The sequence below is a fragment of the Hevea brasiliensis genome, chromosome 4 (assembly GCF_030052815.1).
Source record: "Hevea brasiliensis isolate MT/VB/25A 57/8 chromosome 4, ASM3005281v1, whole genome shotgun sequence".
Taxonomy (NCBI): Eukaryota; Viridiplantae; Streptophyta; class Magnoliopsida; order Malpighiales; family Euphorbiaceae; genus Hevea; species Hevea brasiliensis.
Genome location: NC_079496.1, coordinates 17,953,480 through 18,025,568, shown reverse-complemented (window position 1 = coordinate 18,025,568; position 72,089 = coordinate 17,953,480). Strand labels below are relative to the sequence as shown.

The 72,089-nt window shown below is 33.7% G+C and overlaps 2 protein-coding genes, 2 long non-coding RNA genes and 1 other non-coding gene across 5 annotated transcripts; 4 read left to right on the top strand and 1 right to left on the bottom strand.

Moving 5' to 3' along the window:
* The first annotated feature begins 31,552 nt into the window (after positions 1-31,552).
* Positions 31,553-34,476, top strand: LOC110663457 (protein CUP-SHAPED COTYLEDON 2). Its single transcript, XM_021822762.2, has 3 exons — positions 31,553-32,594; positions 32,705-32,988; positions 33,671-34,476. The coding sequence occupies exons 1-3, from the start codon at positions 32,414-32,416 to the stop codon at positions 34,268-34,270; spliced, it is 1,065 nt and encodes a 354-aa protein (XP_021678454.2). The 5' UTR covers positions 31,553-32,413; the 3' UTR covers positions 34,271-34,476.
* Positions 34,477-45,749: 11,273 nt separating this feature from the next.
* LOC110666870 (uncharacterized) lies at positions 45,750-47,927 on the top strand. The gene is made up of 2 exons (XR_009148439.1): positions 45,750-47,097; positions 47,736-47,927. It is a non-coding gene; the product is annotated as an uncharacterized LOC110666870 (long non-coding RNA).
* A 10,484-nt stretch (positions 47,928-58,411) lies between these two features.
* On the top strand, positions 58,412-58,518 carry LOC131179811 (small nucleolar RNA R71). Its single transcript, XR_009148697.1, has one exon. It is a non-coding gene; the product is annotated as a small nucleolar RNA R71 (small nucleolar RNA).
* A 5,733-nt stretch (positions 58,519-64,251) lies between these two features.
* LOC131179415 (uncharacterized) lies at positions 64,252-66,377 on the bottom strand. The gene is made up of 2 exons (XM_058146259.1): positions 65,472-66,377; positions 64,252-65,277 (listed from the first exon to the last, which is right to left on the bottom strand). The coding sequence occupies exons 1-2, from the start codon at positions 66,375-66,377 to the stop codon at positions 64,252-64,254; spliced, it is 1,932 nt and encodes a 643-aa protein (XP_058002242.1).
* Positions 66,378-68,461: 2,084 nt separating this feature from the next.
* LOC131179544 (uncharacterized) lies at positions 68,462-69,769 on the top strand. Its single transcript, XR_009148438.1, has 4 exons — positions 68,462-68,845; positions 68,929-69,004; positions 69,101-69,162; positions 69,673-69,769. It is a non-coding gene; the product is annotated as an uncharacterized LOC131179544 (long non-coding RNA).
* The last annotated feature ends 2,320 nt before the right edge of the window (positions 69,770-72,089 follow it).

Below are 72,089 nucleotides of genomic sequence, written 5' to 3'. Positions count from 1 at the left end.
CGTCACCATAATCAGAGCCGAGGTAGTTAAAGCATTGCCAGGTAAAATCTCAACCGCACGCCCCAGAATCGCCCACATTTCTGACATGCGCTGTACATCCTAATCTCCACCGTTGATCCAACTTGTAAGGACGAGCTCAGAGCCCTTGGATCAAAGAAGAAGACGACAAAACCAGCGCCTTTCACTCCTAGCCCTCAGATCCCCCCGGACAAGAGAATTTGGGACCGTCAGATTAGAAGAAGAAAATGACAAATTTTCTAAAGAGGATCTCAGCCGTCCGTTCTAATCCTCTTTAATTCCTGAGCCTCAGATCATGTCCTTCGAAATCCTGACCCTCCATCTCCCTCAAAATAGATCCTGACCCTTCATGGGGAGCACCCGGTTCTATAAATACCTGCATGAAAACTGTTCAAAGGGGAAGGAAAAAAGAAAGAAGGTTGTTACTATAGTGGAAGAACTCTGAAATTTAATTCAGATTATTACTCTGCTTTCATAAGAAGAGCTTTTGGAACCAGTTTCCTGAAGTGTTTTCTTAAAAGAGGGTGAACACTGGAACTTTTCATTTTCACTGCTCATTATCCAGTAGCATTCCCATTTTTCAGTTCCTGGTTATCTGTATTCTTATTTCCGTCGTCCATGTTCAATCTCATTTAAACTCGGGTATAATTCTGACTCGATTGCATTTAGTGAAGTACTCTTTGTTCCAAGGCGGACCTTAGTCTCCTGGCTACCAACTTGCGATTTTATTACGTTCTGTGATTCTGTAGTTAGCTCACTAAATCCGACTTCTTACAGTCGTTGTTCATATTGCCATTTTATTTAGTTCTTGTTTTGCGTATTTCCTTTTTTCTTTTTCATGCATGTTATTTTCTTTAAGGTCATATCACACTTGAAAATGCAAAGGTAGGTCGTGCTTCAGTTGACTTCTACGTCGGCCAAATCATATTTTTGTTGATCTTTATTATTTTGGAACGCAAGTCATCTAGTCCTGAATAATATATAAGTGGTTAGGATAAAAATAGGTAACTGTATTTTAGGGGTCTCTTTGAAAAAAGAGGGTCTAAATAACACGTCAGGGGAAATAGCTAAATTGAATCACTAGGCTGACGTAGAAGATAGGCCGGCATAACACCATAAGACGGAATAAAGATCAAATCTCATATGAGTAAAATGGAACAGAGGGAATACTGGTAAGGCGACCACATGGGAGGTCGGTAAAATTCAGTCCGGCATCCCTTATTTAGTCACAAAGTACCAATAAGTTAAAGGAAGCCTTATTACGACCCTTGGCATCTTTAAATACTAGAACTCTTAAACTTAGGCTCTTAAGATATATAGCTGTGATCAAATTTCGAAGAGATCGGAGGAGAGTTCTTATCCGGTCTCAATTCAAAATTTTAATAAATACTTAATAGAGATCGGAGGAGAGTTCTTATCCTGTCTCAATTCAATTTTAATCTAACGAGTATCGGAGGAGAGTTCTTATCTAGTCTCAACTCAAAATTTTAATAAATATTTAATAGAGATCGGAAGAGAGTTCTTATCCGGTCTCAACTCAAAATTTTAATAAATATTAAATAGAGATCGGAGGAGAGTTCTTATCCGGTCTCAACTCAGAATTTTAATAAATATTTAATAGAGATCGGGAGAGAGTTCTTATCCGGTCTCAACTCAAAATTTTAATAAATATTAAAGAGTTCGGAGAAGAGTTCTTATCCAATTCTTAAATTAAATTTTAATAAAATATTCCTTTCAAATAAAATTAACATACAACAGTAACTCACTAAGGTTGTCTCATTTACTTATGTATCTGGGTGATCCGAATTTAGTGAAAAATTAAAATTTCCTTTTGACAAAAGGATTAACATCTCCATCCGAGCCCTCCTAACTAATTTATGAAAAACGCGAAGTTAAATCTACTTGCCCTTATTGAGGGACGAGGTGGGGTGCCTAACACCTTCCCCACCCGTTTATGGACCCCGAACCTAGAATCTCTGTCTTGAAGTGGTTTCATTTCAATCTATTTTCACAAATGGTTTTCTTTAGTTTCCCTCAAAACTAAGGTGGCGACTCCTCACTCTTTCCCACTTCGGTGAGGGTTCGTTCAGGCGACCGCAAAACTCCTTGCGACACCAGTATCGGGATGGCACCCTACTAGGCACTGTATAGCAAAAGGTGTAGATCTCTTTTATGTTGGATAGAAGTGGGTGAGATGAAAGTGCATAACCTAGATCTGGTGCGGTACACCTAAGAGATGGTTCCTAGGATCAAGGAACATATGAAAACTACCTTTAGCCTGCAGAAGAGCTATGCAAATCCTAGGCAGAGGGATATAGAGTTTGCAGTAGGTGATTATGTATTCCTGAAGGTCTCTCCAATGAAAGGAGTTATGAGATTCGGGAATAAAGGCAAGCTAGCACCCCGATACATAGGGCCTTTCGAGATTATTGATAAAGTTGGGGCAGTGGCCTATCGGTTGGACTTGCCACCCAGTCTTTCTCATGTCCACCCTATGTTCCACATTTCTATGCTTAGGAAATACATACTTGATCCTACCCATGTGCTGCAATCGAATACAGTGGAGTTGAATGAAGACTTGACTTTCGAGGAGCAGTAAGTAGCCATAGTGGACTACCAGGTGAGACAACTAAGGTCAAAATAGATCCCTATGGTTAAGGTTTTTTGGAGGAGCCAGTCAGTGAAAGAATGCACCTGGGATTCAGAGCGGGACATACATAGCAAGTACCCATATATGTTCAATGTATAATTCTGTTATTTTATTCTGCCTTATGTAAAATTCGGGGACAAATTTTCTGCAAGGGGGAAAAATGGTAACACCCTAAACTTTTAAAATACTTGTTTTATGCGTAAATATTAATATTTTATTTTATTAAAATTTTGAGAATTTATTTGAAATTTTTGAATTTTAGAAATTGAGTTTAATTTTTCAAAAACAATAAACTTTGTCAATTTTTAAAAATTAATTTAAAGACCACGTGGCAAAACTAAAAATATATTTAGACTTTAAAAATTATTTTGAGTTTTCAAAAATTTTTGGGCCTCGTTTTTGGTCCCAAGACAGTAAAAATTCAATTTTTAGTTTTCTAAATCGAATTGGCCGAATCGAACTGGACCAGATCGAATAGGTCGAATTGGAACGGTCTTCTTTTTCTTTCCTTCACTTTTCTCCCGCGTGACTCGTCCTCCCTCTCCCCTTCGTTTCTCTCTCTTCCCACCTCCCTTGGCCGGCCGACCACCTCCCCCTCCACCGTAACTCGCCGACGCCCCACTTGGGAGCCTTCCCCTCTCCAGCCGTTGTTTAGATAGCTGGAAAACAACCCATTTTCTTCCCTCATCATGTGAGTAGTGCCTCCCTCTTTTCTGGCCAAAATTCAGATGATCCGACTACCAATCGGACCGAGTCTTATACCAAACACCTTCTACTCGTTGAGAGTTTTTCATAAACACTAAGAACACCAATTTTCACTGAGTAGATTGTTCAATTTTTGTTCGAAAAATTTTAGCCCATTCTGATTTTTGTGCTAAATTTCTCTCAATTCGGAAACCCCACGGGAAATCCTAGAGTACCAGCGTGCTCTACACGACGATAGCTTTGCGAGGTTATAAATTTCAAAAATTTTCGACACCAAAATTTCAATGGGTCTTACGAACTTCGTAGTTTTTTTTTTTTTTTTTTTGAGCTTCAATTGAGCTTAATTAATTCTGTAAATATTTTTTTCTAACTCTTGGTATTGTGGGCTTCATGTAGGTACCCTCGTTTCGCAAAAATTCGATAGTTACTCGGGTCTGTAATTTTGGGCTAGGCAGACAGGTTGCTAGAAATATTTCACAGCTGGGTCAAGATTATAGGCTACCCCACCTTTGTTAAATGCCCTGGATGCATTCCAAGCGCCAGAATTGGCATAAGTAAATCCAAAACCTAAGTTTTCTTAATTATTGAGTGCCTAATTTCGATTAAAAATCTATAAAATATTCATGGTAGGTTAGAACACTATAATTCCTTTTGCATTAGCATAGTCATATTGCTAAGGACTGTGGGGAAAAATTTTAGAATTTTTAAAGCTTGTTTAAGTGGTTTTTGCTAAAAAGTTGGTTCTTGGGAGTAAATTATAATTTTCTCAGATTGTGAGTTTTGATTGATTTGGAGGGCCCAGAAGGGGCCATATATTATTGATGTGTTGTGATTGTGGAAAATTGAGAATTAGAAGTATTATTTGAACCTTTTTGCAGAATGGGTAGGTCCTAGGTATAGGGAGAACTCTGTTGAATTTTTGGCCAAACCTTAGGACTTTCTTTTGATTCTCTAAAGCTTTGTTTCAAGTTGTTTATTTATAAATTTTGGTATATTGTTTAGGTGAGCCAGGACAACCTTTTTTCTCCGCCCAGCCGCTGCAGTAACCTTTAAAGTGTTGTGAGTAAATATTTATTTTATGTATAATTTTAATATTATTATACTTCTGGCAAGCTCATGCATCACTTATATATATATATATATATATATATATATATATATATATATATATATATAGTTAAATATTAGGCATGCCCTGTAATGCATTTGTGTTTGATGAATACTATTTTAGTTGTTGTGTTTTGATAATCTAGAGCTGTGTGCGTGTGTCAGCGTGCGTGTGGTGTAGTGCGATAGATATGGATAGGACAGGCAAATCGGCTTGAACTAGTCTCACTTGGGGCCCGGTCCTTTTTGAGGAAGCCGAGGTGAGTATGGCTTTAAGTTGATCTCGCTGAACCCCGCATATGGATTGTTAAGTGAAAGTCTGACTCGAGTTGATCTCGCTTGCAGGCCTTAGATTAAGAGAGTTGGGTAGGGGGATCAACTCCCCATATATGTATGTGTGAGTATGGGTTCGACACAAGTGCGTGAGTGCTTCAGATTATCTTTATTGTGATTTGATGTGATTCATATGACTTGTATGAAGATGATGCATTTCATCTCCAAGGATGCATTGGAATTAGATAGTTGTAAAAATTGTATGTAAAATAAATTTTTACTCTCTGAGTCGAGCGCTCACTCCTGTTCACTATTTTTTCAGGTTACACAAGAGCTCTTTCTTTGAGTTTAAACTGCATTCATTCTTCACAGGTTTACTTATTATTAATTTTATGTTTTGTACTGTTAAATATAACTTTTAGTCCTCCTCATGTGTAGAAACATATCATTTAGTTTTGAACTATAATATTTATCAATTTGGGATGGTAATCTGTAAACTTTAAGTATGTGTAATTGTGTGATTAGATACTTATGATGGATGAGGGAGCTGAGCTCCCATTGATTTAATTTTTGGATTATGGATGATTGATGGGTAAGTTGAGCTCCCCAAATGTATTTTTATTGAGATTACAGGTCGGGTGAGTTAATAACTCCTCGTTGAATAGTTCTTTTTATGGCCAGACTTTGTCTGGTTGATTTCTTGAAATTGAACTCAATATGAGCTTACTTATGGGTTAGGGTTTAATTGGGCTTACTACAAGCTTCGAGGCCCTTATGCTGATCTAAGTCCTAGTGCTGATCCGACCCATAATTTGGGTAGTGACACTTAGGCACCCCTGGAGGTTGATTGTTTAGATGGGTGAGCTTGCCTAAACGAACCACCCTTAGAAGTAGCAGAAGTCAGTGGTTAAAGCATAGGCTGATTGGGAGGGGGAGTCAACCTCACACCGGCAGACTCATTTTTGGCTCGAGCAGGAGAGCTCGTCTCTTTGACCCAAGCTCTCTTCTAGGCTTCTAGCTCCTCGGCCTTGGCAGCAGCAGCAGCAGTAGCAACTTCCTTCTTCTCCGAAACTCTTTTTGCGAGCTCCCTCTTCCTCTTTAGAATTGCTTTCTCAACTTTGGTTCTCGTCATGTTTACACATAAAAATAAGTTAGTGAGTTCATATCTGAACAAAGGACTAAGCTAGGAATTTTACCCTTTTCAGGCTCAAGATTGAAAAGTTGTAAGGGAACATCTTTATTGGCCACCACATTCATTAATCACCATTTTAGTTCAGCTTCGATCACATCTACATTCTAATAATGATGAGTGTTCTCCTGGCTTTTGAACTTCGTAACAACTGCCTCCTCGTCAAGATTAAGAACAATATTCCCCTGAGGTCTCTCAGCCAAGTGGTTCCAGCTTCGTGGGATGCCTTCAAAGCCATGGGGATTGCAGCTTCGAAGGATAAAAAACCAATCTTTGCAATTCTTCAAGGAGGAGGGGAGCTCGGAAAAAATCCCACAATTCAGCTTTGCCTGGAAGAACTAATAATCGTCATTCTTCCATCATCCAAAGCAATGCAACTTAGTAAATACCTTCACCATAGGCACTAAGCTTTTAGCTTGGCACAAGCCCCGAACACCAAGGGAGAGTTTGTAACACCCCTATTTGCATAGCCTGGTAATTACACTGTTCGAGACTGATGTTAGTCCGGACAATTAAGAGGATTAAAACTATGTTTAAGACACCTAGAGAAGCCTTGAACACAAATAATTAGTAATTGTCAAATAGTTAAGTATAAATAAGAAAAACAGAACATAAAAAGTTAAATGAGCCGAGAGTCACAGCGATGGGTGACCTTCTCGGGAAGGACTGCGAGGTCGATTTAAACTCAAATTTCGAATCATAAAATGTGATGCCGCTGTCCTTAGGACTATTACGAACACAGTGGAAAAGAGAAAATCATGAAAAAGAATTGTTAAGTCGGTCAAATAATTAGCTCAGGGATCCAAAAGAAATGTTGAATTATTTGCAAACCGGGTCGAACCGGCGAGGGGCAATTTGGTCAATTGACTCCTGGAGCTGACTCCTGACCTGACTGTCAAATAAAATCGGAGAAAAGAAAATTTTGGGATCAAGAATTAAATTAAAAGAACCAAAGAAAAATAAATGAAAAAAAAGGGGGAAAAGAAAAAGTTGAAAAAAGTAAAAAGGTTTATTACATCATGCATGACATCATGCATGATGCAATAAATTTAATAACTAAAAATTTGAAATTTTCATTGGATAATTATGGATTAAGTTAGATTAAAAATGCATAAAAGAAAAGAAAATAAAAATAATAAAATGACATCATCATGCATGACATAATGCATGACCTAATAAAACTATAATTTTAAATTTGAAAATTTTGGATAATTACTTATAAAGTAACCAATTAAAATTAAAAAGAGAAATTTTTTTCATCTTCCATTTCACTTTACCGTCCCTTCTTCATCATCACTCCTCTCTCTCATTTTTCTTTTCCTTTCTTCCATTAAAGCTCTCTTTGAGCTTTTGAAACCCTAAAACTAACCCAAAATTATTTTAATTTCTCCACCAAAAACTCTTAAGTAGACCTAGAAAAGAATATTGAAGAAGGAATTGAGAAGGAAAGTGGAGAGATTTGAAGATTTGGAATTCAAAGTAAAGGTTAGTGATTTTCCTTCAAATTATTTCTATTTTTATGAGTTAGATGCATGAAATAAATTGAAATTGATGAAATTATGTAAAGAAACTTGGAAATTTATTCATGTATGGACTTATGGGAAATTTGGCAGCCATGGAAATAGTGGGGTTTATGGTGTTTTAGTAGAATTAAAGGTGAATGGGAGCTTGAATGAGTTGAGTGATTATGTTTACATACTTTGAATGAATAAAATGTAACAAAATTAGTGAGTTAGGGTTTTGGACCTAGGGTTTGGGAGACAAAATTTTGAGAATTGGTCAAATGGTTTGTTTGACCTTGTTTGAGCTGAAAAATGATCATATGTGACCAATTGTGGTATGTTGGAAGGGTTGGAATCAAATGAAAATTCGGATTGGTTATGGACATTATGCAGGCAGCAGGACCAAGGTCCCTTTCAGGGACCAAAACTAAACATTTACCAACCCAATTGGTGTGAGGCCAATTGGGAATGAAACTAGACACAAAATGGCACATTTTTCATTTAGGAATCATGCCCAAAAAGTGACCATAGCATAGTTAACAAATTGACCAAATCCGAAAATGGGTGTTCTGACCTATGCAAAAATGACCAAATGAACAGTATTTGTTAATTTGGCCATATCTTGGGCTAGGCATGTCTAAACGACCTAAACCAGTAGAAAGCTGAGATATAGACCTACAACTTTTATGAAGAACATAAACTCAAATTATGCCCTTAACCAAGTCATTTAGCCACCCAAAATTAGTGACCTAAAACTGCCAGAACCTAGAAATTGCTCAAAATTCTGGGTAAAATCAAATCCAGCCAGCCATGTTCAAATGTCTATAACTTGAGCTACAAAACTCCAAATGGAGTGATTCAAAAATGAAAATAAATTTAAGACAATAAGAAATAATTTCTATGAAGAAAACTTAGCCAAATTCTAACAGCAACATAACCAATGGAACAGTGCAAAATAGGTCACCAAAACTGAAAATTTGAAAGTTTGCCTAAAAGACTTAAGTTTTGAGAAAAATGACCAAAACCAACAAGTTAGATAATCCAAATGTGGTATGTGGGTAGAAATGGATTTCCCATATCTATTAAGCATAAGAAAGTCAATATTTTGACTTGAATAGTGCCATGAATAGTAATCTCAATATGAAAATTTTTAAGAATGTAAGTTTAAGCATATTGGGGCTAGAATTGAACATATATAAATTAATTATTGGAATTATTGTGAGATAAGATACTAAAACACTATAAATTTCGTGTTTCAGCTGAAAAAGACCTAGAAAAAGATGGGGCAAATTGAGTCAAGGCCTAGAAGCGACTCACGTCAGGTTTATGCACAACAAACTTAAAATTCTTTATTTCTACTTGAAAATTCTTGAAATAAATGTTGTGAATAATTTTGATTATTATGGCTTTGAAAATATTATTTGAAAAATAATGTGTTGCCTACTTTGTAAATGAAAAGTTTGGAATGAAATATGATTTGTGAATTATATGAAATATTTGAATAATTTGATTTAAATTGTTTTTTTTATTCACACTTGGCATGGCAATATCACTATGTTCCTCCTCCATTGGGGTGAGTTTGACTATGTTCCTCCCTCTTTGGCTTTCCAGTCAGGAGGTGAGTTTGGATGAGTACTCATTAGCTAGCTAGCCACCTCCCTCATTGATTTCGATTAGTGGGGTGAGTTTTCCTTATCGTGGTGTACAATACGACATGTTTGGAAATTTTATGTCATGGCCTAAGTTGTGTTATTGATTGGCAACACTATGATTATTAAATTGCTTGATCAAATTTGTATTATATTAAGTTTTGAAAATTATGATTTGCTATAAATGTGATTTGAAAAATTGTGAAATGTGATTGTGAGATTTTTGAATTATGAATTATTCACAAATGTTTTATATTATGCATTTTGTATTTTATTGTGCACCACTGAGTATTTTTTATACTCAGCGATAGCTTTCTTTGCTGTCGCAGATAGAGACAAGGAAAAAGCAGTAGAGTAAGCTACTGATTATTGGGACTTCACTGATCTTTTTGTACGGGTATTTATTTATACCCTTGTAGTTATTTGATGTAAATATTATAACGTCATATGTATTAATGTAAAGTTGAGCAGTTGTACAGTAAATTGTAATAAGGTTATTTTGGATTTTCTTTTTATAAATTAAGATCTGTATTGTAAATTTAGTACTATTTGCAATGTGAATGAATTTGTGAAGTATTTTGAGATGACAAATTTTTGGTTGAGTTGTGGAATTGAATTAAATTGGGTTGACTTGAGTTGATTTGGATTAGGAGTTGTGAAAATAATTATTGGAAGTGTTTTTACAGGTTTTTGAAGAACTATTTTCTCAAAATACAGATGGCACTCTGCCAAAATTTTTCTAAAATTTTGCGAAAAAATAAAAAGAGACAAAAATTTTAACTAATTAATAAACTTCAATTAAATTTTTTTAATTCCTACTAAAATGCTCACCACTTCTAAAATGTAAGGAAATGGTTTTAAAATTCCTTGTAGGGTACTTAATGAGTTATCGGTAGGTAAAGTTCGATAGTTCATTAGGTATTCTACGAGATTATGTTATGCCTTACAGAGGGGTAAGGTGTGACAGAGTTCTTCCTTGGGTTTTCTCTAATTCCATTTAAAAAAAAATTATATAACCATAGCATGCCCTCGGGTCAAGGGAAAGTTTTTCCTTGGACCTATACCAATTTTTACAAAATTCCTTTATTTTAGATTCAAAAGATAATCCTTCCTTGAACTATTAATGATGAAGAGCTACCAGTACCACTTCCATTGTTCAGAGGCCCCATTACTAGAGCAAGGGCAAGGGAACTTCAAAATTTAGTCATTGAGCATTAGAGGCACCAGGAGACTTATGCTCAATTTCAATATTATTATGTATCAAAAGCATGTTCATGCATTACTTATATATGTACATATATATATATATATACACATATATATATATACATATATATATCTATACATATATATATATACATATATATATGTATATATATATATATGTATATATATATATGTATAGATATATATATGTATATATATATATGTGTATATATATATATATATGTACATAGTTATTTGCTAGGTGTGCCTTGTATTGCATTTCTATTTGATGACATTATTATGGTTGTTGCTTTATGGCTATCTAGAACCATGTGTGTGAGTTGGTATACATGTGGTATGTATATGGATATGGGTAGGATGGGTAGATGCAGTTAGAGCTTGACTCGCTAGGACCCAATCTTTATTATGGATAAGTCAGGATAGGCACGACTTGAGTTGATCTTGCTGGCCCTCGCATTTGAATATTAAGAGAAAGTCCGGCTTTGAGTTGATCTCACTGGCAGAGGTTGAAACTAAGAGAGCTATATAGGGGATCAACTCCCATATATATATGTGTGGGTATGGATTTGACACACGAGTGTATGAGTGCTCCAGATTGCCTTTGGTGTGATTATGACTTGACTTGTTTGAATTATGTGAAGATGTTGCATTTTATTCTTAAGAATGCACTAGACTTATATAGTTATAGAAATTGTATGTAAAATCAATATTTTACTCTATGAGTCGAACGCTCACTCCTGTTCACCCTATTTTTTTAGGCTACAGGAGGAATTCTTTTTTAGAATAATCTACTTCCTTCCTTGCAGATTTATTAGAAGTTATTTATTTGTATTATTATTTTTTAAAATTATAATCTAGAACTTCACATGTGTTTGCAGTAGTAATAATCTTGTCAGGTATTGAGTAAATTTAAGTTTTGGAGTTTTTAATAAATGCAAAATTTTTATGATATTTAAATTATTTACAAATAGTGATATCACGGTTGAGCTAGGCTCCCCTAATTTTAGTATCTAATGGTTATCAGGTTGGTTTGGCCTGAATAAAAGTATAATATTTTATTTTGATTTTATTTGCATGTTGGGCTTCAGATTTTGGCCTTGATTATGGATTTGGGGAACAATAAGGTTTACTATAGACCTCGAGGGTTTTATGCCGGCCCAGGTCCTAGTGTCAGTCTGGCCCGTCGGATCAGGTAGTGACAAAATTGGTATTAGAGCCTAAGCTCTAGATTCATGGGAAAGAGTATAATTGAGAGTATAAAAAGAGTCCTGTTAGAAGGTCACATGTAGAGTATATGATCTTATTTCGTTTTCTTCAATAACTCCTTATTTTTAGCTTCTGTGTTATACCTCGTGTAGTATAAGAATGCATCAGTTAGTGTCTTGATTTTCATGGAGTACATGAAAATGTGAAATAGAGTTAGCAAATGTATTGAGGTCCACCATGGGAATACGTACTCCAAAGAATTCTATGTTTTTGTCAGTATAGGGCTAACGATGTGCCTATCTAGTGCAAGGTTGCAACACCCCATTACTCAATCTACAGTGTAGCTGAGCAAAAGAATGCCACATCTTGTGCCAAATCACCTAATCTTATCCTATTCGAGAGATTATCAATTTAATTTCATCATAATTTATTAAAGGAGATTTTTAATAGAAACTGCAAGAGTTTCCCCGTATTTTGAACATTTGACCTGTTAAAGATTTGATATGCTTAAAAATATTCATATGGGAAAATCTTAAATATACATAATTTCAAATCAAAATTCATAATTCCATTTCTGATCACATCCATTTTTATACATAAATTTTCTTCATTTCATTTACTTACAAAATATGTACACATTATCATACAATCCAAAATTTAGTTACATCTTAGCTAAATTACAATGTACATAGTCATGAACCACTGTGGGCCAGAAATCTATACCAAGATGATGTGCTGAGTGACACAGACCACTCTATAGATCAGTCTCAAAATTTCTGTCCATAGTCTACTACGTTTTATCTTCTGGACCTGCGCGAGGAGAAACCATTGCGCTAAGTATTTCTGCTTAGTAGAATACTAGTATAATAAAAATACAATATACAAACAAAAATAATTTCATATTTATACCAAATAAGGAAAATGCATGTTTAAATGTTCATAAATCATATAGAAAAGTATTGAATTTATAACCTCAAACTTTTCTAGTCATTTCACAATATTTTTCTCTCATTTTCTTATATTTTCATATTTTCACGATATGTGGAAATAGTTATTTTCATGGGATCTTTTTTTTTTCTTATTTCAATATTCAACTTTCTTAGTTGAGTTTAGAGCCTAAAGTAACCTTTAACAAAATTTTCAAGACCGGATACGTGGGTTTTACTGATGCTGGACACTTGGTGCCTCGGGCCGTCATACTGTCGGTCACATTGGTGCCTATCGGGTATGCAATATAATAAAAGAAATCATGAATAACAGATAATCATATCGGACACTCGGTGCCTGCCAATGGTATCTAGGCATAAAAGCCATGGGCAATATTGCTAATCTCATTCGTTCTTGGCATGCCAATCTATCCAACCCATTCACTACTATCTAGGCATACTCGGGTTAATTTATCATCATTAGCAATTTATGATTCTCATTATCATCATTTCATTATTATCTCATTCATCACGAGAACCATAAGTCCTAAACACAATTTCCATATATCATTTATGCTTATCATGCCGTTGACATTAAGCACAATTCATGTTTCAAGCAATTATGTTTATATTTAATAATTTCCAGATTTTATACCTCAACTTCCCTAATAGATTTGGCCAAGGTACAACAGGAATTTGGCCATACCTTCTTTATGAGAGTTGTAGATCTATGTCTTATGTCTATTTTGGCTTTAGAATTATTCAATTTTCATTTGTGTAGCTTGAGTAATGGCCATTTTGCCAAAACTATTCAGATGACAAATTTCCAGTTTTCAAGTCACTTCCAAATTTCAGGGCAGAATTATGGACTAACTTTGTCAAGTAAATTTTAATAGGTTAAAATCATAGTCTTCATATGAATTGTTCCCCTGTGTCTCTAGGTTCAAGAATTACTCAATTTGGAGTTTTGTAAAGTAAGTTATGCTCATTCTAATCAGAACTGTCCAGGGTACCCTGCACCTAGGTTTCAAGTATTGTAACTTAACTTCTAGCAATTATTTTAAGTACCTACACATAGAATTTGGACAACTTATCTCCATGAAAGTTTTAGTATAGTGTTTTAGCTTTAATTTTCCATTAGTTTTATATCAATTGGAGTTATGTAGCTCAAGATATGAGCATTTAACTTCACTGGACTATCGATAATGTCCAACACCCATTTCATTTAGTTTCTTCTACAAATCACTAATGTTTCTCAATCAATGCATATCACTTAGTCATAATACAACCATAGTAGTATTAAAAAGGCTCTATACCAAGAAAAACCCTAATTATATGGAAAACCCTAACTCAAGTGATAAAACTTCCAAATTTTATGAGATTCAGAGCACTAACCTTGATTTTTAACTCCTAACCACTTCCAAATCAAGCTTCAATCCACCACAACTTTAATCCCCTTTTTAGGTCTCCCAACCGAATTCCTCCCCTTCAAATACACCCAAAATTTCAAATCAATTTTCATATGAATCCTCACAATCAATCATGAATTCCATAAATTCATAACTAAATAAGCTTAAATCACAACTTACTTAACTTGGAAAATCCTTGTCCTTCACTAATCTTTCAAATTTCTTGTAACCTTAGCTTGCTTTCTTCAAATTAGGGCTCAATATAAAATTCTCTCTCAATTTCCTATAAGATTTATGGAAGAAATTTAGGGTTTCAAAGCTTGGTTTTAAGCTTTAATGGAGGAAGATGAGAGATAGATGGAGAGAGAGTGTGGACGGCTTGAATGAAGGAAGAAGAAGACAATTAATTCATATTTATCTCTTTTATTTAATATTTATATTTATTTCATTTTATAATGGCAAAATTGTAATTAAGGGGAATGGCAAACTTATAAATACTTTAAAATTTATAATCATTGGTTTGGCTAATTAATTTAATTATATTTAATTATCTTAATCCTAATTAGTTAAGCTAATCTAACTTCTTTAACTTAATAAATTTCATTTTTAGTCAATATTTGACTTTTAAATTTAATTGACTAAATTTTACTCTTACCGAGTTTTTGTTCATCTTTTCCATAATACCTGATAAGTCTTTAGCTTTGGTTTTTAATTCTACTTATTTGAACTTGTTTCATTTCATTTCCTTGACTTATTAATTCACAAGATCCTATAGGAACTAGAGTAGTCACTTCCTAGTGGTGTCACCCATTGCCGAGACTTATGCTCATTTAATTGATTATGCTTTACTTCCTTTATTTTTTTTTTCAACCTTGCTTGATCTTTATTAATTTAATTTATGACTCCTTACTTAAATTTAAGGGTAGTTCTCTTACTTAAATTTAAGGGTAGTTCCAAACATCTCAATCTGTCCGAATAAATGTTAGTCACCGGAACAGTGGAATGTACGGACTACATATAGTGAGAGTATTACAAAGGTACTAGTATTTAAAGGTGAGTTATGATAGCATAGCTGCCTTAGAGGGGAGTGAGGGTACCACTGCTAACAGTCATCAGTGGATAGCCCAGTTAGAGTAAGTGTATAGTATTAATGAGTTCAAGAGAGATAAGTGGATCAGGAAATTTGGTATGTGGGACGTATCATAGTAAATATATAATATTCTTGATATTTGTGCTATAAGCTATAGATTACAATATGGATATGAAATTATTGTATAGAGCCACATGCTTCCCCGTGGCGCACCATGATTAGGGTGTTTGTAAACAACATCTGTTTTGGTACAATTATGTCAAGACAAAGTTCTATTTTTACAGAGGAGTTAGGAAAACTCCTAGTTAGGGTTTAAGACCCTAGAGATAGAACATCAAAGGTCACAATTGGGTGATAACTAGAGTCAGTGACTTAGTTATCCTACTCTGAGCACAGGGTTATAACATAAGTGGCACGAGACTAAAGGTTTTAAGTATGGTTACAGTGTAATGATAACACCTACTTGTGGGATCATCTGGTCTCTGGTATGAGATTGTTGACAATGTTGGTGTTATGATGGACATATTGTCTAAAGTTTAATGAAGATAGCACATCCTTCGTATGACAGTGGAGCGTAAGTACGGCTCTACTCCTTAAAAGAGACTAAAGATTATGAATAATATTCGTAGCCTATGAAATGGCATTCTAGGAAAGTTTACAATATAAAAAGAGAGCAGACAGCCTTATATAGTTGTGGTAATGTGGTAGAGATAGTACCTCTCTTACAGTTAGTTATGCTATAAAGATGGTAATGTCTTCTTAGGAGAGACAGAAGAGTACCACTAATATAATGATTTGTGGAATGGTGTCCTAAATGGGATTGTAGTGTGACAGGAAATAGTGGCTCAAGTACCCCCTTAGGGAGAGTACAATATTCATTGTAAGGATCATGAGGGATAAAGTCATGATGGATGCAAAGCTTTGAGTAGCAAGGGAAAAAAGGGATCCTATAGATTCCCTCCTTGAGGTATTAGGGGGTAGTTTGTAGTTAAGCAAAGGAAAGGACGATGATTAAAAGTCAGCAAAAATAAGTCATAGAATATTATTAGATAAAAGGAAATATAGAAATAAAAATTTGGATAGTTGGTTTCAGATGTAACAGGAAAGAAATTCGAATAGCAGTGGAAGTGCTAACCAGAGTGGTCGAAAGACTAATTCTGAGTAGTACAAAGATGAAGATGACCTAGCAGAGATACTGAAAAGTATAGTTATCTAGCATAGATATCAGGTCAAAAAGAAGAATGGAGCTAAGGAATAAACTAATCAAGGTTCTATTTTGGATAAGATAAAAGAGATGAATTAAAGAGTAAACCGAATAGCTAAAAATAGGAAGATCAAAGTGAGATATAACGTATATAAAGTGCCATCCTGGGTAAGGTAAATAGGATGAACTAAAAAGCAATATTAGAAAGCCCAGAATAAGATTACATAAGTGAAGATAGTTATCAAGATATAGAACCCAAAAGTGTAAAACTTAGAACATGTCATAGTTCAGGTAGTGTCAGGAACCAAAACATGGAGTTGCATGATATGGATCAAACTCTGTCTATTTCTGTTCCCAAGATGTAGTAGATAACAATGGGATAAGATCTATTTAAACTTCTAATAGTATGAGGAAAGTTAGTTGAGGAATGCAACCAGAGCAAGCAAAAGTTATAGGATGTGCAATGGTGTCTTGAATGGTCCCATTAGGCAAAAGAGTGAATTAATAAGTAGTAAGTTAAATAAAAGTAAATTTAATGGCTCAAATAGGCATGACGAGCAAAAGAGACGGTGGAAAATGACACATAGGCTTAGGTCATGAGTAGAGATGGTGAGATAACAGTTTTGAGGTCCGCGATCAAGGGTTAGGTGAGCATTTTTAATATGACCAATAGGGTCACTTTATAAGGAAACATGAATGAAATGAGTGATAGAACGACAAAAGGAGATAGAGCAGGAAGAGATATGTATGAGTGATAGTCACAAGTCATTAAGAAGTACAAGGATAAGAGTTATGGCAGTAAGTATGGTTGGAATCAATTCTGGAAGAGTCAGTTAGTGAGAGGTATCTTCTAGAATACAGTAAGATATAGGGATGCAAAAGAGCGAGGGTAGGCATAAAAGGTAAAAATGGAGTATAGTAGAGATAGTAAATCTTAGGATGATATGTTAGGCAAATTGGTTAAACAATAGAAGAATTGTTGCAGCTAATATACTATAGAAAAAGATATGATGAAATTTCAAGAAAAGACCAAGAGACATGGGTTGAACATTATTCTATAGACAATAGTGTGCTAATGACTGTACGAGGAAATTTCTCTTTTTCTTTAAGTTTATCTCGCATTTTTTACTCTAGAAGACTACATAAGCAAGGAAAATTGTGTTGATGTGACCCAATATTTAAGAATTTAGTACACACTAGTCTGTTCACATTCTCCTTAAAAAGGAAATGACAGTAATTATGTACCGAGTGTTAAGTATAAAAGGATGATAAGAGTGGTAACTGGAGTAAATCATGTTATTTACCAAGGCATGTAACTCTTCTGAACTATAAGCTGGAGGAAGTACTATTGGTGGATGAATTTCAGTGGATGAAATTGTTACTATGGGTAAATTTGAGGCTAAAGTTTAGAGAGCTGTGGGCTGTATATGGCGTTATATGAAGGAGAATAAACACGTGAAGTATCTTTTCTGGAATTATAACATAGTGCATTTTTCCCACAACCATATTAGTTCACATGAAACCTATAGTTTAAGGGGCTCCTATTTAACCATAATGAGTAATTTCCTACAAAGGGTAGTAGGGAAGATAATGTTCTAATGGTTAAGTTGGGAAAGGATGTACAAGAAGAATTTTGTATAGTCAATTATAAGTGTTACATAATGTGAAGGATCTGTTGGTAGAAGCCAATCATAAGGTTAGAATTTCAGAAATAATGGAACTAGTAATCAAGATAAGACTAAGAGATAAAAAGAAGGTCAAAGTGGATGTTGGGATGGACATCCTTGAAGGAAAAGGTATAAGGGTGAGAGAGGACAAAGGTTAAAGAATAAGTACAGTAGGTTGGGAAGATATTAACAATAGTAGAAATAGGAAAAAGGGAAGTGGATAAGATCCAAAGGACAAGAGAAATGCTCGATAGAGTTGGTTACAATGATGAGAATAAGAAGGAATAAGTATATTAGGGACACACTAAGAGATTTTTAAAACAAGTTATGGTGAGATAATAGATTAAAGGAATAATGGAGCCTCGATTTAAGTACTAATGTGTCAAGAAGCATGTCATATAGTAATAAGTTTCAAGCAGAAGTCAAAGAACTCTCTTTTCAGAAAAGGAGTAGGATATGATAAGTTGTATTGACTGGGTGGCTTGGGAATACATAAACTTTTGTTAGGTCAGAGAAGAGGCCTAGTCCACTTTTTAATATTGATAGATAGAATATGGATGTTCGACACTTGGATGCAGTTCCACATAACTAGTTATATAAGATGGATAGGAGTTGGTCTAAGGATCTCAGTAATAACACAAAGAAGATTGGAAATTCGAAGAATCATGGGAGTAAGAAGATGCATAGGTGTTGACCCTTGAGGTCATAGAACAAATAAATATTTCGAATGAGATGCCTATGATAGGTGCTACACGAAAGCATCTCATAGGACACCATAGGATAAGGAATATAAGTCATGTCTTTAGGGAGCAAAGGTTATTGAAATAAAGGAACGGGGACAAAAGTCACTAAGAGACATGTTGGGGCGCAATAAAAGAGGGGTAAACACTAAAGTTGATTGAACTTATGAAATATCAAGTCAAGCACGGTGGAGGTATAGTGAGTACTTAAGATATCAGAAAAATGGTCAATGAATAGTTAGAGGTAAGAGTTCTGCTATGGAATGATGATGATAGCTAGGACACTACAGCAGAGTCAGAGAAGCAACGAATAACCACCTTTTTTTCCTTAGCGCTTTTTATTTAAAATTCGAGGATGAATTTTTTTCAAGGGGGAAAGAATATAACAACCCAATTTTTTTTCTTAAATTCAAAATATTATTTTTAATAAGCTATTTTAATTAGATATTATTTTAATAAAATTACTATTATTTAGAAATTTAAATTAATGTTATGGATTTAATTATAAACATTTCCAAAAAATTTATTTAAACATGTTGTTGTTATTACTATTATTATTATTATTATTATTATTATTATTATTATTATTATTATTATTATTATTATTATATAAAAAAAAAGAAAAGAGAAAAGAATTAAAAATTTTCTAGGAATGAATCTAGACAACCTGTATGTCCAGATTCATTCCCAGAAATTAAAAAAAAAAAAAAAGAACCCAAAAATCGCAACAGGTTCCAGAGACGTCAGCTAGCACCTCCTCCGACCTCAGGTGACGCTGATGAGCCACCAGCCAACTGGCAACAGCACTAGAAGTGGCAGCAATGAGGGAAGAGAGAGAAAAAAGCGCATGTAGGTGGCCCAACTGCTAGGCGCAATTCCGGCTTCATCCGACGTCTGATTGAGGGGATTCAGGTGGCGTTGGAAAGCTTGTTCTGAGAGCTTTCTTTTGATACCAATTTTGCAACAAATGGAGGTCGGATGAATGAGATATGGAGGAGAGAAGTTTTGGGTTTTTCAAAGTTTCCGATCAGATTTCCAGAGATCCGACCGTTAGATTGGAAATCCGAGACCACCGATACACTCTATTCAGTGAGAGATTCGCAGCAATATACATTTTAAAATTTTCTGACATTGAAAATCTGATGGGTCCCACAAACTTTGTAGTGATTTTTCAAGCTTTAAATGAGCTTATTTAATTTCATAAAAATTTTATTCTAACTCCTGTAGTGTGGGCTTTGCATAGGTACCTTTGTTTTATAGAAATTTGAATGGCACTCGCATTTACAAGTTCGGGCTGAGCAAACAAGTGTTTGGAGCCTCTTTAGAATCGGGTCACAATTTTTGACCTCAACCCCATTTTTAGATGCCCCGAACGCGTTTCAAGCTTCAGAATTGGCATAGGTAAACCCGAATCCTAAATTCCATAAAATATTCATGGGTAGTTAGAAATTATAATTCCTTTTGCAATAGCTTTATAACATTATTAAGAAATGCGGGGTAAAATTTTAGAATTTTTAGAGCTCATTTGAGTAATTTTTACAAAATGTTAGTTTTAGGGACTAAAATGTAATTTTTTTGATTTTGTGGGTTTTGCCTGGTTTGAAGGGCTCGAGAGTGGTTATGTGATGTTAATGAGAAATAGATATAGGATTTGTGATTTAGAAGTATTATTTAGATCACTTTGCAAGTTGGGTAGATCCTAGATATAGAGGGAACTTTGTCGGATTTTTGGCAAAACTTAGGCTGTCATTTGACTCTTTAAAGTTTTGTTTTAAGTAAATACTAATAAATTTGTGATATAATTTTTTGGTGAGCCAGGTCAGCATTCCTCCTCTACCCTGTCGCTAGGGTGACTTGTGAAGTACTGTGAGTAAATATTGATTTTACTTATAATTTCAATATTATTATGTATTCAAGGCATGTTCACTCATCACTTATAGATATTTATACATAGTTATTTGCTAGGCATGCCTTGTATTGCATTTGTATTTGATGACATTGCTATGGTTATTGCTTTATGGCGATTTGGAGTCGCGCGTGTGAGTTGGTGTACATGTAGTGTGTATATGGATATGGGCAGGACGGGTAGACGTAGCTGAAGCTTGACTCGCTGAGACCCAATCCTTATTATGGATAAGTTAGGGTAGGCACGGCTCAAGTTGATCTCGTTGGCCCCTGTATTTGGATATTAAGATAAAGTCCAGCTTTGAGTTGATCTCACTGACAGATGTTGGAACTAAGAGAGTTGTATAAGGGATTAGCTCCCATATATAAATATGTGAGTATGAATTTAACACACGGGCGTGTGAGTACTCCAAATTGCCTTTGGTGTGATTATGACTTAACTTGTTTGAATTACGGGAAGATGTTGCATTTCATTATTAGGGTTGCACTAGACTTAGATAGTTATAGAAATTGTATGTTAAATCAATATCTTACTCTATAACTCGAACGCTTACTTCTGTTCACCCTATTTTTTCAGGCTACAGGAGGAGTTCTTTTTCAGAATAACCTGCTTCCTTCCTTGCAAGTTTATTAGTAATTATTTATTTGTGTTATTATTTTTCAAAATTATAATCTAGAACTCTGCATATATTAGCAGTAGTAATAATCTTGTCATGTGCTATGTAAATTTAAGTTTTGGAGTTTTTAATAAATGTAAAATATTTATGATATTTAAATTATTTACAAATGGTGATATCAGGGTTGAGCTGGGCCCCCTTAACTTTAGTATCTAATGGTTATCGAGTTGGTTTGGCCCAAATAAAAGTATAATATTTTATTTTGATTTTATTTGCATGTTAGGCCTTAGATTTTGGTCCTGATTATGGATTTGGAGAATCGTAAGGCTTACCACGGGCTTCAGGGGCTTTATGTCGACCCAGGTCCTAGTGTCGGTCTGGCCCGTTGGATCAGGTCATGACACAATTGGTCTTATTTAGTCCAATTCAATTCTATCAGTTTAATTCAGAACATCTGAAATTTGATTTTTGCTCTGCCTTGGAACCCAAAATGAGGCCTGAAAATACCAAAAAAATTACATAATGCTCAAAAAATTTATGGAGTTCAAAAATATTTTCAAACTTGCCATGTAGTCTTAAAATTAATTTTTAAAAATCAATAAAATTAATTATCTTGAAAATTAAAAACTCAATTTTAAAAACCCAGAACACTCAAATTAAATGCAACAATATTTAATATATTAAAATATCAAAATTTTCACATAAAATAATTATTTAAAAAATTTGGGATATTACATTCTTCCCTCTTTATAAAAAATTCATTCTTGAAGTTTTATACAAAGCATAACAATAACATTGAGTTACATACTAAACAAGTATGGGTACTTGTTGTACATATCTAGCTCTGACTCCAAGGTGCATTGCTCTGCAAAACTTTAATCATAGGTATCTATTTTGACCAAAGCTATCTCATCTATTAATCCACTATGGCTACTAGTTGCTTCTCAAAGGTCAAGTTCTCATTTAATTCCACTATGCTTCGTTGCAGCACATGAGAAGGATCAGGAATATATTTTCTAAGTAAGGAAATATGAAAATTTGGGCATACATGGGAAAGGTTTGGTTACAACTCTAACCGGTAGGCAACTGCTCTCACTCTATCTATGATCTCAAAAGGTCCTATGTAACGGGGTGCCAACTTGCCTTTCTTTCCAAATCTCATAACCCCTTTCATTGGAGAAACATTTAAGAACACATAATCACCCACTATAAATTTTATATCTTTCTGCCTCAGATATGCATAACTCTTCTACTTGCTAAAAGTTGTCTTTAAATGTTCCCTGATCAAAGAAATCATCTCCGAAGTATATTGCACCAGATCTAAATCATGTACTCTCGCCTCTCCTACTTCTGTCTAACAAAGAGGGGATCTACACTTTCTACCATATAATGCCTCATAGGGTACCATTCCAATACTAGAATGATGGCTATTATTATAAGCAAACTCCACCAATGGTAGCTGATCATCTCACTGATCTCCAAAATCCATGACACACATGTGAAGCATATCCTTTAATATTTGTATTATTCTTTCAGACTGTCCATTTGTCTATGGGTTGAAAGTTGTACTAAAATTCAACTGTGTGCCAAGTGCTTCCTGAAGCTTCCTCTAGAACTGAGAAGTGAATTGGGGCCCTTTGTCAGATATTACAAAGGCAGGAACTCCATGTAATCTAACTATCTCTCGAATGTACAACCTCGCATATTGAGCAATAGAATAGGTGGTCCGTACAGGCAAAAAGTGAGCCGACTTGGTCAAACGGATCATAATTACCCATATGAAATCATACCCTCAGGTAGTACGAGGCAACCCAGTCACAAAGTCTATAGTGATCATTTCCCACTTTCACTTGGGAATGAGAATCTCTTGCAACTTCCTTGATGGCCTCTGATGCTCAAACTTTACTTTTTGACAAATTAGGAACTTAGACATAAAGTCTATTATATCTCTCTTTATACCCATCCTTCACATCATAGTACATCTTTATAGATCCTGAATGAACACTGTAGGGTGTTTAGTGTGCCTCTTGCATAATCTCATTCCTTAGGTTGTCCACATCAAGCACACATAACCTGAAGCCTTACATAAGGGAACCATCTCTATCAAACCCAAATTCACAATCTTCTCCTTATTGCACCCTTTCTACGATCCGCATTAACAATGGGTCCCTATGCTGGAAAACTCTAATTCTGTCCCGTAGATTCTGTCGTACTCTAAAATGTGCCAAAAGTACACTTGAAATAGTTATATCCAATATTAAACCTTAATCCAGCAGTTCATGTAGTTCCTGTGTCAATGGTCTCCTCTCAGTTGTTATATGAGCTAAGCTACCAGAAGACTTCCTACTCAAAGCATCTGCCACCACATTTGCTTTACCAGGGTGGTACTGGATAGGGCAGTCATGGTCTTTCAGAAGCTCCATCTATCTCCTTTGCCTCAAATTTAAATTTCTTTGTTGAAAGATATACTTTAAGCTTTTATGGTCGGTATATATCTTGCACATTTCACCATACAGGTAGTGCTTTCATATATTTAGTACAAAGACTGCGATCGCCATTTTTAGATCATGAGTAAGGTAATTCTGTTCGTACTTCTTTAATTACCTCAAAGCATAAGCCGCCACTTTATCATGCTACATCAAAAGACACCCCAACCCAACTCTAAAAGCATTGCAATATACCATATATCCTTTTCCACTCACAGGCAAAGTTAACACAGGAGCTATAGTTAAATAGTCCTTAAGCTTCTGGAAGCTTTCCTCACACTCATTTTACTAGAAAAATGGGACGTTCTTTTGAGTAAACCATGTCAGAGGAGCTACTATCCTAGAGAAGTTTTATATAAAGTGCCTATAATAACCTGCTAAGTTTAGAAAATTTTACACCTCGGTGACTATAGTAGGCTTAAGCCAATCAATTACTACTTCAATTTTCTTGGGATCTACTTGAATACCTTCACTAGAGACCACATGTCCTAGAAATGAAATACTCTTCAGCTAGAACTCACACTTCAAAAAATTAGCATACAACTGATACTTCCTCAAGGTCTGCAACACCATGCGTTAATGCTAAGCATATTATTCTTCAGTCTGAGAATATACCAAAATGTCATCTATGAAAACAATGATAAAGCGATCTAGGAATGGTCTGAACACCCTGTTCATTAGATGCATAAAGGCTACTGGTGTATTAGTGAGTTCAAATGATATCACCAAGAACTCATAATGACCATACCTAGTCCTGAATGTAGTTTTTACCACATCCGCACTTTTTATTCTCAGCTGATGATAGCCCGACCATAGGTCTATTTTAGAGAAGTATCTTGCTCCTTGTAGTTGATCAAGTCATCAATCCAAGGGAGCGGATACTTATTCTTAACTATCACCTTCTTCAACTGTCTATAGTCAATGCATAACCTCAATGACCCACCCTTTTTCCTTACAAACAAAACAGGAGCACCCCAAGGTGATGTACTTGGCCAAATAAAAACCTTGTTTAGAAGTTCCTGCAGCTGTTCTTTTAATTCTTTTAGCTCCGCTGGCACTATCCTGTAGGGTGGCATGGAAATGGGATTTGCACTCGGTATAATATCTATGTAGAATTCAATCTCCCTATCTGGTGGCAACCCAGGAAGCTCTTTAGAAAACGCATCCATAAATTCCCTAACAACAGGTATATTTTTTACACCAGTACCTTCAACAGATGTGTCACTTACTAGTGTTAAATAACTTTGATAACCATGCCTCAACTTCTTTCTAGCACTTATGGCTGACACTAGATTATATGAAGCTACATTCCTGTCACCATCAAAGCTGAACTCTTCCACCCAGGAATATGGAAGTACACCTTTTTATTTCTGTAGTCCAGTGTGGCATAATGGGTTGATAACCAATCCATGCCCAAAACCACATCAAAGTCCATCACTGGTAAGGGAACTAAATCTGTCAAGAGGATTTTTCCTTCTATTACCTCTGGACTATTAGGAAAAACCATAGCTACATCTATAGCATCACTGAAAGGAGTGGATATAGACAAATAACACTCTAAAGTTATAGGATTCCTACCCAATCTTAAGGCAAACAAAGGGGAAATAAATGAGTGCATAGCACTCGAGTCTATTAAAACACGTGCCTCAAAAGAACAAACTAGAAAATACCTGTTACTATTGTATTTGAAGCCTGAGCATCCTGATGTGTCAAGATGAAAAGCTGACCCTGTCTTTTGCCATGCAGTGCAGAACCCTAAAACTGGCTTTTTCTACTAGATCTGTCTTTAAAACTATTTCTCCCATGTCCATGGCCCTACTGGCCACTAAACTAGCTATTTTACAAGTTAAAACTATCAGGGAGTAGTTGGCAGTGTACATTAGCTACAAAACCTTGGGATCCCATCTGATGCTCACTGAACATAGGGCATTCCTTAGCAAAGTGACCCGATTGGCCACATTTGAAACATCCACCTATACTCACCAAGCAAGGTCCTCAGTGTACTCTTCCACATTGAGTACATAGTGTAAAAGAGGATCCCAAACTAGATCCTGAACTACTATAACCAGAGCTTTGCCCATTGCTAAAGCCGTATCCTGGCTTAAACACCCTAGATTTGTGTCTAAGGGCCGCTTTTTTGTTGCCTCTGATTCAACCACTGTAGTTGCTTTGGTTGCCTCCACTCATCGTACTCATATGGGGTGCACCAAATGACCTTTCAGCTTTGTTCTTCTTTGGTCTACCTCCATCATCACCCGTGTAGTTGATTTTTATTTGTCAGGCTCTGTCTACAACCACATCAAAAGGCTGGCCTACCAGCATAGCCAAGTTTGCATACCTTCTATCCAGTCCCTTCGGAAATCTCTTCACCTTCATAGTCTCAATGGCCACACTAGTCGGGGCATATCTACTCAGCTCTAAAAACTAAGATGCATAGTCATCAACTAATCTCCCATTCTATTTTAAAGCTTCAAAGGCCCACTATTTCTGATCCTTGAAACTCTCTAGCACAAATCTATTTATAAAGAGCTCTAAAAACTATGCCCAAGATAGCCCTTCAATTCGAGGGAGCACATAATCTGCCATCCACTGTTTAAGCGTAGGCTCTAAAACATGTTGTACACATTCAATCAACCTTCTTTCTGTCAAATGTAACTCCACCCTAGCCTGTTAGTAAGAATCCAAAAACTTGTATACATCCCCTATACTGTCGTATACCCTAGGTACTAACTTTTTAAAATTAACTATCTATAACCCTCTGTACTGGAGGATGCTGTGGAGGGTGTTATGTATTGGGCCGTCATATCAATAGTCATCTGCAATCCTGTTAGAGTAGCTGCCATAAAATGTATAAAACCTTGGGCCATATATGGCTCCTCTTCAGGTTATGGCTGGTATTCCACCTGAGCAACTCTGAGTCTCTTGCCACGCCTTCTAGAAGTTGGCAGCACATTTTATGTCGATATATCATCTGGAACTTTTGGCTCTTGTGTCATGGTAGTTCTCCTTCCTCTATGCATACTTCCTAAAATCTAACTATATTAGTCCACAAATTAAAATAATATATTATACCTAGCTGTACAACCATAACCATGTATAAGCACACAAGGCAAAAGCTAGATGCAAGGATAACAAAACAAGGATGAATATGGACCCTGTACTCCACATGTGACCTCCTATGAAGACTCTTCTTAAAATTCTTGGCACACACTTTCCTATGAATCTAGAGCCTAAGCTTTGATACTAACTTTGTTATGACCTAATTTTTGGGCTAGACCGGCACTAAGACTTAGGTCAGCATAAGGCCTCCAAAGCCTGTAGTAAGCCTAAATATTTCTAAATCATGCATAAAGCCTATAACAGTAGTCCAATTCCAAGAAAATAAATGGACAGAGTCCAATTATAAATTAGACTATCCAACAGGAAGTAGTAACTCACCTGACCTGTAACACATAGTATCAAAAATCTGGGGAGCTCAGCTCACTCTCACAATCCTCAAAATAAATCAATAAATATTTGGGAGCTCACCTCCCTCTATCCACAGTAATAGATATCCCATGCATTTATGCACTCTCACATAAATAAGTTTACAACTCCAGAAAGTTAAGTTATTATAACCTCATATGAAAAAATATAACTACTAGTACATATAGAGTTCTAGAATTAAACAAAACATAATAAAAGTAAAACTAAATGTTTTTGGTTAAACCTACGGAAAAAGAAAGTAGGTTAATTTTAATAAATCCACCTGTCACCTGAGAAAAAATAGTTGAACAAGAATAAGCATTCAACTCATAGAGCAAGATATTAATTTTAAATATAATTTCTATAACTATCTAAATCTAATGCATTCATATGTATAAAATGTAGCATATTCACATAGTGTCAAACAATTCAAGCAATATTCACACAAAAGATAATTTAGAATACACACATACTCGTGTGTCACATCAATACATGTGTGGGAGCTGATCCCCTATACAGCTCTCTTAATATAATACCTGCCAGCGAGGTCAACTCAAGCCGGACTTTCGCTTAATAATTTAAGTGCGAGGGCTAACGAGATCAACTCAAAGCCATGCTCACCCTAACTTATCCATATATATAAGGATTGGGTCCCAATGAGTCAAGCTCCAGCTATGACTATTTGTCCTACCATATCCATATCCACACCATACTCACGCTAACATACGTCTAACATGTAACTAGCTCCAAATTACCTTAAGGCAACATCCACAAACCAGCTCATTAATATATGTAGCAAAGGAACATGTCTAACATGTAACTAATTAAATACATACATATATGTGAATGCATAAGCATGCCTTGAATATAAATTAATAATATTAAAATCATAAATAAAATTAATATTAACTCGCAGATTATCAAAAAGTCACTGGGGCAGTTGAAAAGAAGAGTAAGGCTGACTCGGATCATCTAAACAATTATATTCATGAATTTATCAATAATAAAACAAAACAAAGAACTTAAAGAGTTTAAGAAACTCTAAATTTTATGCCAGAAATTCGATAGAGTTTTTCCTGTACTTAAGACCAACCCAACCTGTAAAATAGTTCAAACACTTCCTAATCCAAAGGCCTTAGGCTCACAACACAACAACAATATAATGCCCCTCCTAGGCTTGCCAAAACAACCAAATCTCACATATTTACATTATTTAGCTATTAAGTTTAAAACTAATATTTTGCAAAATCTATCCAAACTAACCTCAAAAATTCTATAATCATACCCCGTAGTGCTTAACAATGTCATTTTACTATTACAAAAGGAATTATAATTTTCTAGCTACCCATGAATATTTTATGAATTTTTATTCCAAAATCAATCATAGGTAAAAAATGGCATTTGAAGTTCAGGTTTACTTACACAAATTCTTACACCGAAAATGCATCCAGGGTGTCTAAAAATGGTGGAAAGTACTGTAATATTAACCCACTTTCGAAGTGAGTCTGACAGTCTACATGTCTGCTCCGAAATTGTAGTCTCAGTCGCCCATGAAGTTTCTTCAAAATGAAAACACTTACGTGAAGTCCATAACATCAGAAGTTAGAATATAATTTTTATTTAATTAAAAAGACTTATTAAAGACTCGAAAAATCACTGATAAGTTCGTAAGATCCACCGAATTTTTAGTGTCAAAAAAATTTCAAATTAGTGTCATTGCAAAGCTCTCAATGAGTAGGACTCACTGGTGGTCTTGGAATTTTAGTAGGATTTACGGTTTGAGAGAAATCTAGCCTAGAAGTCGAAAAAGGCTAAAACTTTTCAGACTCGATTCGCATAAACCGCTTGATGAAAATTTATAAAATAGGTGTCTATAAGAAGCTTTTCGAGGAGTTGAACAACATGGTGACAAGACTCAATCTGATTGGTAGGCTGAATCATCAGAAATGGCAAAAATAGCAAAAGAAAGTGAAACAGTGAGCGTGGAAGAGGGGGGTGTTTTGGGCTGTGATTTTGGCTAGAAAATGAGGAGGAGGAGGAGGTAGTGGCGGTGGGCAAGGTGTGCTGGTGCTACATCGACAAGGAAGGAAGGAGGGGAAGGTGGTGGTCGGGGATGAGGAAAGGGGAAGAGAGAGAAAGAGAGGAGGGCAGGCACGCGAAGGAGAGGAAGGGAAAAGAAAATGGGGCCGGTCCAATTTGATCGGTTCGATTTGATCCAGTTTGATTCATCCGATTCGATTCAAAATACCTGAAATTCAATTTTTGCTCTGCCTTAAGATCTAAAAATTTCGAAAAAATTACAGAAAACTACAAAAATTTATAGAGTTCAAAAATATTTTCAAATTTGTCACGTGATCTTTAAATTAAATTTTAAAAATCAATAAAATTAATTATCTTAAAAATTAAAAACCCAATTTTAAAAATCCAAAAAACTCAAATTAAATACTACAATATTTAACATATTAAAATATCAAAATTTACACATAAAATAATTATTTAAAAAATTTTAGAATGTTACAAATAGGCTAGAGAGCTTGTCTCAAAATCCAAGCATGCTTCAATTGGCTGATGGATGGGATGGGATTGGTTGAATTGATGCATGCATGGTGATCTAATCTTTTCATTTTTTGATTTTTTTTTACACAACATTTATTTAGTCATAAATATTTCAAATAAAATAAATTATCAAATCAATATTACATATTAAAAACCAATCGTCTCCTTAATTATAAATGGGTTATTCATTAAATAAGAAAAAAAAAATCTAACCAATTACCCTATACAACAACTAAACTATATTTCAGAATTCAGTAATGAGAAATGCATAAGGGTATAGGAATTGGAGAAAAACCACAATGGACAAAATTTTAAGTGACTAAATATATTTCAAAGGTGATGTGCCTGCTGAGGATAAAATTTAGAATCAACAAATCTACTACTTCCAACAACTACTCTCAGTCTTTTTGGGCTTTCCTCTTTATTCCCTCCTCCTTGATTGGATATTTGCCCCTTTCGAGTAAGATTTGTTCAGTTTCATTATAAAGTTTTCAGTGTTAGTTACTGTAAGAAAAAGGGTTGAAAAATTAAATTTTCTTTGTTACCCTTTTATAAAATTGTTTATAATGTTATGTTAAGCTTATTAATTTGAAAGGTTGAATTGAAAAATCTGTCAAATTTCTGGTAAATCTTTCAAATGATGTATAATGATGTAGAATGTGAATGTGATAGGCACTTTTCTCTGTTTAATGTAGAGGAGTAGAGATCTTGATCTTGTTTGCTATGTTAGATATGATCAATGAAAAGGATGGATAATAGATATCATGTGCTGTTTGTAGTTTGAGGAATTTGCAAGATTTTACAATCTGAAACAACAGATTGAACAGTTAAATGGATCAATCAAAGTGACTGAGAGATGGATATTTATTAAAGAATCCTTCTCTTTCTTTATTTATATTTTGTTTTTCGGCATTTGGAATATGAAATTGCACTGTAATAACAACTGATGTTTCACAGTGAAAGTCACTCTGTCACAATTTGAATGTCATTTTCTTATGAAATTGAGATGCCACCCTTACTTGTTTCTTTTGAGAATAGACAAGAAATAGGACGACCATCAAATTATGAAGCCATTGATATCCTTTTATTTTAAGTATTATATATATTTTGCCACCCTGCTTTTAGCTACTCCCAGAGGAAATCTTTTTTAGCCTCATGTGTCAAGCTGTGATGTTGGCACCTTATTAGCAAAAGAAATTGTCTGTGATTAGATAAACGAAAAGTATGAACCCACATCAATTGATATGCGAGTACTACACTACACTTTTGCAATGGAGCTCTCGCATATATTAAACCCTCGTCAAAGCAAAAAAGAGCAAAAAACCAAGAATAAATACGGCTGATCATGATCACTAATACTTTGTTTGAAAAGGAGGAAAGAGAAGTGGAAAAGAAAATAAATATGGAAAAAGAAGTTTGATAAGACCTTTTTTTTCTCTTTAGATAAAGGTTAGAATATAATAAAGAGAATGAAATTTTGCTTTATTTTTTTTATGTGTTTTTTTTTTAATTAAACAGAAAATAAAAATTAAAGAGAAAAATAAAATATTTATATATGAAATTATATAACTACCCTCCTATTTTTGTTCTATTTTTTCTATCTTTTTTGTACAATATCAAGGCAATTGTCTTCGCAACTAGTTGAATATTCAATGTGCTTCATATGAAAAATTTATATTTGATCAATGAAACATCAATAAAATGAATGATTCTCAATAATAAAATTTGCTGAAGTCCATTGATTAAATAAGGGTAAACTAATAATTTAAATTTTTTTGTCACCCCTCTTTTAACTAAATTAGAAAAAGTAAATTTATTTTTCTCTTATTACTTTTTACTTTTTCAAAAAAAAAATTATCTTCTTTTTTTTTTTTTTTCTCCTCCCATAAATTATTCGAACAGAGTGTAAGCAGCTAGTGAATCTAATCTCTCGCACAACAGAGAGAGAGAGAGAGAGATCCAGAGAGATGGCGTGTAACAACAATGTCTCTGCCAAGATGATAATTTAATATTTGTACTGTGCTGACAGAGGAGATATGGAACAGCTTTATCGATTCATGGTGAAATCTCTCCCTCACACATCTCTTCTTTCTTCTTAATTTTTTTTTTTCCATCTCACGATTTGTTTTGTTTTGTTTTTTCTCTTTCATCTTTGAAAAAGGACCTCTCTCATAAAAACTACTTTCTGTTCCTCCCTTTCATTTTCTTCACTGACAGAGAATACCTGCACAATTTCTCACGCACGCACGCATACTCAAAACGGAACCCCACAGCCCCACTCCTCAGTCACATACATCACATTCATCTTTCTGCTTACCCTTATCATATCCCCTAGTGAGAGGGAGAGAGGGACAGTGCAGAGAAAACACAGAGATTTTCCAAGCCAGCCCAGATCATATACCTTCTCATTATCATTTCGTGCCTTTTTACTCCTGCCACTCGATTCATCAAATCATATACCTTCTCATTATCATTTCTGGCCTTTTTACTCCTGCCACTCGATTCATCAAATCCCCATGAAACCCCTCTTCCCTCCTCCCCCCTTATAATAATTCTTCCTTTCACCCAATCAACCAAACCCGCTAACTAGTAACAAAGATAACGAAACCCTCTCTCTTCTTCTCTCATACTCTGCTTTTCTTCTCATGGTTTACAATTTTTGCATGCCGTTTCGTGGCTTTGGTATTTAGAAATTTAGCTATGTGGGTTTTGATCGATATTTGACATTGTGTGTAGGATTTTCGCTTTCTTTATCCTTCTCCAAAGGTTTTAGAGCTTAACTAGGCTTCTTTCTTGAATTTAATTGGGGTTTCTTCAAGTCCATGGATAGCTACCGCCATTTTGACAATGGTGATGCCCATTTGCCTCCTGGATTTAGGTTCCACCCAACTGACGAGGAGCTTATCACATACTATCTTCTCAAGAAGGTTCTTGATGGCAACTTCACTGGCAGAGCCATTGCTGAAGTGGATCTGAACAAGTGCGAACCATGGGAGCTTCCTGGTAACTCATTAATTCTCTTCGCACAAGTCCTTGTTCACTGCTACGCACAAAAATAACTTACTAGGTATTAAAGATTGTAACTTTTTGTTTGTTAATTCAATTTTTTGCAGAGAAAGCTAAAATGGGAGAGAAAGAGTGGTACTTCTTCAGCCTGAGAGATAGGAAGTACCCAACTGGGCTGAGAACTAATAGAGCCACTGAAGCTGGTTATTGGAAGGCTACTGGGAAAGACAGGGAGATTTACAGCTCAAAGACTTGTGCACTCGTGGGAATGAAGAAGACATTGGTGTTCTACAGAGGTCGAGCCCCTAAAGGAGAGAAAAGTAATTGGGTTATGCATGAGTATCGCCTTGAAGGCAAATTTGCTTACCACTATCTCTCCCGGAGTTCCAAGGTACAGTGATCCTCGAATATTTCCTTTGGCCTGGCTTACTCTCCACTGTTGCTTAGAACATACTCAAGTTAACCCTATGTCTATCACTAGGGTTGTTTCAAAGAAGCAGGGAAGACATAAATTAGCTAGGTTTTTATAGTTTGCTTAGGGCTATAGGTGTTGGCGTGATCGTTGCTGTCGATGATGCAAGAGTAATGTTCTTCCAGCTTCACTTCTAGCTAGAATTTCTGATTAAAAAAAAAACCAAAAATTAATTATTAGAAGCATTTATAGGTTCTTGGTGGTTACGATTTTGCAGGTTCAGCCCTAATAATATCCGTATGCTGTTCTCATTTAAAAGGCTGAAAATGCAGGCCTTTATTGTTTGTTATGGCTTTCGTGTTTTATAGAAAGTAGCAAACATTCGTCTTTGCCGTGATCTTTGCGCTTAAACCATTCCAAAGGCCATACGCAATCTTTTTCTGAAGTGCATATGCATTATTGCTCTGAGTTAATGAACTGGGCACTCGTGAAATTTTATTTTTCAGGGACCAAAGAGTCGCCATACTCTCTCCCTTTAAACCCTAACTCGATGTGTAAAATTAATCCTTTGTTGCATTACATGCTATAGCATAGATTTGGACAATGTTTTTCATTTATTTTTTCTATCTGCATTTTCTGACTCGTTTCGGGTGATTACTAGGATGAGTGGGTCATCTCCCGAGTGTTCCAGAAGAGTGGCGGCGCCACCTCTAGCAGCAGCAGTAGCAGCACCAAGAAAGGCCGCTTTAACAACACCATCAACCTCTACCCAGAAGCCAGCTCCCCTTCTTCGGTCTCGCTACCACCTCTCCTGGACCCTACCACCACCACCGCCACCACTGCTGCCTCGACGACAACTCTCAACGACCGTAACAGCTGCTCCTATGACAGCCATGCTCAAACTGAGCACGTGTCCTGTTTCTCCACCATTGCAGCCGCTGCTAACCAGAACAACTTTGAATTTGCTTCGCCACCACTCCTCCCGGCTACTGATCCGTTTGGACGGTTCCCAAGAAACATGGGTGTCTCTGCTTTTCCCAGCCTGAGGTCCCTGCAGGAGAATCTTCAGCTGCCTTTCTTTTTCTCTTCCCCATCACTGTCTGCTGCAGTGCCATATAATGGAGGAGGTTCTAGTGCCATGAATTGGATGGCAGGTTCGGATGAGGGGAGAGTCGATGGTGGCCCTGCTAGTGGGGGTGGTGGTGGAGGTGGAAGGGTGGGGATGGGTCTCACAGAGCTTGACTGCCTGTGGTCCTACTGAGTCTTTAACGCTCAAGCTAATGTAATGCAAAATGTCGAGTGTTAATTATCCTTTTATTATCCATGGTTGATGTATGGGGTCTCTTAATGCAGGTTACTGTCTATGATGGTATTATTAGGGCTATCTTTAGGTTTTTTTAGTGATTTTCGAAGTATCATGACTCTGCTACTATATATTAATGTTAGAAAGTGACTTGTATTGTTATATTCTCTGTTCTATTTTTTTTTCCCCTCTTTGGATTGAGTACACAGTGCAGCGTTCTCTTGTTGGATTAGAGGGTTAACTTGTGCTTTAATTTTTTATATCAAAAAAATTGTGTATTTCTTTGAACGGAAAGATGAAATGCATTTGATTTGTGTTTATCAAAAGATAGTTGACGCCGGCGTTGCTTCTAGGGTCGAAGCCAGTCACCATCAACCCATTTCCGGTGAGCCCTCAAATCTCCCGATGGGTTATCAGAATAAACCCTATGCCTAGAACGCCCTAAAACATTCCTTGTATTGCCAATTCACCATCTCTGTGCGTTGCATCAACAGAGTCGTTCTCCTAAAAAACCTGGTCACCAGAGTTTGAATCCTCTGAAGGCATAGGACTTGTTTGCTCGGAATCCTCAACCACAAGCTCCGTCAAAGGACCTTCGGCAACCAAAGTCTTGTAAATTTTTTTTCCCTTATTCTTGGAAGCCGATTTGGATGGTGACTCCAAAAAAATAAAAAACTGTGATTCCACTTTGATGATTTTGCGTGGAATAGCATGCTAATAAACATATGTACGAGTCCTTCTAAGGATAAAACTATTTCTGCAGTTTTTTTCCTAACCAATTTTTAATAACTGTTATCGGATTGTGTATTGTGTGCTAATAACTTGTTGACATGTACTCCTAATAGGGTGACCATGGTTCGGGAGTTGTCCATTTAGATACAATGAAATCAGGACTTTAAATTAAATTATTATAGGACAGTTTTTGAGAATATTTTTAAGTTGTCGATTTCAATTCAAGTTCTGATTTTAAACGGATTGGATGACGGTTCAAAAAAGAAAACGGTTTTAATTATGTTTTAGAGATAATTTGAAAAAAAAAGTAAAATTTTATTTATTTAGAATTAAATTATATTTATAAAAAAATATTTTAATTTTTCTTAAAAATTTAAGAAAAAAAATGAAACTAATTTATATTTAAAAAATAGAAATAAAATTAATTTAAAAAAAATAAAAAAAGTGCATGTTCTTATTCGCTTGAAACTCGGAGGAATAAAAGTTTTGAGCTTGTCTTTTATTTTTTTTTAAATAAAAAATTTAATAATTAAAAAAAAGAATAAAAGAAAAAATAATTAAAAAAAAATAGTATGTTGGAAATTCTATGTATGTTATAAAATGATAATAGAATGCTTGAGCCAGTATTGACAATTGCAATGAGTTTATAAAATAGTAAAATAAGAAAATGAAGAGGGCATTAAGAATTTAAGAGAATGTAAAAAAGAATTTTTGAGAAATTAAGGGAGTATTGAGAATTAAAAAGAATATATAAAATAATTGTGTAAATAGTTCAAAATTTATATAAATGAATTAGGAGTGGTATGGGGTATTTATGATTTTTTTTTTAATTTAAATCTCGTTTTATATGGCTCGGAATCGCTGATTCATGGTTCTTAAAAATGATAAACTTAAACCAAATTACAGGAGGGCAGTTTTGGTTCGATTCAAAATCGATTCTAATTTTAATCAATTTTGATATAAATTTGACCAAACCAATTCTTATTTGAAATTAAACTGTGAACACTCCTAAACCCTAAACTTGCATTTGAGAAAACCTCAGAATCAAAATCTCTCTGCGATTTTTTTTTAATCGGAAATGGCTCTTGCTGGCTTTATTTGTATGCTTTAAAACTATCATTTATATTATGTTAGAAAAATTAAATTAAAATTTATTTTTTAAATATAAATGTTATTTAAATTATAATTTAATTTAATAATTAATTGAAATATTTTAACTTTCATAAAATATAATTAATTAATTTTTATCATATATAAAAAAATATACATAATTAAGAAAATCATATTTCTTATTAAAATATAATAACATTTATATAAAAAGTTTTAATTTATAATTTTATTTTTCTTATTAATTTACGTAATTTTATTACATGATAGATTTTATCATTTAATTAATTTAAATAACTTTAATAATTACGTAATTTAATGAGTTCAGAATTTGCAATAATTATTTCATCATATTATGTATCTTACTATGATTTGATAATTAAAATCATTAGCCATAAATAAAGTCCAATTAAAGATAACTGTAATTTAATTAATTTAGTATACTTTTAATTAAAAATTATCAAGAATAAAAAAAGTAAATTAATTATATAATAGGCATTAAATGTTTAAATGCATTTATGTTGTGATGATTATAGTTTTGGATATCAGGGTAATAAGAGTTGTTGGCTGTTATTTTCCTGCAATGAAGAAAAGAAAGAGCATTAAATAGGCTATTGAAATAGGAAGGAAAACGCCCAATGTACCCTCTCCAACTAAAAAAAAAAATTCCATAAAAATGAATTTTTCTTGTTTGGATACAAGAAGAAAAATAATCTTGAGGAGGAAAATAAATAGTTAGGATATAAAGGAAAAAAAAATTATTATCTACATCCGGTTTAATCATGGATTTAAAACACAATTATATGATAATCATATATTTAATAGGTGAATCTCATTAAATATATTATATTTTTGGTCTATGGTGAACTAGATTTAGGTAAAAAAAATCTTATAAAAAAAGCATATATATCTATTACTATCTTGAGATAATTCCATTTTACTAATGTACAAAAGGGTAATCAAGAACCATGTTTCACAGGTTGCAGATTGATGAACCCTAAAGAGAAAGGACATGATCAAGTTTGGAAGAAAACACTCACACACACATCCATTGCTGTATAATATATGCAGCATATGACAAATCTAAAGAGAGTCAAAATAGTGGGGCCTGGCAAGAGGAAAAGATGGATGGTGATGATTGAGTCTGATCAGCATCTTTAGTATATTAAGGTTGGAAATGGGCATGTGATCTGCGGCATAATTGGGAATGCAATTAGTACCCTAACATTTTGGGGTATGTAAGGAGAGGCAGAGAGGGGCATTGTCCCATCTTTGGTGCATGGAAATGGCATAGCACGCCATGTACCTTGCTGGTGCTAAGTTTTGGAGTTATAATGGATTGGGTGGGTGCTGTTCTGCTGCCAGTTTCTGATGATGTCTGCTTGGGTAATATTTTGGCTATGGAACAATATGGTTAAATGACTAACATCCAAACACCAAAATGCCAAATCAACTAAAAGCTTGGCCTTGGAGGATATGTTAATGAGTTGGTATTTATTAGCTTCTTCCTATATACCTTGTCTTTACTCATGGCCTAAAGATCCATTGCAAATTTTTTTTTTTCTCATTCCCCTTTTGAAAAATTAGAATTTTAAAATCAGCGAATTCGATCGCTCATTATTTGATAACAATAGTCTCAATTTGATCTTCAAGAGTGGAGGTCTCTCCCTCTTGTTTTCTTCTTATGTATAATCTCATGATTTGATTTAATGCATATACTATTTTCCTAAAAAGAAAATTGTCATTATGTAAATCTTCAATATCAATATATATTGGATGGAAAAACACAAGCTCAAATCCCCCTGCTTTTCACATTTTAAAATTATGATTACTGAGTCATTATTCTTATTAATTATTACTAGACTGATGTTATTGTCATATTCAATTCAGGAAACAGACGTGCCACTGTTTCATGGTTACTCCTACTTTCAGTCCAATGCTTAAAAACAACGCTGGTCTGGTTCAAGAAAAACAAGAATGGGCTGTATCATGGGCCACAGAAGTTGCTTCGGTTGTAAGCCCAACCAGATTTTGGAAATGGATCAAGATTCTGATCAGAAGGCTTCTTCATTTGATCACGTCAGGAGCTAGGAGAGCAATGGAAGTCCCATCAACATGACAACTTGAGGCATCATCCGGCGCCAACCCATCACCCCAGACAAGATCCTCAAGCTTAACTTCTTTAGCCATAGATGTATCCCGGAGAAGCATATTTATCCCATTGTTCAAGTCAAAAAACTTCTCTCAAGAAAAGGATGAAGGCTTTGTTGAAGCCATTGGCAAAAGTATTTTGTTTGTTGAAGCCATTAACTTACTTTATTTGTTATTTTAATAAATTAAAAAGAAATTGATTATATTTTTTAATTTTATCATCATCATTATTATTATTATTATTATTATTATTATTATTATTATTATTATCTCTTTTTAATATCTTTTTACATGATAGTATAAAATATAAAAATATTTTAATCAATTATTAAATTTTTTTATAAAAATAATGTTATTTAATCATTTACTTAATATATTTATATAAAAAATTTTAAAAAATTATTGATATAAAATGGGGGAATATCATTTAATAATAATAATAATAATAATAATAATAATAATAATAATAATATGGATTTTAAAAATAATAAATAAAATAAAATATTTTATTACAAAAACACTTATTTTAAATATTAAAATGCGAATTAGAATAAAAACAAAACAAAAATTGTCATATCCGTTTATCAAATGCACCGGTCATTAACCCGTTTTTCACCTGGTTCGTTGCCCGATACGTAACCAAAAACACTTGCCACGGGCCAAAAATGCTGAGCAGATGTCTCTCTCTAAAGATCTTGCAGTGACAACACTGAGTGAAAGTAAGCATTGCAAAGCTATGGGCGAAGAATTCTCAATGGAGGATCCTACTCCTTTACTTGAATTCGCCTCTGATTTTACTTATTATCCAGGTATCCAGATATGAGATTCCCTTTCCCTTTTCTTTTTCTTTGCAATTTTGGAGGACTTCAATTTTGATACTGTGTGTTTTATCCCTGATTTTTGGGTGTTCAAAACGACACCGCTGCTGAGGACTTTCTTGGTCGTTTCCCCCTTCCACTCATTATCAGGCAATCTTCCTCTTCCCGCTTGACTTTTTTTTTTCGCAAAATTAGTGAATTCAATTTTAATGGATTCATTTAACTAATTATGTGGTTTATTATGCTTGTTAAGTTGCATTTTGCATGTTCAATTACCTTAATTAGGATTTTTTTTTAGTAATTTTGTAACGCCTCTAATTTTTAAATAATTATTTTATATATAAATATAAATATTTTAGTTTAACTGTTGTGAGTTTTGGGTAGGTACTTTCATATTCAACCGTCACCTGGATCTATAATTTCGGACCGAACGTACCGGAATCACTTTGGAATCGGGTCAAATTTATAAGCTACCCTACCATTTTCAGATGCCCGGACGCGTTCCAAGCGTCGCTAAATTCGAACTCCGAGTTTTTTCAATTTTTTAGTGCTAGGTTTAGAATAAAATTTCATAAAATATTCATGGGTAACTAGAAAATTATGATTCCTTTTGAGTTAGCTCTATAATATTGCTAAGAACCGCGATATAAAATTTTAAAATTTTTAGAGCTAGATAGAATGACTTTTGCAAAATATACGTTTTAAACCTTATAATTAAATTGTTAGATTGTGTGAGATTTTCTTGAGTTAGAGGACCCAGGAGGGGCCATATATTGTTGTTGAGATGATACGTGGCTTTAGAAGTGTGATTTGAACTACTTTGCAGGTTTAGTAGGTCTTAGGTACAGGGGTAGCTTTGTCAAATTTTCGGTATGAATTAGGGTGTCCTTATTTCTTTAAAATTTTGATTTGGATTAGCATTAATAAATTTATAACATAATTGTCTAGGTGATCAAGTTCATCCATCTTCTCTCCTCAGCCACCGCAACATTTCTGGTCAATTAGTGAGTAGATATTTATTTTATTTACAATTTCAATATTATTATATTTCTGACATGCTCATGCATCACTTATACTTATATTTATATAGTTAAATATTAGGCATGCCTTGTTGTGCATTTATACATGATGATATTACTTTGGTTGCTGTGTTTTGATAATCTGGAGTTGTGTGTGTGAGTTGATGTGTATGTGGAGTATATGGATATGGGTAGGACGGGTAGACGTGGTTGGAGCTTGACTTACAGGGACTCGATCCTTATTATGGATAAGTCGGGATAGGCATAGCTTTGAGTTGATCTCGTTGGCCCCCGCATATAGATTATTAAGTGAAAGTCCAGCTCGAGTTGATCTTGCTGGCAAGTCTTAGATTAAGAGAGCTGGGTAGGGGGATCAGCTCCCCATATATGTACGCGTGAGTATGGACTTGACACGGGTGCGTGAGTGCTCCAGATTATCCTTGATGTGACCTAATATGATTTGTTTGACTTGTATGAAAATGATGCATTTCATTTCTAAGGATGGATTAGAATTAGATAGTTATAGAAATTGTATGTAAAATAAATATTTATTCTCTGAGTCAAACGCTCATTCATGTTTACTATTTTTCCGGGTTACAAGAAAGCTTTTTCCTTGAGTTTAACCTGCTTTCATTCATCGCAGGTCCCCTTGCTATTAATTTTATGTTTTGTACTATTAAGTATAAATTCTAGTCCTCCGCATGTGTAGAAACATATCATTTTGTTTGGGACTGTAATATTTATTAATTTGGGATTGTAATATATAAACTTTAAGTATGTGTAACTGTGTGGCTGAATGCTTATAATGGATGAGAGAGCTGATATAACACCCCCATACTAAGTAGTCTATACATTCTACTGTTCCGGTGACTAATATCTGTCCAGACAGTTAGGATGTATAGAACCATATTTATGTTACCTAGAAAAGCTATAAATAAAAATTAATAAAAATGATATGAAGGTGAAATACAAATAAGAAAAATAAAGCATAATCAGTTAAATGAGTCGAGGTCCCGTCGATGGGTGACCTAACTGGGAAGTGACTGCGAGCTCAGTTGCTACCCTAATTTCGTGTGGGACCCAGTAACACCCCAGGCCTAGGGAAAATTACAAAGCTAATGGTAATGTGAAAATCACAAAAAAAAAAAAAAATAGAAAACAAGTTCAAATAATTAAATCAGAGTTCAAGAAGTAACTCATTGTTACTAGAAAAATTGGTCAGACCGATAAGGGGCAATATGGTCAATTCACCCTTAGAGGTGACTCTTGGCTTAAATGTTCATTAAAATGTAGAAAATTAAAATTATGAAAAATAGATTAAAAGTGAAGAGGTGAATAGAAGAAAGGAAACAAGAAAAGAAAAATTCAAAAATTAAAGTGATTATGACATCACCATATGCAAGCATGACTTAATTAAAAAAATTATATTTTTAATTTATGAAAATTAAGGGATAAATATCATAACAATAAGACAAAAAAAAAATTAAAAACACAAATTGGGTTTTCTTCTTCAAGCTAGCCAAATTCTCTCTCTCTCCTCCTTACAAATCCTCCATTAATGGTTATTTCAAGCGTCCTAAACTCAAATTTCACTTCACAAATTTTATAGTTTTCAACACAAACTTGCTACTTACCCTTAGTTAGGAAGATTGAGAGGAAGAATTTCAAAGAAGAGTGAAAGATTTAAAAAGTTGAAAGGAGCTAATAGAGGTAAATCTCTTTCTCCTAAGTTAAATTGATTATTACTTATGGAAATGATGTGAGCAAGTAGAAATTAACTTAAAAATTGAAAAATTATGCATGTTGGAAAGAGATGAAATTTTTGCCAGCCATAAAATTCTAGGGTTTTGAAGTGTTTTAATCTAATTAAACATAAAATTTTAACTTGTTGGGAGTAGTAGACATGATTGAGATAGTTAGTATGCATGATTGGAGACAATTATAAAAATTAGGGTTTATGGTGATTAGGGTTTTGGGAGAAATTATGTGTTTTTTAGAATTATTGACCAATTGATGTTGTAATGCTCAATTATGATAAATTGGTGTACTTATAAGTGTAAATTGATGAATGGAGTTGGAATAAATTGTGAATGTAGCATGGATGAATTCTGGACCATTGAGTCCAGATAGTTTAAATGGCCATAAGTTGAAGTGTGTTACTTCAATTGGTGTGAGGCCAATTGAAAATGAAATTAGGGTCATAATGCTACATTTTTTATGGAGGAACCTTTCCCAAAAACTGACCATAAGTTAGTCTAAAATTTAGTTGAATCCGGAATTAGTGCCCTGATTCTGGGTAGAATTGACTAAATAAATGGTATATGTTCAAATAGTCATAACTTTGTGTAGAGAAGTCCAAATGACCTGATTTTTAAACCATTGGAAATCTTAGACATAGTAGAACTACTTTCATGAGGAATAAAAACTCAAATTCTGACTATAACCTAGTCAAATTGCTAACTAAAATTAAGTCACAAAAACTACCAGAACCAAAAACTTGTCTAGAAAATCTAAAAATGACTAATCCGGCCAGTTATGGTAAAAATGACATAACTTGAGCTACAAAACTCCAAATGGAGTAATTCAAAAATAGAATTAAACTAGACATATTAAGGAACAACTTTGATAAAGAAAGTTTAGCCAAATTTTTACTGTAGATTGGTCCAATGGAATAGTAAAAATTGGTAACCAAATCTAAAATTTTGGGATTAATTCTAATAGACTTTGAATTGCAATTGACAACCAATGCTAATAAATTTGTGACTCAAAATGCCATTGCTTATATTGTTTATAGTGATACTTCTCATAATGGGTTAGGCTGTGTACTGATACAAGATCGAAATGCCATTGCTTATGCATCTCGTCAGCTGAAAACCCATGAGAGAAATTATCCTACACATGACTTGGAGCTTGCTGCCATTGTATTTGCTCTGAAGATCTAGAGACACTATTTGTATGGAGAGAAATGCTATATCTACACAGATCACAAGAGCTTAAAGTATTTGGGCACACAGAAAGAGCTAAATTTGAGGTAGAGGAGATGGTTAGAACTGATTAAAGACTACGATTGCTTGATAGATTATCAGCCAGGGAAAGCAAATGTGGTAGCAAATGCCGTAAGTCACAAGACTATGGCTAGTTTAGGGGTTTTTCCTTTATCTATGGTGCATGAGTTAAGGGCATTGCATGCTAATTTAGAGATAGATGATGAGGGTTAGATGATAGCTACCCAGTAAGTGAAGCCAATGTTTATTGATCAGATAAAAATGGTAGCACAAAATGATGAAAAGTATCAAAAATTGATTGAGGAAGCTTGGGATGGCAAGAAACCCGGATTTTTAATGAATGATGATGGCTTATTGTTACACCAGGGCAGAGCGTGCATTCCAAATGATGTGGAATTGAGGAAAATCATTATGAAGGAAGCACATGACTCTCCTTTTGCTATACGCCCTAGTGGAACTAAAATGTATAGAACGGTAAAAGAGCACTGTTGGTGGATGGGTATGAAGAAAAACATAGCTGAGTATGTATCTAAATGCCTGACTTGTCAGTAAGTAAAGGCAAAACACCAAGTGCCAGCTGGTTTGCTACAGCCATTGCCAATTCCCAAGTGGAAATGGGAATGGATCACAATGGAATTTGTGATGGGACTTCTTAAAACACAGAAGAATCATGATGTAGTATGGGTCATTGTGGACAGATTAACCAAGTCTGCTCACTTTCTGCTAATGAGAATAGACTATAGCCTGGACAGATTGGCTAAACTATACATTGATGAGATAGTGAGATTTCATATAGTTCCAGTATCGATTGTGTTAGACAGAGATTCAAGGTTTACTTCTATATTCTGGGGTAGTCTGTAAAAAGCCCTAAGAACTAGATTGAACTTCAGAACTGCATTTCATCTAAAGACGGACAGCCAGTCTGAGAGGGTAATTCAGATCTTGGAGGATATGTGTGTGATTGAATTTGAAGGTAGTTGGGACACACACTTGCCTTTAATTGAATTTGCTTACAATAATAGCTATCAATCAAGCATTGGGATGCCTCCATATAAAGCTTTGTATGGCAGGAAGTGCAGAACTCCTTTGTGTTGGGATGAAGTGGGTGAAAGAAAACTGACTGGCCCAAAAATTGTTCAACAAATAGAGGAGAAGATTAAACTTATCAGAGATAGACTCAAGGCTGCATCAGATCATCAGAAGTCCTATATTGGTCTGAAAAGAAGAGATATTGAGTATGCAGTAGGTGATAAGATATTTCTCAAGGTTTCTCCTTAGAAGAAAATTATGAGATTTGGCAGAAAGGGGAAATTGAGTCCTCGCTTTATTGGGCCATATGAGGTTCTGGAAAGAGTGGGTCTTTTGGCATATAGACTGGCACTACCTCCAGAGTTAGAAAAGATAAACAATGTTTTCCATGTTTCTATATTGAGGAAGTATAGATCCGACCCATCTCATCTTCTACCAGTAGAAAAAATTAAAGTGAATCTAGACCTTACTTATGAGGAAGTGCCTATAGAAATTCTGGCACATGAGGTGAAGTAGTTGAGGAATAAGCAAATACCACTGGTTAATGTGCTGTGGAACCATCATTCAGGCCAGGAGGTTACTTGGGAGCGCGAGGAGGATATGAAGAGACAGCACCCATAGCTGTTCAGAGACTAAAACTACGTAAAATTTCGGGATGAAATTTATTTGGGGGGGGGGGGGGGGGGGGGGGGTGGGCGGGCGAATTTTAACACCCTCATACTAAATAGTATATACATTCTACTGTTTCGGTGACTAGTGTCTGTCCAGATAATCAGGATATGTAGAACCATATTTATGTCACCTAGAAAAGCTATAAATAAAAATTAAGAGAAATTATATGAAGGTGAAATACAAATAAGAAAAATAAAGCATAATTAGTTAAATGAGTCGAGGTCTCGGCGATGGGTGACCAAACTGGGAAGTGACTGTGAGCTCAGTTGCTACCCTAATTTCGCGTGGGACCCTGTGACACCCTAGGCCTAAGGAAAATTGTGAAACTAATGATAATGTGAAAACTACAAAAAAAAAAAAAAATAGAGAACAAGCTCAAATAATTGAATTAAAGTTCATGAAGTAACTCAGTGTTACTAGAAAATTTGATCAGATCGATAAGGGGCAATATGATCAATTCACCCTTAAAGATGACTCTTGGCCTAAATTTTCATTGAAATATAAAAAAATTAAAGTTATGAAAAATAGATTGAAAGTGAAAAGGTGAATGGAAGAAAGGAAAAAGGAAAAGAAAAATTCAAAAATTAAAGTGATTATGACATCACCCATATGCAAGCATGACTTAATTAAAAAAAAATATATTTTTAATTTATGAAAATTAAGGGATAAATATCATAACAATAAGACAAAAAAAAAAAACAATTAAAACTGCAAATTGGGTCTTCTTCTTCAAGCTAGCCAAATTTTCTCTCTCTCCTCCTTGCAAATCCTCCCTTAATGGTTATTTCAAGTTTCCTAAACTCAAATTTCACCACAAATTTTATAGTTTTCAACAAAAACTTGCTAATTACCTTTGGTTAGGAAGATTGACAAGAAGAATTTCAAAGAAGAGTGAAAGATTTGAAGAGTTGAAAGGAGCTAATAGAGGTAAGTCTCTTTCTCCTAAGTTAAACTGATTATTACTTATGGAAATGATGTGAGCAAGTAGAAATTAACTTAAAAATTGAAAAATTATGCATGTTGGGAAGAGATGAAATTTTGGCCAGCCATAAAATTCTAGGGTTTTAAAGTGTTTCGATCTAATTAAACATGAATTAGAACTTGTTGGGAGTAGTAGACATAATTGAGATAGTGTGCATGATTAGTGACAATTGGAAAAATTAGGGTTTATGGTGATTAGGGTTTTGGGAGAAATTAGGGGTTTTTAAGAATTATTGACCAATTGATGTTGTGATGCTCAATAATGGTAAATTGGTGTACTTATAAGTGTAAATTGATGAATGAAGTTGGAATAAATTGTGAATGTAGCATGGATGAATTCTGGACAAATGAGTCTAGCTAGTTTAAATGGCTATAAGTTGAAGTGTGTTGCTTCAATTGGAGATAAAATTAGGGTCATAATGCTACATTTTTTATGAAGGAATCTTGCCCAAAAACTGACCATAAATTGATCTAAAATTTAGTTGAATACAGAATTGGTGCCTTGATTCTGGGCAGAATTAACCAAATGAACAGTACATATTCAAATGGTCATAACTTTGTGTAGAGAGGTCCAAATGACCTATTTTTTAAACCATTGGAAAGCTTAGATATAGTAGAACAACTTTCGTGGAGAATAGAAATCCAAATTCTGACAATAACCTAGTCAAATTGCTAACCAAAATTAGGTCACTAAAACTGCCAGAACCAAAAACTTGCCCAGAAAATCTGGAAATGACTAATCCGGCCAGTTATGGTAAAAATACTATAAATTGAGCTACAAAACTCCAAATGGAGTGATTCAAAAAGAGAATTAAACTAGACACATTAAGGAACAACTTTGATAAAAGTTTAGCCAAATTTCCACTGTAGATTGGTTCAATGGAATAATAAACATTAGTGACTAAATCTAAAATTTTGAGATTAATTCTAATAGACTTTGAATTGCAATTGACAACCAATGCTAACAAATTTGTGACCCAAAATGTGGTATGACCATGTGTTTAGAAATCGTATACCTATTAATTATAAAAAAGTCAACATGTTAACATGAATAATCAAGTGAATAGTAATCACAAATACACCAAATGTAAAGAACTCAATCCTTAAGAGAAATTATGAGTAAAATTGAGTAGGCAAAAATTCAATTGTTGGATTTAGTATTAGAAATGGTTTGAATGGGTATTGAAACACTTTCAAATTATGTGTTTCAGTTGAAAAGGAGCCCTCCAAGAAAGGAGGAAGAGGGGACTAAGTCAAGGCAAACATAAGAGGTTTGTGCACAATAATTTTAATTCTTTGTTTTCTACTTGAAAATCCATTTGAATAAATGTTATGAATAAATTGTGATTATTTTGGCTTAGAGAAATTTATTTGAAAAATAGTGTATTGCCCACTTTGTAAATGAGAATTTTGAAATGAAATATGATTAGTGATTGATATGAAATATTTGAATTATGTGATTTGAATGTGATTTCGAAATCACACTTGGCAAGATAGTTCCATTATGTTCTTCCTCCATTTATGGAGATGAGATTGATTTTATTCTTCATTCTCTGGCTTGCCAGTTTGAGGTTGAGATCGGATGAGTACTCATATAGCTAGCTAGCCATCTCCCTCATTAATTTTGGTTAGTGAGGTTGTAGATTGCTTTGTCGTAGTGTACAACATGACATTAATAATGAAATTTTGTATCATGACCTAAGTTATGTATTTATTGGCAATACCATGGTTTACAATTTATTTTGATAAATTGTTATTAAAAATCTTGACAATAATTTTGTGAATTGTGATTATGAAAATTTTAAATTCTTAGTATCAATGAATGATTATATTTTTGATGGCTTTAAAAATTATTATTGTGCACCATTGAGTAAAATTACTCAACGATGGCTTTTTCTTGCTATCGCAGATGGGGAGAAGAATAAAGCAGCAGAGTGAGTTGCTAAAGTTGCAGGAAAAAAAATCTATTTTTGGGCTTTTTACGGGTATAACACTTTATACCCTTATAAATTTCTTTTTGATGTAAATTTTTGTTCATATGTATCTATTGAACTAGATGAGCAGTTGTATAATTAAAATTATAATAATAATATTTTGTTCTCTCCTTTTGGAATTGCAAATTTTATATTTGAATTGCACTAAATTAAATGAGATTGAGATTGTTTGAAAATGTGTTGGATTGTGTTAACCTTAAATGGAGTTGTGGGTATTTCTATGCATATTAAAAGTGTTTTTAACAGATTTTAAAGAACTGTTTTCTCCATTTCTAGCCGGCACTCTATTGAAATTTTTATAAAATTTTCGCAACACTGAATTAATTAAAAATTGTAGCTCATGTTACAACTTCAATTAAAGGCTTTTAATAATTATTCAATATCACTTTACATTTTAAAATGATTGAAAAATTAGTTTAAAATCCCTTGTGGTATATCTAATAGGTTATCGGTAGGCAACGTTCGATAATTTATTAGGTATATTATGGGATCATGTTATGCCTTACGAAGGGGTAAAGTGTGACAGCTGAGCTCCCATTGATTTTATTTTGGATTATGGATGATTGATGGGTGAGCTGAGCTCTCCAAAAGCATTTTTATTGAGATTACAGGTCGGGTGAGTTAAAAACTCCCCATTGGATAGTCCGTTTTTTGGCCGGACTCTATCCTGTTGATTTCTTGAACTTGGGCTCAATATGGGCTTATTGATGGGTTAGGGTTTAGTTGGGCTTACTACGAGCCCAAGTCCTAGAGCCGGTTTGTCCCATGGGATCGGGTCGTGACAGGTATGTTCTCATTTTTTGTTTTTCTTTGGTCTTTGGTGCAACTTGGTTTGAACAGATTCTCAACTAGTAAGTGCCCTGTTTGGCATTGCTTTTCTGATGAAAGTACCGTTTGATGCTGTTGAGAAAAGCAATTTGGAAAAAATTATTTTGTTATTTTAGTATGTTTGTTACTAAAACTTATTAAATTTAATTTCAAATTATTTTTTAATGCCCTCAAACTAGAATATTTAAAAAAGTGATTTTCTTAACGGCAGTGATACCAGTAATACCAATTAGACCCTAAGTCGTTTAGCTTGCAAAACAGTATGTACACATTATGCCCTATGTATCAATAGTTGATTTTGTTTTATCCTGGAAGTTGCTGAAAGTATTGAAATTTGCTATGTTGAGTAGTTTTGCCATAAAGTTTTCTATGCATAATTGTGCGTGGAATTCTTAAATTTTGTTTTCAGAAGCATGTTATTTGGTGGCACAACCACACAGAGGATGCTCTCCGATATGCCTGTTGAAACTATCTGCTAGGATTTCATCAGAATGCTCTGGGTGGAATTGTTTCTTTTTCTCTTTCATATGTTGATTAAATCATAAATATTTTCTGTCTGGCTCTATGATGCAGGATTGTCTTCTAGAGATATTTTAGGAAGAAATTTAGAAAGAAGTATTTTATTTTATTTAGTGCGTTTCAGTTGGATTAGGATTTCTAATTAGTGTTTGTTTAGTATTTTTCTTATTTTGGGATTCCAAGTCTTATCAGTAGTAGGATTAACAATTCTACAATAAATGCTTATTTCCTCTAGGTATTTTGATAGGCTTTTAGTATCGACAATTTGAGAATTGATTTTAAGAGTTAATGCAAATTTTGAGAATTATTTCTCATCCCCCTTTGAGTGTTCTATTGTGTTCCACATCATTCTACTTTATTCATGACCTCGTAATCGAATGTAATCAATTGCTTACACCTAGACCTTAGGTTGCTAGAGGGTTGAGCTGGAATTAAATGACCTTGGTCCTCTTGAACTTGTTCCCTTTAAATTAAAATTTATTTACTGCACCGCAAAGAATGGGTGGCATTTGTTGGAAATTATGCTGAGATAAGAAGTGACTGGGCTTTCTTAAAGACTTTCAATTATTGGCCAAGTACTTTTAGGGTAAGTTATGGATCATTGGCATTGTCAATTGTGAGTATGTTGTTAATACTTAATAGAGCCTTTACTGGTGACCCTCAGTATGATGTTTCTGGAGGGTGGCATTTTTTCAGTCTCGGTGGAATGTATAACCAAACTCAATTTGTAACTGATGCTTTGTTAGGCACTTGCATTGATCTATTGGGATACCTGGTATAGAATTCATGGTGAGCCAGCCTTGAGTTAGGTGTAGCTTTGGCAATATGAAGGAACATGTATGATCTATAATAAATGTTAAGCTTTAAATTATCTAAAAGATCAATTGGAATTGAATGATAATACATATTCATGAAAGTTTGGAATCAATCTATTTTTTTTGTTATTTTATTTATTTATTTTATCTTTCTGAAATTCTATAGGCGTAGGGATGATAACAAAATTAAATAGTGGGTGCTATTGGGAATTTATGGATGCCTTGAAATTCTTAGATGTCAGTTTTGCTGCGAAGAAATTAATATTGTATTTGTTGGTTTATGTGATGGTAGGAGGAAAATGCAGTTCACATTAGGAGGTAGCGCTTACTTGAACTTGATTGCGTAATGTATGCTAAAGACACGATGGGCAATCTTTTGTATACAATGGTCATATTGTATGCAGTTCACATTTCTTTGGTTCTTTTCTCAGTTTCGTGTTGCTTGTAAATTCATGATTTAAATGAAGGGAAGCTTTATTTTTGTGAAATGGTTTTTAACAGACATGAGGACAATACAAATATAAGACAATCTCAAACTAATACGAACACAGAGAATATGGTATAGTAGACTGACACCTGTTATCTAGCCCTTTTTCTTTTCCTTTTTCTCTTTTCTTTCATTTTCTTTTATTATTATTATTATTATTATTATTATTATTATTATTATTATTATTACTATTATCTTTTGGGGTGGTGTTGGTGGTGTTTGGGTTTGAAAAAGAGAGTATCGTGCATTATATGTGTATTCTTTATTACATGTAGCAAAACATCATTGTGAATGGAACCGTTATTTTATTATTGTTCTGCCACTTTGCTACAGCAATTTCTTTATGCTAAAACTCAGCATAAAGTTTGTCATTATCTTATGTTACTGTCATGAACTAACTCTGACAGAATATTGGCTAAAGAAATTCAAAATGTGTCAAGGATCATTTCTGAAATGAGCTCCATCTTCCATTGTGTGTGTGTGAGAGAGAGAGAGAGAGAGAGAGAGAGAGATTTATGCATATATGTGCATTCCGAGTTTCTGACATATACTAAAACTGCATTTTGTGGAGAATGTCATGATTGGAGTTACCACTTCACTGGATCAACTGCTGTTGCTTTCATTACTTGATTAAATGTCATTTCATATGTAGGTTCTTTTGCTTGTGTGATTATTGCCTACCCTTTAACTTATGATTGGTACTTTCCGCAAATATATGGATTGTTTAAATAGTAAAGAAAAAATATCGTCCCACAGAAGCTTTTACTTGAATACTAAATTATAAAAGTTACGATTATTTGGGCTAATAATTAAGTGTATCAAAATTAAAGGAAATAAATGGAGCAACTGTTTAGAAATATAAAGAAATATGAAATGAACAGGTAATTAAATGAACTCCTAATTAAGATGCAATTTCACTAAATTAACAATGAGAATGCAAATCTAGAATTAATTGATTGTAAACGTGATTCTAGAGTTAGGGCTCATGAAGTAAATTTACTGGAATTTGGATAGGCAAAAACGATTTTTAAAGAAAATATAAGATTTGACAGTAATTAATTCTAAAATTCTTTAATTTCTTTTTCAAGCAAACTAAAGAGTGTTTTAAGACAAAACTAATCCTATTCTTCTACGATGTTTGAACTACCCAAAACCCATTAGGAACTAATCCACCAATAACCCCCTTAATCCCTAGATTATCTCTAACTCTAGGTAATTAAATTCAATATCTTGATTATCTATCAATGATTTTCACCTCTCGGTTCTTCAATCAAAGAATAATAACAAAATCCAAAGAGGCCTAACAATGGGTATATAAAGAAAGCTTACAAGACATGAATCGAAACTTATATATATTAAAATCTGGATAAAATCAGTCCAAATCCACAAATAAAAACTTAAATCATTACACCTAATTCTGAAATCCAGAAAATCTACTAACTCATAGATGTCTTTACAAGACGGAAATATGAAATAAAGAAAATAAACATGAAAATAAGACCGAAAATAAAGAAACCAAGATGGAGAGAATCCAAATATTTGAAAATAGAGCTAGAAAATGTCACTTTGTAGAGGTGGGTCTGCTCCAAAAATGGTGTCTCCTCCTCCTCTTTTACTTTGATTCTTCTCTCTCCTTCTTCTTATGGAAAAGAAGAGAAAATGATGAATTTATAGGTGTTAGAATTTTGCCCTAAAAATCTAATGGTGAGAAAAGACAAAAAGTGTAAAACAGGTGGTGAGGTGTAAAAAGTGGTCGAAGATAGCTTAAACACGTGCTAAGTATGAATTTCAGCATTGGTGTTCAATATGCCCCGTGTTGGTTGAGAGATAAAGAAAACTTGTACAACTTGAGAAGTCACACGGGGCATGGGACTTCTTAAGAAAATTACTGTCCAAGTTAACATTTTTGCTTCTGGTGCTGAGTGAAGTGACATGCAATTGGGACTTCTCAGGAAAATTGTTGTTTGCTTAAATTTTTGTCTTTGCTGAACTGGAGAAGTAACATGCCCCCATGGGACTTCTCAGGAAAATTTTGGCCCAACTCCAAACAATTTTTCTTCAATTTTTTTTCACCACTCTAAGTCTTCAAATAACATCAAATAATTTTCAATTGCACCTTTTTATCTTCAAATCACCATGAAACCTGTTAAAAACATGACAATTCCAAAAACCAAATATAAAATATTAAAATTAGAAATTTAATTAAATTAAATACTCAAATGCTATAAAATACTAAATTTAAAGGGCAAAATGAATGCAAAATGATCCTAAAATGCCTATATAAAATATGCACATCAAATTCCCCTAAACTCAATTCATTGCTTGTCCTCAAGCAAAATAAAAACAAAATATGTAATTGGGGTACCCTTTTCTAAGAATTATAAAAATTAATTATCCAAACTCTCAAGCTTACTTCTAACCATCAACAAATCATATGCCCACTTTCAAGGTACAAGGAATTCAATTCTCATATAAGCTATCATCGCTTAGCCTTGGGTCAATTATCATCTCATTAAACCCAAACTAATCAATTATAAAGAGAATTCATGCTTAAATTGACTCTAGAATAATCCATAAACTAAAGTGTCTCTAATAATAATGGAAATAGATGAATGATGAACGAATTCCCAATCTCATAGACAAACTAACTATTCCAATCTCCACTAATGTAGCACACACAAGTAAAAGATAAAAAAGACTTTTAAGAGTTGTAATGGGGCTAAAAGATAGTGATTTGGCTAATAAAGAAAAGATATAAGAGAAATAAAGCATAAGAATAATCAAATAATTAAAAGATCAAGATGCACACACACACACACACACATATATATTTTAAATCAAATGGGGGGAAGAACTTTACAATAATTTAGCAATTGCTAGCACACAAATTTGAAACTCTTTTAGGGACTACATAAATAACATTAACTTTGAATTTCACCTATCCCTTTTTAATTCACCTCTAAACTCATTTCTTTATATACTTGGGTGGCGAATCACTTTTTATATTATCACTCAATTGCTAGCATTTTTTACTTTAGTTACTTCTCTCATTCAATTATTTCTTTTTTTTTTTTGCTTTTTAATTTTTTTCTTTTATCTTTTTTTTTCCTTTCTTTTTTATATAGCTTATCCATTACTTAAACAATCATTCTCATGAAAGATAGGTAAGTGTTTAGGTTTATGGCTAGGTAAAATTATGAGTACTAAAGAATTAAAGCGTATAAATGTAGGCTCAAATTGATTCCAAAGGGATATTGTTGAGTAAAGGTTGGCTAAGGCTAAAATGTGATTTTAAAATCTAAAAAAATGCCTAGATCATTTCTTTCTCAAGTGATTCTAGGATTTCACCTTGAAAGGCTTAGAAGGCTTTTTATAGGATTGGTGAAACAACAATAGCTACTTCTTACCCTAGAGTTTTCTGAAAGTACTCAAACTCAATGCAATTGATTGGGTGGCCTTTGGCTAAGAAGATATAAATCTAGGCAAGAATTTCACAACCTTGAACCTATCCGAAATTTTCAATCCTTCAAACTTATCTAAAGGTAAGCTCAATTGCTTTTCAAAGCAAATCTCATTCTTCTAAGAATTGAGTAAAATTTACTTTCATGGTATGCATGATCCTAAAATGAATGCAAAAATTAAATAAAAGCTATATGTAATCCATATGGTATCTATATGCAAGTGTATGTGTGTATATACAAAGTATAAGTGTAAGAAGGTATAAGTGTGTGAGGTAACTAAATATAAGTGAATTGAAATGTAATGAAATAATGCAAATGAAATGATGCAAATGCTCAAAAAGGTTTGAAAAGTTTAAAAAATTTTGCCCTCCCCAATCTCAAATTAGACAATGTTCTCATTGGCTTAAATGAAATGGCAAAAGTAAATGATGAAACAATGTGCTTAAATATGTACAATTGAAAGATATTGAAAGCGCAATAATTGAACAAATTATAGCTCAAAATGATATAAGCAGTGAAGTGTAAATGAAAGTATTTAAAAAGATTTCCAAAAGTAACTAAACATGCCCGATATTTATTTACATGTAAAGTGACATGGAGCATATTGAAGTATAAGTGAAATGATATGGGGCATATTAAAAAGGAACGTGCCTCATGTGGCAAGAATATACTTGAAAATTGCCATGCCTAATTGCAAAATAGAAGTTGCAAAACTAGACAAGTTACTCAAAAGGATAAAAGCCAATAAAAAAGAACTATAAACTGCATTAAACTTCAACAGCCAAAACAATGCAAGCATGTAAGCAAATAAATTTCAGCATTCAAGTGAGAAAGTGGAGAGATAAGTGTTTGGGTAGTGGGAAGTTGAAAGAAAATGGAAATTGATAGTGCCATAATCAAAGGAAATAAAGAAATGATGTGAAAAAAAATGTAGATTTAGGGTTTTAAGAAAAGTGGGTAGTTTGCAGGTGTAACACCGGGCATGTGACTTCTCAGGTAAACTGATATGCCTCATGTGAGATGATAAGAAGCATACAATGAAACAAACTTGAAAAGAAATGTAGGACATGTCAAACTATCTAAAAGTCACTGTCCAAAATTGTGTAATGCAGTTCAAATAAATAAAAACCTTTATGAATTACAGACCAACATGAGGTATTTTAGTTCTTAAGAGCAAAACTGGCAAAGTGACATGAGGCATGTCATTTTAGCTGAAAATTGTTGGTTGAAATTACACTTTGAAAAAATAAAACAACAAAAAATGTCATTTTGTAGCAGAAAAATGCAACATGTTGGTATTGTTCATAGTAATACAAAAGACTTACAACCCAACTTTTTCTAAACCTATATTTTCACAATTTCCTTCAATATCAACACAAACCACATTTCAACTACAATAAAGATAAACTAAAACACATCCAAAAGACTCCAAATGAAAGCGCTAAAAGCATCAAAACACTGAATTTCAACAGAATCACAGATTATGCAATTTCACATTTCAATTCCCTCTTCAAAAATTCTGTAGCAAATAAAGTTCAGCAACACTATTCACATCCCAAATATATAGAAAAACTCAATTTTCAGTCCATACAGAAGAATCAACAAAATATGTAGCTCATAGCTAACTAAGCCAAATACTATTTGCATTTTAATTATCCATTTCAAAAATTATGTAGAAATTTAAATAAAAAATTACTGTTCGCATGAAGAAATTGTGCAGAAAATTCACTCTTAGTCTAAAATCATTCAAATGGTTAGAATTCATCTTCAACACACTAAATTAGATCACATAGCATGAAAAATAGCCACAAATTAAATTCAGCAGTAGATTTGATACTGTTCACCTAAACCAAAATATGCAGAATTCCCATTTCAGTTTAAACTCATTCCAAGTACAAAATTTCATCTCAAGCATACCAAAATGATCATGAAACATATAAATAACTAGAAAATGGATAACAATAGCAACCATTTACTATTCACAGTGAAAGGTTCAAAATTCCTCACAATAATTTGCAATTTAACAGCAAAGATGCCCCAAAATTGCCCTTAAACCATGCTCTATTGCTACAACAAAATTGAAGACACTAATTAATGCAGATTTTGACTCACTATAACAACTTTGAAAAGATCAACACTGTATATTAAAAATAAAAAACATAGCAGATAGAGAAACGGTTAGAAACTTCTTTAGATTGCATTTGTTCTATTCAATATACACCTTTGCCCAAAAATTCACAATTAACCTGCAAAAAGGAATTTTATATCAAATTTGAGTCACAAGGGGGTATAAAAATAAAAGAAAATAAAATTAATCTGAAAAAACTACTAAAAAGGAAAATCTTAGGAGTGCCTCTTAAAGAGTGCTAATTTAAGGTCATTTTCTTAATCCTATTTCATGGCTCATGGTAGTTTGAATTAAAAAGTGTTGCCTCCCTTCTCAACAGGTGCTACAATAAATTTGTAGTTTAACTTTTTTTCATTGACTATGAAAGCACATATTGCTTTGTTTATAATCCAAACCACACCTTGTAGATTACTCTTACAAACTTGAGACGAACCTTTTACTTTGAGTTATTTAGATGGAGCATTGAGTTTTACTCTTAGAGCTTCATTATTATTAAAAGGAGATGGTAAATGAGACTTTTTCTTTCACACTTTATGCCGATTACATTAAGAATGAAGAATAATTTGACTTCCCTCCAACTTAATATCTTCAATTTTAGTATCATTTTCTATAACATTCACCCTATAGTTAGAATTTACCATAGCTGGTTCCTTGGAATCTTACCATAGCTGGTTCCTTGGAATCTTGGAATAAATTGAACTCAATTTCCTCTTCTCCCACCTTCAACTTCAATTTCCCTTTCTTCACATCTATGTTAGTTCCTGCTGTAGCTAAGAATAGTCTTCCAAGTATGATAGGTGTTCTTACATTCTCTTCTATCTCTAGAACCACAAAATCCATAGGAATAAAAACTTTCCCAACTTTCAATGGCACATTGTCTAAAATTCTCACTGGATATTTGATTGATCTATCAGCCAACTACAAAGAAATGGTGGTGGGCTTCAAATCTTCTACCTTTAACTTTTCACATATGGATAATGGCATCAAACTCACACTATCTCCAAGATCACACAATGCCTTTTCAATACTTGTCTCTCCAATATGACATGGAATAGAGAAATTTCCAAGATCTTTAAACTTAGGGGGAAGCTTGTTTTGCAATATAGCATTGCACTCCTTAGTAAGTGCAACAATTTCATAATCCTCCTATCTTTTCTTATTCAACAAGATCTCCTTTAAAACCTTGGCAGATGATGGCTTTTAAAAAATTGCATAAGTGAATGGAATATTGATGTGTTATTTCTTCAAAACTTTCAAAAATTTCTCAAACTGCTTGTCTAACTTTGCCTTTTCAAATCTTTGAGAATATGGCAATGGTGGCATGTATGGTGGTGGAGGCACACACTTCTCCTTCACTTCTTTCTCTACTTCTTTCTCCTCACTTACTTCCTTACCAACTTCTGCTTTGGTTGAAATAGATTAACCCTTGCCCTCTTCATTCTTATCGTCTAGTTTCATTTCATCCTTCTTTTCTTCCCCCACAACTTCTCCACTCCTTAGAATGATTGCATTACATCGTTCCCTAGAGTTCTCTGGCTAGCTTGGATGTTTATCTTGTGCTTTACTAGAAGAACTAGCCTGTTGGGCTATCTGATTCTCCAGCTATTATGAGTGGTGAGTTAATCCATTTTTGAAGTTAATTGTTGAATAATTTCACCTTGCTTTTGTTGAGTAGATAGGAAATTCTCCATCATAGACTTTAGAACTTAAATTCAGTCTGAAGATTGGACTGATGGTTGTGAAACAGGTATATTCTGAACAAGTATATTTTGATTCCTTGGTGGTGGAAATCCAGGTGGTGCTTTATTTTGCTAAAAATTCTGCTGCTATTGAAAATTAGGAGGTTATTGATAATTTTGTTATTGACCTTGTCCACCTCAAGAGAAATTAGGATTATTCCTCGTTTTAGGATCATAAGTAGCAGAAAATGGATTGCCAATTGGTCTCTGGTTCTAATCACCCACATAATCATCTTGCTCACTTCCAAACTATTGCCCATAAGAAGGAAATCACCAATACAATTTACATTCCCTATACCAATATCTTCTGTATGACTAGATCCACCAATTGACGCATCAACTTTCATGCTCAACTTATTCATCTTTCTTTTAAAGCATCAAATTTAACATTAAACATCCTCATTGCATCTAACTCAAACATACTGGCAGGTGACTTCCTTACTTCATTTCTTTCACAACTACATTAATAATTGTTATGGGCAATCTTATCTAGTGATGAATAAGCTTCATCTTCAGATTTTTCTATAAGATCACCTCCAAAGGATGCATCAATTGTGCTTCTGATAGCTAGAGAAACACCATTGTAGAAATGTTGAACTAGCATCCATTTAAGAATCCCATGATGTGGACATCTCTTTTGAATATCCTTGTATCTCTCCAATGCTTCATAAAGAGTTTCATCATCCTTGGGTTTAAAAGAAGTCAATTCATTCCTCAATTTTGCAGTCTTACTTGGAGGAAGGTATTGAGCCAAAAAGGCTTGTGATAACTCATCCTAAGTAGTAATAGAACAAGGAGATAATGAATGCAACCGCTCTTTAGCACGATTTTCCAAAGAAAAAGGAAATAATTGGAGGCAAATAGCATATTCTAACACCCCATTAATCTTCAGCATGTCACTAATTTCAAGAAAATGTGCAAGGTACACATATGGACTCTCAGTAGAACCTCCCCCAAACTATGTTTGTTGAACCATTTAACAAAGAGAAGGCTTCAATTCAAAATTGTTTGCTTCCACTCTAGGTCTTATAATACTTGGTCTAAAATCATCAATGTTGGGATAAGCATGATCTTTTATTGATCTGTTAGCATTGTTGTTGTTGTTAACCATTGCTTTTTCTTATTTTTGCTCTTGTTGTTGCTCTTGTTCTCCTTCTTGCTCTTGTTCTCCTTCTTGCTCTTGTTGAGCTCTAATTTTAGCTTTTCTTCTTTTAGCCTCTGCTCTTAAAGCCTTAGCTATTTTCTTAATTCCAGGATCAAAAATTAAGTCAATCTCCTCGCTTCTTACTTTTCTCATATAAAAGAAAGATGCCTAAAAAAACAAAACAAATAAAATCTCAAAGTAAAATGGTAAAAAAAAATTAAAAATAAAAAATAAAATGCCAAAATTAACCAAACAATCAATCATCTAATATCAAACAAAATCAAATCCCCGACAACGACACCAAAAACTTGTTTGGTACTTTTCACAAGTATACTGTTCGTTTAAGTAGGAAAGAAAAAATATCGTCTCACATGGATTTTGTGTTTGAATACCAAACTATAAAAGTTGCGATTATTAAGGCTAACAATTAAGTGTATCAAAATTAAAGGAAGTAAATAAATCAACTATATAGAAATATAAAGAAATATGAAATGAACAGGTAATTAAATAAACTCCTAATTAAGATGTAATTTCACTAAATTAACAATGAGAATGCAAATCTAGAATTAATTGATGGTAAAGGTGATTCCAGAGTTGAGATTCATGAAGTACATTTACTGAAATTTGGATAGGCAAAACCGATTTTTAAAGAAAATATAAGATTTGACGGTAATTAATTCTAAAATCCTTTAATTTCTTTTTCAAGTAAACTAAAGAGTATTTTAAGACAAAACAAATCCTATTCTCGTATGATGTTTGAATTATCCGAAACCCATTAGGAACTTTAATAAACCAATAACCCTGTGACACCCCTTACCCGTCTACTGTATAGCCGAGTAAGATATGTCACACAGTGTACCGGAACACCTTATTTTAATTCAACTATTTTTATTCTTCCTAATTTATTTCTTTCATAGTTATGAAGTGAAATATCATTCATTTAAGTCATTTATTGAAATTATAATTTATTTGAGATTTCGCAAATTTTATAGAAAATCCGACAGAGTGCCAGCCACAAATGGATAAACACTATAAGAAAAAAGGAGATTTGAAACCGAATATTCGGTTTCAAATCAGTGAAAATCGGTTTCTAAATACATTTAGAAACCGATTTGAAACCAAAATATTCAGTTTTAAATCCGCAAGTTTCTAAATAAATTTGAAACGGAAAATGGCGTCCGTTTCAAATTCTGAATCTATTTTCAAACCACTATTCCGTTTCAAATTTAGAAACCATATATATTCGGTTTCAAATTCCGTTTTAATTTAAAAACTGATATTTCGGTTTCAATTTTTTTGAAACAGAAATTCCGTTTCAAATCGGTTTCTAAATTCTGAAACCGATCCTTGTGTTATTGGATTAGAAACGAAAAAATTCGTTTTTAATCCGTTTCAAATTACTAGTAGAAAATTTTTATTTTTTTATTTAATATATTATTTCCTGTATTGAAGCATATAATATAATATTAATTTTAAATGCTCAATATCATAATATTTATAATATCAGGCTATCAAATATCAAATATCAGTCAATATTATATATAAATATGACAGTGAAGGGTTATGACAATAATATACTGTATGGAAAAATAAAATATCATAATAACAAAAAAACAAGCTACTTGTCATCAACAAGATAATCACTCATCAACACTATCAGCCTCTCTACCATCATCTTGATGAGTCGCATGTGGAGTTGGGGCTGTAAACTGCGTACCCTGCATCATTTGTGCCATCATGTTTTGCATCATTTGTTGCATGCGCTCCTCCAGTGTCTGCTCACGTTGTCTATATCTCTCCTCTAGCATCAACTCGCGTTGTCGATCTCTCTCCTCCATTGCAACCAAACTATCCTTGAGCGTTGCAATAGTCTGATGCAATTGTTGAATCTCTTCCTCCATTGCCTCTGACTGAGCACAATAGGATGCAGTAGAAGATGATCCATGTGATGAGCTAGGGTAAAAAATTGATGCTTGAGATCCAATGCCATAAACCCTGTTCTTCTTCTCCCCACAACTTGATAATATAGTGCGACCTCATCTACAATAGGAGGGTCACTGCACCCCTCTTGTGGTTGAGACGACTGCTCCTTAAGCGCCAAAAATGCATCATGCATAAGTCAATACACATATTTTAAATTTATTTTTCTTGGCAATTGAATAAACAAACTCACTTATTCATTTTTTTCATATAATTGAAAGACATAAAATACTTGTTCACTTACCTTAATTGATTGCGCTCATGAATCAACCATATCGGAGGTGCCTTTCCTAGTGTGGGTCTTATGGAAAAGTTCATAAGGAAAAGGTCTTGGCCAAGTGGGCTTCTGAAATGATATAATGATTTTAGTGATGTTTATAATAATGTTCGATTATTTGCTACTAATATGTAGACAGACAATAACAAAACTAGTAAATATGAAATCATTACCATCCTATAGTAAATATGAAATCATTACCATTCTATCTGCGTGAGTAGCATGTGAAACTGAACCCCCTATGTGTCTAGAGATGCACCTTTAACTCCCCTATCTCACTACAACGGTTAGCAGTGAATTGATGGCTCTTGGCTTTAAACTCTGGGCTACTCCATGCCTCCTTCCATTTTTGCATTGTACTATTAGGCACGATGACCTTGGATTTTCCTTTCCTGACATTGCACATTAGGCCCTTATAGCGCTCTGAATCCTTACGCCTCCAAGCTTCCTTTACTAGTGGAGTCACCTCTTGCCAATCAAAGTATTTCTGGTATAAAATAAATAAAAATTAAGACAGTTGTATTAGTATGATAATATTTTAGAAAAAAATTGACAGCATTTCCCCTTAATTTTGGACAATCCAACCTAGTTATTAGGTATTAATTGCACCTGTTAAAAACACTTCATATATTCTCAACAATAAATAACATCCACCCCAACTACAACAACTCACAACAATATATATTTTCAATATCACACAAGCTGTACATATAGATCATTTAAGCATTAATATACTTCAATTGTGTTCTTTTACATTAATTCACAAATTCTCATCACTTAAATGATATTTGTTCATAACATTCTTTTTTGAGGTTTCATAAACTATGCAAATTAGTTATCTGATAGCTAATATTTAAATATTTATTTTATTACTTGAAATTCATCCCAGTAAAACTCTTTTGTTTCAGGCGTGATAGTTTTCCAACAGTGCCCCTCTGGGTCCATCCTCTCCTTGAAGATATTCTTCATCTTCTTAGCACATTCCTCAGATGGATGTAACCTGTACAAAAGAAAGACAAGACAAATATATTGATTTTATGTAAATGTAGAAACACAGTACTTCAATTCCCAATGATATGTAATACCAAATCATAGATAAAGTTAATTAATTTTAAATACTTACGTGCCATTAATGAGCTTTATTCTTTTCTTTCTTCCAAATGTAGTGAGTGATAGGCCATCCATCGATGATATTGGTGCTGCCCCAACTGAATGACCTTCATGACCAGAGGTTGATCCAATTGCAGGCTCAGAAGATGGGGTAATAGGTGGTGGCGGTGGAGGTGTAGCTCGATGCTGTGTTGAAGCAGTAGACCCCTCTGGATCTGGTGCCGACCTCCCAGTGGATCGTGAAGGAACCTGAGGTGACCACTGTAGATTGGTCTAGTTGATCATTGGGCTCATCACGCGCAGTAATCGCCTTGACTGTGAATGACCCAACAAACCTCCCCTGCGACCGTTGCCTCGCATCCTGCATAAATAATTGTATTAATTAGTTAGCTTCATTCAACTTATGATACATAATACAGATGAAATTAGTTAGAGTTTATACTTCAAGTTTAGAAATATAAATTCATTAAGAGAAATACCTAATTCTAATTAGTATCACTATCATATACATCATCGCATTCCTCATCACTTTCTGAGTCCAATTCAAGCTCTTCTTCATCTTCAACATCCTCTTCATTAATTTCAACTAGTACACCGTTTTGATCATTCAAGTATTGTTGTTGATCATCATCATCGTCAATTTGAATCAAAGGGACTTCCATTTCATCTTCTTGAAATGGTTCTTCCCGTGCAGGGGGGGTTGTGACATTCACTTGCTCAGGAAGATCAATAACAGATCTCGCTTTGATTTTGAACACAGCCCACCAATCATCCTTGTCACGTTTTAAGCTTGGATATATGGAATAATTCACCTGAGCAGCTTGGATAGCAAGAATAAATGGTTCATACCTATTGAAGGATCTTTTATGATTAATATCCACAAGTTTATATTTTGGATGAATCTTTGTTCCCACATTTGGTGTTGGATCAAACCAATCACATTTAAACAATACAGTTCTTTTGATTGGTAATCCAGGGTACTCCAATCGTAGCACTTCAATTAATTTTCCATAGTAGTCACTTTCATTAGTACTGTAATTAGTCCCCTTGATACATACCCCACTGTTCATCGTTGCCCTATGCGAACCATAACCTTTAGTGTGAAATTTATAACCATTAACTACATAACTACTGTAGCACATAACACTTCTTAATGGACCCTTTGATAGATCCTTTAAAAACTGGCTTGATATATTGTTGGAGGGATTGTGAACATATTTATTGAACCACTTATCAAATTCATGCTCTAGTTTCTCATCAACTTGTTTATCATTGATATTTGGATTGGCCATGTGTAACTCATTAACAAAAATGCTGTACACAATGAAAATAGTTAATTACATGTTTGGAATCAATAATGGCATTGCAACAATTATAATAATTGAATATTAGAAAAACTTACTCAATGTACGGTTTTACTTCTATACAATTCAACAAGATGTACATTTGTGCTGCTTGAAATTCTTGTTCTGTGAGATATCTAACCTTTCCTTGTCCAGTGGCCTCTAGGAATGAGTGAAAATTGATAGATTCCTAGATGTTCATCCATATGTTCATTGTATCATCATTGCGTGGAACCTTTCGATGCCTTGTGTTGACATGGGGTTCAAAATAATGAGCGCAGAATGACGATGCTTCTTCAACTAAATATGCATTGCATATGGAACCTTCCACTTTGGCTTTATTTTTCACATTATTTTTTAACTTCCTAAGGTACCTGTACCATTTACTATTTAGTCACAACAAATTTTCATTTTTCCATGTAATGATAGTATACAACAATACATTAAACTAGTTACCTCTCAAATGGATACATCCACCGATATTGCACAGGACCAGCAATCCATGCTTCATAAGCCAAATGCACTGGGAGGTGTTCCATGGAGTCAAAGAAACTTGGAGGGAATATACGCTCTAGTTTACATAATATAATAGGAATCTCTTCATTTGAGCTGTAACATGGCTTCTTCTCTAAGTGTTGTTGAAGTTAACTCTCTAAAGAAATTGCTCAATTCGGTCAATGCTTGCCACACATTTTTTGGAAGCAATTCCCTAAATGCTATTGGGAGTAATCTTTGCATAAAGACATGACAATCATGGCTTTTCATCCCAAACAACTTTAGTTTTCGCATGTCTATACACCTACCCATGTTTGACACATAACCATCTGGGAATCTAAGATTTTTAAGCCATTCACACAACACTGCTTTTGATTGTTTGTCTAATGTGTAACATGCTTTAGGATACTTTCCTGTTGCCATATCCCTCTCTAACTCAGGTCTGTGACAAAACTCTTTCAAATCTTCCCTTGATTTTGCATTGTCCTTCGTCTTCCCTTCAACATTCATCACAGTATTAAAAATATTTTCAAATACATTTTTCTCTATATGCATGACATCCAGGTTGTGGCGAAGCATGTTAGTACTCCAATATGGCAAATCCCAAAAAATGCTCCGTCTCTTCCAACCCGTGTTTTTTGCTTTGCAACTGTTATTCTCATCTGCACCCATATCTGTGACACACATTAATCCTAGATGTTCTATTTGTTCTAAAATTTCCTCACCAGATAGAATGGGGGGAGCACTTTTTGTAATCTTGTTCTTTCTAAAAGCAATTTTATTCCGTCTGAAAGGATGGTTAGCTGGTAAGAATTTACGGTGATTGTCAAACCATGATTGTTTACCACCCTTTGTCAATGTGAATGCATCTGAATCGTCCCTACAATATGGACAAGCAGTCTTACCTGCTGTGCTCCAACCGGATAACATTGAATATGCAGGGAAATCACTTATTGTCCATAATAACGCAACCCTCATATTAAAATTATTCTTCTTTGATGCATCATATGTCTCAACTCCAACTTCCCACAACTGTTTCAACTCTGCAATAAGGGGCTGTAAGTACACATCCAATTTGTCTTTTGGGTTTCTCGGACCAGGAACTATTACCGTTAGGAACATATACTCTTCCTTCATACATAACCAAGGAGGCAAATTGTAAGGAGTGACAATGACTGGCCAAGATGAATATTGTTGTCCAGACTGACCGAATGGTTGAAACCCATAGGTGCAGTCCTAGCCTTACATTCCTAACCTCAAGACAAATGAAGGATGTGTTTTATTAAAATGCTTCCATGTAGTTGCATCCAACAATGACACATTACCCCATCTTCATGGTCATGCTCAGCATGCCATCTCATTTCTTTTGCTGTTGCATTCGAAGCATATAATCTTTGCAATCTCTGTGTGAGAGGAAAGTAGTACATTTTCTTATGTGGCACATTGGTTTGAAAATTAGAAGAGCCTCGACTATGTCGTTTGAACCGTGGATGGTCACAAAATTTGCAATTCGTTAACTCACTATCTTCAGCCCAATATAACATACATCCATTAGTACAACAATGAATCTTCTCAACAGTAGACCCAATGCTTGAACCAACTTCTTCCGTCTTGTAAAAGTTTTCAGTCATTAAATTTTCATCCGGTAACACCTCTTTCATAAGTTGACAAATGTCATCAAAACACCTTTCTGACAAATGATGTTCTGCCTTGATGTTCAACATCCTTGCAACAACTGAGAGCTGCGAATGGCTTTCACAACCTGGCCACACCTCTTGATTAGCAGCTTGTAACATGTCATACAATTTTTGAGCTGATGGATTTGGAGGCTCCTCCATTACATCCTGAAAGAAATCAGGACCTGCTGCATCCATTACCATTTGCTCATAGGTATTGCTTGTGCTATTATCAACCTCTTGAACAGACTCCGCTATCATAACATTTATGTTTTGACTATCAATATCACTTGTGCGGGGTTCCCCATGTAGAATCCATTTATAATAATATGGCACAAATCCATGCTTCATCAAATGTAACCGAATTGTATTCTCATCGGCATAATTACGATTCTGACACTTTCGATGATTACATGGACACTTCAGTTTATCCCCATCCATCCACTCTGGATGTTGCTTAGCAAATGTTATGAATTGTTCAATACCTTCTATGAATTCTGAGGTCAATAGACCATCTTTTAACCTAGCATACATCCATCTCCGATCTGATCCCATTTTGCTAATAGCTGTGTAATAATTAAGTGAATATTAGTAATGATATGTCATATATCAGAATTACATCATATCCCCAATCATGCGTTGAAAGGTAAGGCCCTAACCCAATTAGAATTGTATCATCTCTACCAATAACAGACAGATAATGACATGTCATATATTTGTAAAAATTCCAGCAGGATCTCCCATTAGTTCTCCAAGTGCACAACATAAAATTTGCACCCAGAGAACAATGAGAGATGTTACAAAATTTCTACAAATAGAAAAAATTATCACCTCAAAAATTGATATGCATGCATCTACAAATTAAAACGCCATATTAAAATATTACTTACCTGTGTGATACTGAAAGCAACGGACAAAATAACGAGAGATAGTGACCAAAAGAGAATGAGACAGACTGTAGTTCCAAAAAAAAAAAAAGAAATTCTGTCAGTAAATTCTTGTATAAAATTTAACACCTCAAAGTAAATAAATAAATAAATATAGTGTAATTATAAATATAGTGTAATTTACAATCACATGGACGACTCACGTGTAAGCTAAGATCCCTGAGAGAGGCCGGACCTAATAATTTTCACCCTCTGTTGTTTACTTAGCTGGGCACCACACCATAAATGAATCAAATTTACAAATTTACATTCAATTTCAAATTGAATTTATCAAATTTGGGTCTCAAAATAATACAGTCACGGTTAAATCAAGATGGATTGAGCCAAAATAAATATTAAAAATTAAACATTAATACTTTTTATTTTTAACAATATAATTAATAATTTTAAGCACTAATTTAAAAACTATATTTATCAAACTCTCTAAATCAAATAATCAATCATTAAATGTCTAAAAATTGAAAAATGATTTATATTTTTTTAGAGGACATAATAAATTACGTTTGATGTTGTAGCTTGGAGCATCATCATACATCCATGTGAGTTAGCTATATAAATCTGCATATACTAATTAAATATTTTAATATGCAATAAGAGATAATATTCCCACATAATTATTTCTCATAAATCTCAAATTCCAATAGAAAACATATGATTAATAAGATAAAATATTTTGTGTAGATGGCGTCTGTTCTAAGTATAGATGACAAATCCCTGCAGATGAAATTATGAAATATTTATGCATAAACAACTATGAATATATAATTAATAAACGTAATGGGCTGGATAGCAATTGAGGTTTTAGGAAAACACAGAAGAAATAATTAATATTTTTGCTTAAAGATAAGCCTTCTGAGATTTTCAAAACAATCACTTGCATATATTAAAGTTCCACTTTTTCGTAAAGCTCCCTGCAAGTAAGATGGCAATTTATATACATAGTGCTTGCCACAGCTGCACCGGCAGATTATGGAGTTATAAATATTAATAATTCGATTTATATCACGATAATATATATATATATATATATTTCAAAAAAAATTCATTATATTTAAATTAAAATTAAATCTTGTTTAAGTAGATGATATATGGGATAAGCAAAATAATCCCTTACCAGCATTTAACCAATATCCATATTATCCTGCAAAATTCACAAGCAATTATTGCGAAAAAGTCTTCTACTGGTGCTGGAAGTAGGTTGAGAGCTGCTCCCAACTGCTGTTTCTAAAACATGCAAGCTAGCATATCTTCCCAGACGCATGGATTCCAAAAATTGACAAAGTTTTAGGTATAATGAACCCAATTCCATTGGTCATTGGTGTTTGTAGGTCTTTGCTAATTAATTATTTTGATTGGAATTGTCAATTTGTTTTCGTTTGGCATTTACCTAAATGATTTAAATGCTCAGCAGCTCGAGCCCTTCACAGCAGCAAGAAAATGCCAATTTTGAATGACTCCTATTTCAAAGAAAATGGCTTCATTTGACTCTGTTCAAAGAAAATGGTTGTTATCAATACCCATCAATAGTCTTACACTTAATAATCAACATTGAGGTCGTTTTTAAATTTATAAATTTAAAGTTTAATTAAAATTAAATAATAAAAAATTGTCAGTAGATTTATATATATGATAAATTTATATATATGTAAACAAATTCAACATCATAAATGAATCAAATGACTGAGGTAAAGTACCAAACTATTTTAAATGAAGCGTTTTGTTTGATTTACTATTGAGAAGCGCATGTGGGAAACTTAGATTTACCTCCATGTGAAGATACTGATTCGGCTGCAAACTATGCAAACAAATACAATGCCAGGAATTGTTTGTTAGCAAGGGGAAGATATTATCTTGGAACTATTAAAAATTGCATCTTCATAACTGTTTTACTTTGTAAGCAAGAGTGGAGATAATAAAATGCTTCTCACTTGACAATTTATAACTGAGAATGTAGTGCTTTTTCAGATTAATAACAACTGAGGTTCAATTTTAGGTTTGGGTGCAGCTTGGAATGTTGCTGATATAGCTGAAGGATCAACCGTAGTCATTTTTGGTCTTGGAACTGTAGGCCTTTCTGTAAGTATAGCATATAGAATCAGTTTTACAAAATTTTACCTGCATTATTATAATTTTTGACTTGTTTGATATTTTGAGATTAGGTTGCACAAGGTGCTAAACTCAGAGGGGCATCTCAAATAATTGGTGTTGACACTAACCCTGAAAAGCATGAGAAAGGTTTGATTGGCATTCACTTTAATCAAATTTTTAAATTGTGTTAATAAGGTAAAGTAATGTCTATGGATCCTAATGGCAGTTCTGTTGTGGGTGCAGCAAAGGTTTTTGGAATAACACATTTTATTAACCCAAATGACTTTAAGGAACCTATTCAACAGGTATCATTAAACAAAACACTTGCAATTAGGACATTGTAGAGCTATTACATTATAGACATACTTTTAGATTGATATAAGGACATTTAAAAGACAGCATAATTAGAGCATTGTGGACATTGGGAGGGGAAAGCAAATACTAGTGCAGCTATTGATCAACATATTGCCTCTGACATACGCAATGGGAAAGCGTGAACATCAAAAGCAACGTTCATGTCATGTAGAATTCTAAGTTCTCTCTCAGCTAAAATAAATCAACACAATGAAAAGCATATTATAAAATAGGAAATTGCTAAATTACACTGAAAAACTACATAAATTTACTCATTTAAATTTCCTACTAATAGAATGCTTAAAGGAAGAATAACAATAGCAAATAGGTTACTCTCTCCAAGAGGGGCCTGGAACAAGATTAGAACTTGGGTCTATGCCTAGAGGGAGGTATATACACTGTTTCACTATCATCCCATTATCTAAATTTTAATTTGTTTTCCGTGATCTTGAATTTTTCAGGTTGTTAAGAGTATTACAAATGGAGGGGCAGATTACTCATTTGAATGTATTGGTGACACTGGAATGATTACAACAGCCTTACAATCTTGCTGTGATGTAAATGCTCTCTATTTGATGCTTGTATATATATATATATGAAGAAGTGGTTGTCTGACTTAAATTTTTTTTGTCTTTCCTTGTGGTGAGAGACCTACCCACTTTACAAAATCACACTCAAAATAAAGCTGATTCTGTTAAACCCCTGGTTTTGGAAGCAAATCAGTCCAGTAATGGTTCAATTGTCAGTGAGGTGCCATACACTGCAAATAATCACACTCAAAATATGCAGAATTCTAATAAAGATCATGCATTGAAGCCAAATCAAACCACAATTTCAGCTCCAATAAGTACTCAGCCTGCAAATCAGAGTGCAAATTCATCCACGATTACAGTCTCACCTGTGTCGGCAAATCAGAATCCACAATCGTCCCCGAACTCTGTCTCTTCTGTGAAAGGAAATTCTAGGAAGCAAGAGAAAGGAGTTGCAGTGAAGAACGAAGCATCAAATAACACTGCTTCTCTGTTAAATAAACAGAGTAATGGGTCCAAACAGAAGAATAGAACTAATTCAGAGGCGTCAGGCAAGCAGGGGATCGAGAGCTTGTTGAATTGTGATTAATCAAAGACCAAAAACTGGATCGGAAGATGAAACACCCGAAACCAAATCAAGAAAAACAAACCTGACTGTTTCCAACTAAAAAAATTGTGATTTTTGCCCTAGTTTCCTTCATATATGATGAGATAACATTACATATCAACTAAAAGAAACAAAATGACCATCAAATTAAATGGCAAACCTTAAGAGCAGATCCCACTCGTGCTTCAATCCACTGAATTGAGGAGATTTGTTCTAGAGAGCAAAGAAAGCTATTTGGGTATTTGGAAGAACAAACATCGGCAACTGAGTGATATTAGATGAGAGTTTTTTTTTTCTTAAATAAATAAATGGCAATTAGAAACTGACTAAAATCGGTTTCTAATCCAAGAGTTTTTTGAAACCGAAAATATTCGGTTTCTAAATATACATAAGTATACATAAACTTTTGAAACCGCACAAATCGGTTTCTAATTATAACAAAATAAATTAGAAACCGATAAAACTCGGTTTCTAATTCCTTTTAAAATTTTAATAAATAAAATAAATAATAGATTAATTTTGAAACCAAAATTAATCGGTTTCAAAATATAAATAGAAGAATTAGAAACCGATATGAATCAGTTTCTAATTTGATTAAATTTGAAATCGAAAATAATTGATTTCTAAATAAAATTAAATAACACTTTAATTTTTGAAACCGAAAATAATCAGTTTCTAAAATTAACCAAAAGAATTAGAAACCGATGTGAATCGGTTCCTAATTTGACTTTAAATTTAATCGATTAGTTTGAAACCGAAAATAATCGGTTTCTAAATATTACTGGAAATAGAAACCGATAAAAATCGGTTTCTAAGTTGACTTTAAATATATTAAATAAAATACACAATTAGATAAATTTTGAAACAGAAAAATATCGGTTTCTAAATTTCAAAAAGAAAATTAGAAACCGATAAAAATCGGTTTCTATTTTATTGATAAAATTCATAAAAAAGTAGAAATAATATTAATTTTGAAACCAACAAAATCGGTTTCTAAATATACCTAATAGAAATAGAAACCGAAACAAATCGGTTTCTAAATTAACTTTAAAATTTATTAAATAAAATATACAATAAATAAATTTTGAAACTGAAAGTTATCGGTTTCTACAATAAACTAGAAATCGAAAATAATCGGTTTTTATTTTCACTTTAAAATTTAATAAATAGAATAGAAATTATATTAATTTTGAAACCGATAAAAATCAGTTTCTAAATATAAATAGAAAATATATTCATTGTGGAAACCGAATTCAATCGGTTTCTAAATTAAATTCAATGAATTAGAAACCGACGTTATTTGGTTTCTAATATGACCTAATACAATAGAACTAATTTTGAGCCTTCAAATTAGAAACAAAAATATGTCAGTTTTAGATTTCGGTTTCTAATCGGTTTCTAAACTGATGCTAATTTAGCATTTTGAAACCGATGTTTTTCTGTTTCAAATTTCGGTTTCAAATCCGTTTCTAATCGGTTTTTGATAAATTTAACTAGTTCTACTCAATTTCCGTTGCAAAAGCCGTTTTAAATTATAAACCGATATAAATCCGTTTCTAAAGTCGGTTTCTGTTCCGATATTTTCTTGTAGTGAAAATAGTTCTTCGAAACCTATAAAAAACACTTCCAAAATTTTCAATCAATCCCAAACTCCATTTCATCAACAAAATCTCAATATTTTTCAACAATATTTCCATTTCTCAATCATTCATTTCATATGATATTTATGTAAAAGTCATCA

Bases quoted from the DNA above. Each gene is read 5' to 3' on its own strand.
- LOC110663457 (XM_021822762.2), top strand. From the start codon at position 32,414: ATGGATAGCTACCGCCATTTTGACAATGGTGATGCCCATTTGCCTCCT. The intron at 32,595-32,704 runs GTAACTCATTAA...AATTTTTTGCAG, and splicing joins CGAACCATGGGAGCTTCCTG to AGAAAGCTAAAATGGGAGAG. The intron at 32,989-33,670 runs GTACAGTGATCC...GGTGATTACTAG, and splicing joins ATCTCTCCCGGAGTTCCAAG to GATGAGTGGGTCATCTCCCG.
- LOC131179415 (XM_058146259.1), bottom strand. From the start codon at position 66,377: ATGGGATCAGATCGGAGATGGATGTATGCTAGGTTAAAAGATGGTCTA. The intron at 65,278-65,471 runs GTAATGTGTCAT...TTATGTATGAAG, and splicing joins AGCATGACCATGAAGATGGG to GAAGAGTATATGTTCCTAAC.